Source organism: Akebia trifoliata, chromosome 13 (genome assembly GCF_017979445.1).
Source record: "Akebia trifoliata isolate Shusen 1 chromosome 13, ASM1797944v1, whole genome shotgun sequence".
Classification (NCBI taxonomy): domain Eukaryota; kingdom Viridiplantae; phylum Streptophyta; class Magnoliopsida; order Ranunculales; family Lardizabalaceae; genus Akebia; species Akebia trifoliata.
The window spans coordinates 10,580,029-10,652,117 of record NC_141387.1 but is presented as its reverse complement, the minus strand read 5'-3'; the positions used below and the strand labels follow the sequence as shown (position 1 = coordinate 10,652,117).

General features: G+C 36.6%; 1 protein-coding gene and 1 pseudogene across 1 annotated transcript; both read right to left on the bottom strand.

The window, feature by feature from the left end:
- Positions 1 to 37,517: 37,517 nt before the first annotated feature.
- Positions 37,518 to 57,540, bottom strand: LOC147387819 (1-aminocyclopropane-1-carboxylate oxidase homolog 1-like). The gene is made up of 3 exons (XM_086421069.1): positions 56,851 to 57,540; positions 38,229 to 38,550; positions 37,518 to 37,911 (listed from the first exon to the last, which is right to left on the bottom strand). Exons 1-3 carry the CDS (start codon positions 57,048 to 57,050, stop codon positions 37,666 to 37,668), a joined length of 768 nt encoding a protein of 255 aa, XP_086277195.1. The 5' UTR covers positions 57,051 to 57,540; the 3' UTR covers positions 37,518 to 37,665.
- LOC147387820 (1-aminocyclopropane-1-carboxylate oxidase homolog pseudogene) lies at positions 40,321 to 49,620 on the bottom strand (annotated as a pseudogene).
- Positions 57,541 to 72,089: the final 14,549 nt, after the last annotated feature.

The window sequence follows — 72,089 nt, the reverse complement described above, 5'->3', positions numbered from 1 at the left end:
CATTCACATCACTCACATACATTCATCAATCAACGGACTCCATTCAATAAACAACCCGGGAATACCCACGATAAGTTCGAGTTGTAACCTATTGGGAAGGTTTCTAGACTCTAAGCTTACTACATGCAATGCATTTTTATCTAGCCACCCTTGCCCAAGCACACCTATATACCTTTCGATACGTGGTGACTTGGTTTGATATACCTTATAGGTAATAATCTAAAACCTCAATTCACTTCTCTGAAGCCAAAAATAGCCAGTTTGATCTCCAGTTGAGAGGTGGTGCACAATGCTGAGCAAGGGCCCACTTAAATACCTCTCGTCTAGAATAGACGTAGTCTATCCCCCTCGTACAGTAGGGTACAGCGGGGCAAGATCTGCTTAGGCACCGATTTTGACCAAGAAGTGCAATTGATACACTTAGATTATCTTTTATACCTACGGGTACGAGTCAAGGGTTGTAGCTTTCATAAATGGTTTGTCATCCCACGAGGGGACCGACCACGTACTAGTACTACGTTGACAATCGGGACATGTGACTGTGTGGCTCACAATAGGTCAAAGGCTCAGGTCACTCCAGCTTGGGTGCATCAATATACCTCTCAGAATCACCTGATCAGACGGTATTGATGCCCCCAGTTTGATATACCCTAAGGTACGTGACTGGAGTTGTGGTTTTCATGAATGACGTCGCATCTCCGAAGAGACCGGGCCACGCACTAGTGCCACGTTGGCTATATGGGACGTGTAAGTGGGTAAAACAGTAAACGTGCTTGTGGTGTGTGCAAAATAGGGTGGGGTGTGCCCGGGGCCTTTTTCAAACACGTGGGCCCATGGGCCAGATTATGTCATCACATATGGATATCAAATGAATATTGATCAAGAAAATAATCCAAAACCCATCACATCGAAATTAATATGAAATCAAACCCATCACAAATATATCTGTCAAGATCATGGCAAATCAATTAATGAGCATGTCATATAATAATTAATCAAACAAACATTGCAATAGGCATAATTTTTATAATTTTTAAGGTCCAATCCATGATCACTTTTGGGTGATCCAAAATAAATCGAGATTCCAATAGGTGTTACATTGATGATAGAATGACAATGGTTGAGATGAGCTCACTCTCAAGAACATTAATTGTGCCAACATTAGATAAATTCAGATTTTCTGTGAATTAGGAAAATATAATCTGAACTTGCATCGATGATATCTAAGGCTCCCGATAACGAAATCGAGTGAACTCAAGTTCTAAATTAGTCTAATCGATGAGATCTACATTTTATTAATAGGTGTCCAGACTTAGTTCTCACCAGAATGTTCTGTAAAAACGTTTTAACGTTGCTGTCCCAACCTTCATTCAGAAACAATTCCAGATTTACAGATTGAACTTGCATCGATGATATCTAAGGCTTCTGATAACGAAATTGAGTGAACTCAAGTTCTAAATTAATCTACTCGATGAGATCTACGTTTTATTAAGAGGTTCCCAGACTTAATTCTCACAAAAATGTTCTGTAAAAAAGTTTTAACGTTGCTGTCCCAACTTTCATTTAGAAATAATTCCAGATTTACAGATTGAACTTGCATCGATGATATCTAAGGCTTCCGATAACGAAATTGAGTGAACTCAGATTCTAAATTAATCTACTCGACGAGATCTATGTTTTATTAATTGGCTCCCAGACTTAATTCTCACTAGAATATTCTCTAAAAATGTTTTAATATTTCTGTCCAACCTTCATCATTCCATCATTTTCATTGGTCAATTTGAATCTTTCATTATTTAGGGGTCATCAAAAAGTGATCCTTAATTGGAGAAAAAAAAATGCAATACCCAAAATCATCTACAATCAAGATAAAAAATAAATAAACAGAAAAAATAAATAAAATAAATCCAACTAAATAATAAAAAAAACTGGGTCATCTTGGCAATGCTCCCATACTTGGGGTTTTTCAAGTTTGATCCTCATTAGTCCCCAGTGGAATCGCCACTGAAAGCGCCCTCGATCCGCGGGGTGCGCGAATCCGCTTTTGACCCTTGAGGTTTGGGAGTCGCCACCTAGTTATTATGGTCTAGGAACCAAACTGACTCTAAAACGGATAATAAATTAATCTACTATAGAAAATCTGAATCCGGGGATCATGTTACGGGGTTGGAAGGTGTTAGGCACCAACCCCGCCCGGCCATTGCCGGTCTCTACTTATCACAAATAAATCTACATCGCTAATGACAAACCTAGATTAAAAAATAATGAAAAATCTTACATTCGATCTGCAAAAGTGACATTCCCTCAGATCTGGTGAAAACGGTTCCTTGTACCGTATTCCTCACTTCGTTCTATCTCCGGATCTGATTTCTGATCTCCGAGGTAAGGTATCTCCTTCATGGATCTGGGTGCTTCGAATTTGTTGTGGATTTTTGGGATGTTTTTTAAAAGGTTTTTGGGTATTTTTTAGGCTAAAATCGGAGTAGGGGTGTTAGGGAAGGAGTTGGGGCTCCAAAATTAGGGTTTTGGGGAGGTTGTGGAGGCTTCTTCCCCTACTTTTTCTAGGATTTTTTCTTTGATACGAAAATAGGGTGTGGAGGCTCCTATTTATAAAGTTTTTAGAAGCATTAGGGTTTGATTAGGATTTCTTTTAGGGTTTCAATTAGGGTTTTGACTTAGTCTTTAGGGTTTTAGGGTTTTGACTTTAGTCTTATGAGATTGACTTGATTAGTTTAGATTAGGGTTTTGATTTAGGATTTTGACCTTAGTCTTATGAGATTGACTCGATTAGTTTAGATTAGGGTTTTGATTTAGGATTTTGACTTTAGTCTTATGAGATTGACTTTAATACTTGACTCTAGTCTTACTTAATTGACTTTAATTTTGACTTTAGTCTTATTTGATTGACTTTAATATCTTGACTTTAGTCTTGCTTGATTGACTTTAAATTTTTGAAGAACCCCCCTCTATTATATCTTTAATTCTTTGGACCCCTAAATGGAGGGATCCTTAAAGAAATATCTTGCGAACCATCAACAATTTTTCTTGAAAGCCTGATTGATCAATTTTTTGATTTAAATTTTATAATTAATTTTATTAATGTTTCACTTTACATTATTTAATGATTTATTTATTAATTTTGAAAATTTTAATTATTAAAATTGTGAAATTACCATTTTGCCCTCGGAGAGGATTTTTTACGTTTTAAGTCGTTTTTCAATGTTCCAGGATGTTTTGGAATCAGTTTTTCGTAAGGAATTCAATGGGAATGTTGGTTTTTGTCATTTATGAAGTTTTTTGTATGAAATGGTCGTGAACTTTATGAGGGGTATTTTCGTAATTTTGTCAAATTTTATGAAAATTGGCGAAGTGGTTTACTTGGTTTCGATTTGTTGTTTTTTGTGTTTGAGTGGATTTTCCTAAGCGTAATGTAGGCTCTAAGGTTGTTTTGATGTTAGAGGTATTTTGGTAATTTGGTCATTTTTAGTGATTTTTATCGTGAAGCTTCTTTTTGGTTTGCAGGATGATGATTTCTATGTTTCTCGGGTAGTATTTTCCTAGCGTAGCGTGGTTTCTAAGTTTTGTCAGTTCGAAATACCTCATCCGGATTTTTGAAACATATCTGGTAACAAAATAAAGCATTGGAATAGACATCCATCATTGGGAACCTTTGCGATCGGGTTGACGACTTGATTAATCAGGCGGATGCAAAAATGGGGTGTCTACAGGTCAAGGGTCTTCGCGTCAACAAGGCCAGAATCGTTTCTCAAATCGCCCATATCGTGATCAATGGCATACCAATAATTCGAGCCGCTTCAATTCAAACCAAAGACGATACCAGCCAAAATGCCAGTATTGCGATCAAGTGGGCCACACAGCCAAGGCCTGCCCCCAATTACATCCTTCTTAAATGATTGTTAATTGTGCAAAAACATCTGACGGTCAAGAACATAAATGGTTAATTGACTCTGCAGCTTCCCACAATATCACGGGTGATATACAAAATTTATCAATTCACTCTGAGTATGATGGCACTGATGAAGTCATTCTTGGTGATGGTACAGGTTTGGCAGTTACACATACTGGTTCTTTAGCCTTACCCACACCTAAAAAAACCTTTCATTTACATGATACATTATGTATTCCAAATATTCACAAGAATCTCATTTCCGTTCATCACTTTACCAAACAAAATAATGTTTTTCTTGAATTTCACCCACTTTATTTTCTTGTGAAGGAACGATCCACGGGGGTGATACTACTAAGAGGAGCATGTAAGAATGGCGTCTACATGTTCCCAAACTCAATGGTGGCTTCTTCCACTCCCAAAATGGTTGCTTATGTGCATGAACGGACTTCAATTGACAGATGGCACAAGCGTCTTGGACATCCTTCGATTAAAGTTGTTCAAAATCTTGTTAATCTTTTTTCCCTTCCTCTTACCACAAATAAGTTACCATCTTCATGTACTTCTTGTTCAATAAATAAAGCACATCAACAACCATTTGGCACCACAAGTTTTCAAAGTCACTCTCCGCTTGAAATTATATACACTGATGTTTGGGGTCCCGCTCACATTACCGGGTCTAATGGCGCACGATATTATCTCATTTTTGTGGACCATTATACCAAATACATGTGGTTTTACACTATGTCTACAAAATCTCTTGTTTCTAGTATTTTTCCACAATTTAAAATACTTGTTGAAACAAGATTTAAGTCCAATATCAAAAGTTTGTACTCGGACAATGGTGGAGAATTTCAACGTTTAAAATTATTTTTGTCGGATCATGGTATAAGCCACTACACCACCGCTCCCTATACCCCCCAACAAAATGGTGTTTCCGAAAGGCGTCATCGTCATCTTGTAGAACGGGTCTTACTTTGCTTCATGATGCTTCCTGACCTCTATCTTATTGGCCTCATGCATTCCAAACCGCTACCTATCTCATAAATCGACAACCAACTCCCATTCTCCAAAACAAGTCTCCGTTTGAGGTTCTTTTTGGTCAACGACCAAGTTATCTCAAGCTGCGAAAATTTGGATGTTTATGCTACCCTCTCACAAGGCCATACAATAACCATAAATTACAACCAAAATCAATTCCATGTATTTTCATTGGGTATTCACAAACACAGAATGCATATAAATGCATGGATCCATTAACGGATCGGATATATGTTTCCAGGCATGTGACATTTGATGAATTGCATAGCCCAATTTCTCCAAACCTCACGCACGGCCTAAGCTCCAGAGAAATCCCACCTGTCGATCTCCATTTCTTTCTTACACAGAACCCATCTACTTCTTCAATTCCTATGCCTTCACGAAATCTTGCTCATCCCTCACAGCCACTGTTGAGCTCAGAACATGTTGCCGCCATATCTGCACAACCTCCAGGTATATCTTCCTCTATCTCTACTCTTCTTCCTTGTGAATTGCATGAAAATCGAAGTGATGTGAATCTAAATTCAAACCTAGATGCTGGTTTAAATGTTATTGCACCGCATGTTTCATCCTCACATCAACTTGCATCTACTTCTGTCTCTGATTCACAATGTTTTATGTCAAATGAAGCGCCCTCAAGCCGAACACATTCCATGACTACTAGATCCATGAACAACATTTTCAAACCCAAGCAATTACACACTGTCACTAAGCACTCTCTTCCATTACCTCTAGAACCAACATGTGTGAGTCAAGCCGTATCTCATCCTGAATGGCGTGCAGCCATGTCTAGTGAATTAACCGCTCTCATGCGGCATGGTACTTGGGATTTAATTCCCCCACCCAACAATTGTAATCCAATGGGTTGTAAGTAGGTGTTTAGGGTTAAACGGAAAGCCAATGGCTCAGTTGATAAATTCAAAGCACGACTTGTTGCAAAGGGTTATAATCAACGTCCTGGAGTTGATTATAAAGAAAGTTTTAGCCCAATGGTCAAACCAGCCACAATAAGGACTGTGTTGAGCATTGCAATCATGAATGGGTGGCCCCTAAGACAAATGGACGTAAACAATGCCTTTTTACATGGAAATTTGCATGAAATTGTTTACATGATGCAACCTCCAGGTTTTAAAGATTTATCTAGACCTGATTATGTGTGCAAGCTAAGGAAAGCAATTTATGGTCTCAAACAAGCCCCAAGGGCGTGGTATTCAGCTTTAAAAAATGCTCTCATAGCACTCGGGTTCCACAACTCTAAAGCTGATTCCTCCCTATTTGTTTATCGTCGTGATTCCGTTATATGCTATTTCCTTGTTTATGTCGATGATTTGGTCATTACGAGCAATGACAAAAAATTTGTAGCATATGTTATTAACAAACTTGGTGATCAATTTTCCTTGAAAGATATGGGTTCACTTCATTACTTCCTAGGTGTGGAAGTTATCCCAACTAATGCAGGTATATTTCTCTCACAACATAAGTATGTTCGTGACATCTTGGAGAAAACAAACATGGCTGGTGCAAAGGATGTTTCTACACCATTGTCACCTACTCAATCTCTTCACTTGGTGGATGGGACAGCTGCAGTGGATAGTACAGAATATAGGCGTGTCATTGACAGCCTACAATATCTATCCTTAACCCGTCTCGACATTTCCTTTGTCGTCAATAAGCTTTCTCAATTTATGCACAAACCAACGGTCACCCATTGGACAGCTACTAAGAGGCTTTTTCGGTATCTCAAGAAGACGATTTTTCATGGCATTCACATCAAGAAAGCTGTAGCACCATGCTTAACAACCTACAGTGATGCTGACTGGGCTGGAAACATAGATGATAGAACCTCTACATCGGCTTACATTACATTTCTGGGCTGCAATCCAATCTCATGGAGTTCGAAAAAATAACGAGCTGTTGCTCGGTCTACTACAGAAGCAGAATATCGAGCCCTTGCAAATGGGGCATCAGAAACAATGTAGTTACTTGCACTCTTTCAAGAACTTAGATTTCCATTAAAGACGCCACCATCTCTTCTATGTGATAATCTTGGAGCAACTCATCTCAGCTTTAATCTGGTCCAACATTCAAGAATGAAACATATTCAAATTGATCTTCATTTTGTGCGTGATCAAGTTCAGAAAGGTACACTTAAAGTGAGTCATGTCCACACTCAAGATCAATTAGCTGATTTACTAACCAAGCCATTGTCTCGGGAGCGCACACAAATTTTACGGTCCAAAATTGGTCTTGCCGATGGAAGCTCAATTTTGCGGGGGCGTATTAAGGAAGGTGACACAAGGCAAGAATAAAATTCAAATTCAAACTCAACAAGAAATCCAGAATCAATCTGCAGCAAAAATCAAGTCGAGAATCATGCCTTGTAATTGATGCAATTGTTGTATTTTAGCAAATAAAATCTGTAACTGATGTATAAGTTATTTTCTTAGCTGTATAATTCCTTAAATAGATTTGTAAGGTCTGTATAAAATCAATCCTAAGTATCAATACAATGTGTGCTGAAATTTCCATTGGGAGCTCCAGAAAGATTTACTTTCTTATACAAACAACTGTCCAAGCACTCCTCGTAAAGCGTGGCTCATTGAAGGTGAACAGGTTTGAGCTCTCCCATGACAGCCAAACAGACATCTCAAGATTCTCTTCAGACAGTCAGATAGAGATGACTCCATCGATGCACAAGTCATGGAGCCACTCAGCATCTTTCCTTAGCAAAGAAGAGATGAGATCTCATTCATCAGCAGACATCTCTAGTTGATGGCTAAAACGATGAAGAGGTAGAAAAATCACTCAAATTTATATAGAGTAAATATAAACATATACACATACAAGCTCCTTCGTTTAGTTTCTGCACACAAAGCTTACATACAATTCACCTTAAGATCAAATGATAAAGATTTTGACCTAACGGAATTCTACCTAATTTTAGAGAGTGACGACAGTATAAGGTTTTGTGAATGGTTCAAAGCTTCGGAATGCTTTGGTGCTGCACTCCACTTTGACCAATAACAAAGCGTAGCATTAATATTTTGACTTGACTCGAAGTTTTTCAAAATATTACAGTCGAGACCATTTTGGTTTTTCTCCTGACTAAAACATTGCATCGAAATGAGATTTTAAAACCTTGGTTATGTGTACCGACTGCCTCGATACGTGGACTTGCACCATCTGTACTGAGGTTGTTTGGGAGACATGGTCCAAAAGCCCGGCAGTCCCTTAAGAAGAGCTACTAAATATCGTATGTAATGTAAGATGAGATTTTGCATAACTCAATTTTTCGTCTCACAGAGGGTTTTCAAGAACTTTCTTGTGTGTAGCTGTAAGGCTGCACTGGTTAACTCTCACAGAGACTTGATTTTCACTTTGCATGACATTTGTAGGTGTGGTTTTGAGTTGTGTGATGTCCGAGAAGAAGAGAATGATAAAAAATAAAAATAAAAAGATGATCGGATAGGAAAACTCAAGAAAATAAATAAATTCTCCTTTGGATGTGTTTCATTATATACCACCCTTTTATATTACAATGAATTTATAAAATTATCCTTTTAAGCACAAAATGATCTAACTAACATTTAACAATAGGGATGACCTTTCGGCATGTATACATCAAACACCAACCATCATAACAGTCTTCTTTGTACTTGAAATATCTTCTTCACAGCAGATTTTGTGCGTGCAGTTCCAACATCAAGATATTTGGCAGGCGGAAAATATCGAGCTTAGGCTATGCTTTACCTACAATTCTATTGTTGTTAACAACATCACAAAAGCAGCTTACCATGCTGTTTTGTCAAGAAAAAGACCAAGATCTCGCTGAAGGTAAACTTCATAACCACCTTTTCTTCATGCCAAAGTTGCATATGTAAATAAATTTCCGTCTACGAATTCTTGAGATAGTTGATAAGGTTTGCTTCTTGACGAATATCTATGTTGTTTTGAGGGTTGTCTTGTGAGTTGTGACTTTCAAGATTGACAACATATGCTATAATCTCCTTTGGTTTTCTTGATTATAAAGAATGGGAAATCTTTCTCCTATTACATGAATCAAATGTTTCATTTCATCAGGAAAAAAATTAAAAAAATCTCATCTCGACGATGTCTTTGTTGTGTGATCCAAGTTGGTCTTCAACATAACTGCTTTGTTTTGTTGACATCTTTTCTTTTGTGTTTCTGACTGTTACAAACTCCTCCCAAGAGTAAAATGGCTTTTCCTTAATGGATACCACTTCGATTACTGCTTAGATATTCTTTTTTCGGCATAAATTTAATGAATTATGACTTGAAGTTCTTGAGAATTACAAGTTTGTTATCTTCTTTTATAATTCCAAATGCAATACAAAATCACAATTATTAGTTCCAACATCTTCTATTTTCTGTTTTCTTATAATTCAATATATGATTTTGGCAAAACATAATTGACTTACCATACAATTCAGATTTGCTATATCACAAGTGCTTAGAGAATTCTTAATAGGAAGTCAACTTTCAATGTGAGATTAAACATCTTTAATAGGGATACTATTTCTTTGGAAGTATCAAAAGAATAAATAAAATGGACCGACTAGTTGCACATCACCTGGTACCAGTTGCACTTCATCACTTTAAAAACGGATTTGCCCTCATTGTTATAATTGATCTCCAAAATAAAATAAAAAGCTGCATTGCGTTCTTTCCTCTCCTTCTTGAAATGCATAGAGGAATTAGAGCTTCATAAACTCTAATTTTAGTTTTTAAAGCTTCATGATCTACAAATAGGGTAAAAATTTATAGGAACTCTTATTAATGCTAGGTTTGGTGTGAAATTTTCAGGAGCTCTTGTTAATGATGAGTTCTTCATCATCACTACTGGTAGAAAATTCTTTTTTGAGATCTAAAATGTAGAGATAGGATGGGAATTGGAAAAAAAATAAAAGAAGAAGCATTTTTTGTATGTAGGAGTGCAATTGATACGAGGTGATGTGCAACTAGTTGGTCCTTAAATTAAAATGAGAGCTGCTATCAGCACCCCAACTTTTACTTAACACACCCCAATTTCTTAAATTATTTATCCTGCTCTTAAAGATTAAAACACACTCGTCAAATAATATGAAGGTTTGGTCTAGATTATAATATCAACATTAAAAAAACATTATAACACGTTCAAACAATTTCAGTTGTTGACAATTTTGATTAGGCTTGTAGACACCCAAATTTGAGCGGGCCCTCGACGCAAAGTGCCCCAAAAATAGCAAAAATCGGAATGGGCTCCGAAGCCCAAACCTACCAAAAATCCAATAAATTTTGTCATCTTATTTTTAATAAACGGCCCAAGGCCTTTCACGTGGCCCATGGGCCCAACACCTCATCACCCTCCTACATTCATCAATCCAACCCAATGCAAGTCTAAACCCATCCTTATCCTACCCACTACCCAAGCCCATTCAACTCAACCCAACACATTACCCAAGCCCAATTCTCTACCTAAGCCCAACATCACAACCAATCACCCAATATGACACATGTCATCACCCCCTTCCACCTCCCTCATCCAACCAACCAACTCCATTACTTCCCTTCAAAAATTAATTCAACCCATAACTCTACCCTAACCTATCCTATCCATTCTCTCAAATCAAACACTTATAACTTATCACCCTCCCCTAATCTACTCCCATCATTTCCTACAAAACCCATCTCTACAACCTACACCTACACCCATCATCTCAAATCAAACACCCATTCTTTCCCATCAACTCATCTCCACCCTTCATTTCCACCCACTTTGACACATGTCATCATCTCCCTCACCCTCCCAAAATATCATCAACCACCCTCTTAAATCCTCCATTCTCTTAAATCAAACACCACTTAATCACAACCACCAATTAATTACCCCCTTTAAACAATCTCATCCTCTCAACCACTCTCATCAATTCCCCTCACCAAACACTCAACCTAAATGGGTTGGGTTGGATCCAACCCATTTGGGTTGTAAACAACCCATTTAACCCCCCTTCCCTAAATACCCTCCAACCTCCATCAAATTACACCCACCCTTCTCTTAAACCCCATACCATTCTATCACTTCTCAATCCTTCACCCCATTATACCCCTAAAATAACCCTCCAACTTCTATAAAAACCCACCCATTCTCCCCTTATAACAACTAATGAAAATTTGACAAAAAAATCTCTAAAAAACCACAACTCACCTCAACTCTCTACTCCTACTCAACTCTCAACACCCAACTCTCAACTCTCAACTCTCAACCTTCTCTCAAACAAATCAAGCAAGGAAGAAGAAGTCAAGGAAGGTCAAAGGAAGTCAAGGAAGGTCAAGGTGGGTTGACAAAAGGAACACCCCCCTCAACCCCCCTCTTCTACTTTCCTTTTCTCCACACATTTGCACACACCACTATGGTCTAAATCACCAAAGGGCCCCTTCTTCATAAGGGTGCCCTCAATGATTTGGATCTATATCGAAAGCCCCTCACACTTGAGGGCACACATCAAATGTTTTTTTTTATTTTTATTTTCTTTATTTAAAAAAAAAACGAATCCGAGGTTACCACATTACGTGGATGGAGTAGGGTGCCTAACACCTTCCCTACTCCATAAATGGACCCCCTTACCTTGAATCAAGGTTGGACCAAATATGCTCTATCCATATGTGAGTCATCAAATGTCTAAATGACATGTTTTTCAAAAAATACAAATTCGGGTGACCATTCACACCCAATTCCGCATTTGAATGGTGGCGACTCCAAAACACCCCAAAGTGGAGGGATGTTTTAAAATATTGAAAATCCCGTGTCCACAGCTTGGCGACTCCGCTGGGAAGGTAATACTAGTAGGTCCGACCCTCTTCTTTGATTTGGTTATTTAAAAAAAAAAAAAATGTGTTCGCCTTCCTTTTTGTTGTGTTTTCTTTTTATTTATCTACTAACGTTTGCTTTGTTTGTTTTGTTTTATTTACTTCACAAGTTTCACATGGGAATGGTTGTAATGTTTATTTATATATGTTTATTTATTTATTTTTATTTTTGGACAAGGGATGTAAGGATGGATACGATTCAAAAAATGCACGCACATGCACATGCGATTCATACCCCTATGCATAAGCCACCCCCCTTCTCTTTATATTTCTAACCTCGGATGCCGATACTCTCAAGCCCCCGAGATCGCTATTTTGGGTGGCTGGGAGGAGAACATCCATCCCATTCACCAACCCAAGATGTGTGCACTTCGGTGTCCATCAAGGTTTGAAGAATGGATAGCCGAAAAACCACCCACAAACCGCATGCATCGAAGCGTAACTAATAGACAAAGGACACTAAGGTTTCCAAAGTTTAATTTCGTATCCATCCACGTGTTTGTGTTGTAATTTTATTTCTTTTCTTGTAGCCCACGATGGCAAGTTGTATAGATATTAGGAAGTTTCCCATTTTACATGTTGTTTTATGTCCCCCTAGGTAAAAGGGGGAAGTCGTTTTATTTATAGTTGCATCATCAAAAAAAAAAAAAAAGTGACATTTTTTGTGGCCCAAGCCAAAAAATAGAGGCTATGTGCCTCAAAACCCAGAAATTTTGGGCCAAAATGGGATGAGGATCAAAAACAGTGCAAGGTTGGAAGGCCAAAAAAGGTTCTGGTCCGTACTTGAAGCACGGACTCAAGAAATCTTGTCAAGTCCGTGCTTAGAAAATGGACTGGGCAAATTTTCTTAGGTCCGTGCATGAAGCACGGACCAGTAAAAAAAAAAAAAAAATTTTGATGTTCTGGTCCGTACTTGAAGCACGGACCAGCAAAAAGGTGTTAGGTCCGTGCATTAAAAACGGACCCCAAAAAAAAAAAAAAAAAATTTTGATGTTCTGGTCCGTACTTGAAGCACGGACCAGCCAAAAAGTCTTAGGTCCGTACTTGAAAAACGGACCCTAAAAATAAAAATAAAAAATTTTTTTTTGCTCATTTCGTTCCTTACGTCAGTCTTAACAACTTTTCTTCTTGAAGTTTTTTAGTTTTGAGTTTTAAAGCTTGAAAATGATCAAATGATTAACTTTACTAGAAAACTCAGGGCCTACCACTTGTAATCGATCTCGCTCCAAACGAATTTTGCCCAACGCGGCTCACTATCAATCGCGGTCATAATCAAACTTGTCCTTCATCGAGTATACACTTTAAAATGGGTCCATGACCCAGATCCATTCCAAACTGGGTCCACGACCCAGATCCAACCAAACTGGGTCCACGACCCAGATCCATGCCAACTGGGTCCACGACTCAGATCCAACCAAACTGGGTCCACGACCCAGATCCAACCAAACTGGGTCCACAACCCAGATCCAACCAACTGGGTCCACGACCCAGATCCATGTCAACTGGGCACGACCCAGATCCATGCCAACTGGGTCCACGACCCAGATCCAACCAAACTGGGTCCACAACCCAGATCCAACCAACTGGGTCCACGACCCAGATCCATGCCAACTGGGTCCACGACCCAGATCCAACCAAACTGGGTCCACAACCCAGATCCAACCAACTGGGTCCACGACCCAGATCCATGTCAACTGGGCACGACCCAGATCCAATCCAACTGGGTCCACGACCCAGATCCATGCCAACTGGGTCCACGACCCAGATCCAACCAAACTGGGTCCACAACCCAGATCCATGCCAACTGGGTCCACGACCCAGATCCATGCCAACTGGGTCCACGACCCAGATCCAACCAAACTGGGTCCACAACCCAGATCCAACCAACTGGGTCCACGACCCAGATCCATGTCAACTGGGCACCACCCAGATCCAATCCAAACTGGGTCCACGACCCAGATCCATGCCAACTAGGTCCACGACCCAGATCCAACCAAACTGGGTCCACAACCCAGATCCAACCAACTGGGTCCATGACCCAGATCCATGTCAACTGGGCACAACCCAGATCCAATCCAACTGGGTCCACGACCCATACCCATTTCAGTTAGGCACGACCCAGATCCACTTCAACTGGGTCCACGACCCAGATCCATTTCAGCTGGGCATGAACCAGATCCACTTCAACTGGGTCCACGACCCAGATCCATGTCAACTGGGCACGACCCAGATCCAATCAAACTGGGTCCACGACCCAGATCCATTTCAGCTGGGCATGAACCAGATCCACTTCAACTGGGTCCACGACACAGATCCACTTCAACTGGGTCTACGACCCAGATCCATGTCAACTGGGCACGACCCAGATCCAATCAAACTGGGTTCACGACCCCGATCCATTTCAACTGGGTCCACGACCCAGATCCATTTCAACCGGGTCTCCGATCCAGACCCATCTCAATTGGGTCCACAACCCAGACCAACCTCAATTGGGTCCATGACCCATATCCATTTCGAATCGGGTCCACGACCCATATCGAATCAAGTCCACGATCCATCTATGATCTAACAAAGATAACAACCGATCAATCAATTCAAATGCATGCAACTTTCTCAAAAAAAAAAAAAACAAAAAAACAAATAAAAGAATAAAGAAAATTTGGAAAGTACCAATTGCAGTCCTTGATCAAAGTCGGTGCCTAGAAAGATCTTACCCTGTTGATACGAGGGGGATAGACTACGTCTATTCAGGGAACAAGGTGATTTAAGAGCGCCATTAAGCGCCGCCTCTTCCTTGGAGATCGGCCTGGCCGGCGATGATTTCATAGAACTGAATTGGAGGCTACCACAAACATGGGTTTTCCCAACTCGATTTATTTCAGAAACTACCATTTTAAAATACTTTACCGACTCCGTGTCGATGCCAGCTCCGTGCTGATGAAATTGCTTTTTCAAAACGATTTACCGACTCTGTGTCGATGCCAGCTCCGTGCTGATGAAATTTCCTTTCAAAATGTTTTCCCGACTCCGTGTCGATGCCAGCTCTGTGCTGATGTAATTTCTTTTTCAAAATGTTTTACCGACTCCGTGTCGATGCCAGCTCCGTGCTGATGTAATTTCTTTTTAAAATGTTTTACCGACTCCGTGTCGATGCTAGCTCCGTGCTGATGTAATTTCTTTTAAAAACGTTTTATCGACTCCGTGTCGATGCCAGCTCCGTGCTGATGTAATTTCTTTTAAAAAAATGTTTTACCGACTCCGTGTCGATGCCAGCTCCGTGCTGATGTAATTTCTTTTCAAAATGTTTACCGACTCCGTGTCGATGCCAGCTCCGTGCTGATGTAATTTCTTTTAAAAACGCTGATGTAATTTCTTTTAAAAACGTTTTACCGACTCCGTGTCGATGCCAGCTCCGTGCTGATGTAATTTCTTTTAAAAACGTTTTACCGACTCCGTGTCGATGCCAGCTCCGTGCTGATGTAATTTCTTTTAAAAAACGTTTTACCGACTCCGTGTCGATGCCAGCTTCGTGCTGATGTAATTTCTCTTCAAACTGTCTTACCGACTCCGTGTCGATGCCAGCTCCGTGCTGATGTAATTTCTTCTCAAACTGTTCTACCGACTCCGTGTCGATGCCAGCTCCGTGCTGATGGAATTTCTTTTCAAAACGTTTTACCCAACTCCGTGTCGATGCCAGCTCCGTGCTGATGTAATTTCTTTTCAACTGTTTTACCGACTCCGTGTCGATGCCAGCTCCGTGCTGATGTAATTTCTTTTAAAAATATTTTACCGACTCCGTGTCGATGCCAGCTCCGTGCTGATGTAATTTCTTTTCAAAATGTTTACCGACTCCGTGCTGATGTAATTTCTTTTAAAAAACGTTTTACCGACTCCGTGTCGATGCCAGCTCCGTGCTGATGTAATTTCTTTTCAAAATGTTGACCGACTCCGTGTCGATGCCAGCTCCGTGCTGATGTAATTTCTTTTAAAAACGTTTTACCGACTCCGTGTTGATGCCAGCTCCGTGCTGATGTAATTTCTTTTAAAAACGTTTTACCGACTCCGTGTCGATGCCAGCTCCGTGCTGATGTAATTTCTTTTAAAAACGTTTTACCGACTCCGTGTCGATGCCAGCTTCGTACTGATGTAATTTCTTTTCAAAATATTTTACCGACTCCGTGTCGATGCCAGCTCCATGCTGATATAATTTCTTTTCAACTGTTTTACCGACTCCGTGTCGATGCCAGCTCTGTGCTGATGTAATTTCTTTTCAACTGTTTTACCGACTCCGTGTCGATGCCAGCTCCGTGCTGATGTAATTTCTTTTAAAAACGTTTTACCGACTCCGTGTCGATGCCAGCTTCGTGCTGATGTAATTTCTTTTCAAAATGTTTTACCGACTCCGTGTCGATGCCAGCTCCGTGCTGATGTAATTTCCTTTCAACTGTTTTACCGACTCCGTGTCGATGCCAGCTCCGTGTGTAGACACCCCATTTTTGCATCCGCCTGATTAATCAACTTGTCAACCCGATCGCAAGGATTCCCAATGATGGATGTGTATTCCGTTGCTTTATTTTTTTACCAGATGTGTTTCAGAAATCCGGATGAGGTATCTCGAACTAACAAAACCTTAGAAACCACGCTACGCTAGGAAAACACAACCCCAGAAACATAGAAATCATAATCTTGCAGACCAAAAAGAAGCTTTACGATAAAAATCACTAAAAATTGATCAAATTACCAAAATACCCCTGACATCAAAACAATCCTAGAGCCTACGTTACGCTTAGGAAAACTCTCTCGAACACATAAAATAACAAATTAAAACCAAATAGATCATTTCACCAATTTTAACAGAATTTGACAAAATTACGAAAATGCCCCTCATAAAGTTCACAATCATTTCACATAAAAATTTTCATAAATGACACAAACCAATATTTTCATTGAATTTCTTACGAAAAATCGATTCTAAAACATCCTAGAACATTAAAAACCAACTTAAAACGTGAAAAGTCCTCTCCGGGGGCAAAACGGTAATTTCATAATTTTCATAATTAAAAAATTCGAAATTAATAAATAAAACATTAAATAATTAAATTTAAACATTAATGAAATTAATTTAAAATTTTGAACCTAAAAAATCGATCAATCGGGCTCTCAGGCAAAATTGTTGAGGGTTCGTGAGATATTTCTTTAAGGACCCCTCCATTTGGGGGTCCAAAAAATTAAAGAAATAATGGAAGAGGGTTCTCCAAAAATCAAAATAAATCAAGCAAGACTAAGGTCAAGGTATTAAAGTCGATCAAGTAAGACTGAAGTCAAAATTAAAGTCAATTAAGCAAGACTGAAGTCAAGATATTAAAAGTCAATCAATTAAGACTAAAGTCAAAACATTAAAAGTCAATCAAATAAGACCAAAAGTCATAATAGAGATCTAATTAAATAATAACTCTATCTAATAGAGTTCTAACTAAAAAACAATTCTACCTAAAACAATTTGAATTAAAACACAATTCTACCTAAAACAATTCTAATTAAAACACAATTCTACCTAAAACAATTTTAACTAAAATACAATTCTAATTAAAAGATCTCTAATTTAACACTAACTCTATCCAAATCAACCCCTAAAAACATCTATAAATAGAGGTGCTCACACCCTATTTTCGTATCAAATTATAAACCCTAAGAGAAGTAGGTCTAGAAGCTCTCCTAGCCCCCCATAAACCCTAGTTTTGGAGCCCCAACTCCTTAGCTAACATCCCTCCTTCAATTTTAGTCTAGAAAACACCCAAAAGCCTTCTAAAAACATCCCCAAATCCGCAACGAACTTGAAGAGTTCAGATTCAAAAAACAAGGAGATACCTTGCCTCGGAGATCCGAAGTCAAATCCGGAAGCAGAACGAAGCAAGGGAGCACGGTACAAGGAGTTCTTTTTGTCAGATCTGAGGGAACCAAGTCCTTGCCATCGGAAAGGTAAACCTTTTATTTTTATTTATTTTCTTATCTAGGTTTTAGCAATGTAATTTACTTGGGAATTTAGTAAAGACCGGCTTTGACCGGGCGGGATTGGTGCCTAACACCTTCTAACCCCGTAACTTGATCCCCGAATTCAGTTTTTTTGGTTTTAGATTAGTTTTTATCCGTTTAGAGTCATTGATCGGTTCCTAGACCGTAATAACTAGGTGGCGACTCCCAAACCTCAAGGATCAAAAGCGGATCCGCGCACCCCACGGATCGAGGGCGCTTTCAGTGGCGACTCCACTGGGGACTATTGAGGATCAAACTTGAAAAACCCCAAGTATGGGAGCATTGCCAAGATGACCTAGTTTTTTTATTATTTAGTTGGATTTATTTTATTTATTTTTTCTGTTTATTTTTATTTTTATTTTTTTGATTGTAGATGATTTTGGGTATTGCATTTTTTTTTTCAATTAAGGATCACTTTTTGATGACCCATAAATAATGAAAGATTCAAATTGATGGAATGATGAAGGTTGGACAGAAATATTAAAACGTTTTTAGAGAATATTCTAGTGAGAATTATGTCTGAGAGCCTCTTAATAAAACATAGATCTCGTCGAGTAGATTAATTTAGAATCTGAGTTCACTTAATTTCGTTATCGGAAGCCTTAGATATCATCGATGCAAGTTCAATCTATAAATCTGGAATTATTTCTGAATGAAAGTTGGGACAGCAACGTTAAAATTTTTTTACAGAACATTCTAGTAAGAATTAAGTCTGAGAACCTCTTAATAAAACGTAGATCTTATCGATTAGATTAATTTAGAACTTGAGTTCACTCAATTTCGTTATCAGAAGCCTTAGATATCATCGATGCAAGTTCAATCTGTAAATCTGGAATTATTTCTGAATGAAAGTTAGGACAGCAATGTTAAAACTTTTTTACAGAACATTCTAATGAGAATTAAATCTGGGAACCTATTAATAAAACGTAAATCTCATCGAGTAGATTAATTTAGAACTTGAGTTCACTCAATTTCGTTATCGGAAGCCTTAGATATCATCGATGCAATTTCAATCTGTAAATCTGGAATTTTTTCTGAATGAAAGTTGGGACAGCAACGTTAAAACGTTTTTACAGAACATTCTGGTGAGAACTAAGTCTGAACATCTATTAATAAAATGTAGATCTCATCGAGTAGATTAATTTAGAACTTGAGTTCACTTGATTTCGTTATCGAGAGCCTTAGATATCATCGATGCAAGTTCAGATTGTATTTTCCTAATTCACAGAAAATCTGAATTTATCTAATGTTGGCACAATTAATGTTCTTGAGAGTGAGCTCATCTCAACCATTGTCATTCTATCATCAATGTAACACCGATTGGAATCTCGATTTATTTTGGATCACCCAAAAGTGATCATTGATTGGACCTTAAAAATTATAAAAATTGTGCCTATTGCGATGATTAGATCTAATTAATTATTATAGGTCCTTATTTATTAATTGATTTGCTAAGTGATGAATGCTAGAGATGTGCACGTTTAAAGCTTGAATTAAACCATATGAGTATGTTCCTGATCGATGTTTGCTTGCACTTGTATGATTTAATATCCTCTCTTGATTGGCTTGATTGGACCCATGGGCCCATTTGTTTGAAAAAGGCCCCGGGCACACCCCACCCTGTTTTGCACACACCACATGCACGTTTACTGCTTTACTCACTTACACGTCCCATTTAGCCAACGTGGCACTAGTGCGTGGCCCGGTCTCTTCGGAGATGCGACGTCATTCATGAAACCCACAACTCCAGTCACGTACCTTAGGGTATATCAAACTGGGGGCATTAATACCGTCTGATCAGGTGATTCTGAGAGATATATTGATGCACCCAGGCTAGAGCGACCTGAGCCTTTGACCTATTGTAAGCCACACAGTCTCATGTCCCGATTGCCAACGTAGTACTAGTACGTGGTCGGTCCCCTCGTGGGATGCCAAACCATTTATGAAAGCTACAACTCTTGACTCGTACCCGTAGGTATAAAAGGTAATCTAAGTATATCAATTGCACTTCTTGGTCAAAACCGGTGTCTAAGCAAGATCTTGCCCCGTTGTACCCTACTGTACGAGGGGGATAGACTACGTCTATTCTAGACGAGAGGTATTTAAGTGGGCCCTTGCTCAGCATTGTGCGCCACCTCTCAACTGGAGATCGAACTGACTGTTTTTGACTTCAGAGAAGTGAATTGAGGTTTTAGATTATCACCTATACGGTATATCAAACCAAGTCACCACGTATCGAAAGGTATATAGGTGTGCTTGGGCAAAGGTGGCCAGATAAAAAATGCATTGCATGTAGTAAGCTTAGAGTCTAGAAACCTTCCCAATAGGTCACGACTCGAACTTATTGTGGGTGTTCCCGGGTTGTTTATTGAATGGAGTCCGTTGATTGATGAATGTATGTAAGTGATGTGAATGATGAGATCCGAGTGCATAATTGATCTCAAGGATAAAAATGTTGCTTTTGAAAAGTAAAATGGGTGCACCGATCCAATAAAAAAATCCGTTCTTTTACAATAATGACCCAGTCCATCCCGATCCAACAATCATGACGGACCAGGCCATTTAAATCAAAATGGAAATCGAATTTTCAAAGAAGAAAAAGAAAGTATTTTCTAGGAAAAAATGTTTTCCAAAAGAAGTGTTTTCTAGAAAAAGTGTTATTCTCTAGAAAAAATATTTTCTAAAAAATGTTTTCCATAAGAACAAGATTTTCCAAGAGAAAATGTTTTCCAAATAAAAACTATTTTTCAGAGAAAAAATGTTTTCCAGAAGAAAATATTTTCTAAAAGAAAAGAAAATGAAGGAAAAATGATTTACAAAAGATATATATTTGCATGAAAAATTATTGAAATATGTTTGAAGTTGTTATTCAATGAAAACATTATTTGTCAATATTTTTTAAGAGTGCAGTAAAATTATTTTTCTTCTGAATAATCATTAAATGGATGAACTTTTTAATGGATTGGTGCACAAAATTCAATAAAATCTCAGTGTTCATTTAAAATGTTATCAAGGGGGTGACACTGAAATTGGTTAAATTCACCTTCAAAGAGGTTTAAGGGTTATCATTGTATCTAAGCTCAATCGTCTGTCGTCTAGCTAGGGTTGTAAATCCGGTCAGTTAGAGTAAATGTCAATATCAAGTCAACAGTCAGAAATGACCTCAAAATTTCTCAACATCATCCAATTGTTCTTTGAAAATCATAGTGCTTCAATCCTACCGGTTGTAAGTAATGTCTCAGTTCTCATCAAGCCCGTTTTGGGTAGTCTTGAGTTTTCATGGGTCATTTGGGTTAGCTCGAGTCCTTTTTTCTTGCAAGGTCATGTCTTCCTTAGATTGAGCCTACTCTTTCTTATTGAGTCAAGTTAGTTCGTCGAGTTTATAGAGGTGTCTGTCGCCCCTTCTGAATTGATCGTACAAAAGAAATTTTTGAATATCTCGAGCGCATTAACGAATTAACTAATAATTTAGTTTTAAAGACAAGAAGATAAGAGTCGGGCTCAAGAAAGCAAAGGTCATTGACCTCGGAACGGAAATAAATTCCTAAAGAGATTCAAATAGAAGCCATCTTATCTCTAGAGGAACACAAGGGGATAATGAATTCTCTCAGAAATTTCAAAAGACTTGTTCGTGTGATCATATGAGGGTATGTTAGGTACAAGCTTGGGTGTTGTTCAACATGAAATAGATACTCGTCTATATCAATGGAATCAAAGAAGATATTATAAAATGTATCAGTGCTATCCTCACTACATCTTAAGTTGCAAATCACATATTATCAATCGATATGGGGGTACCTTTTGAACTAATCTCTGATAATGGGTCGTACTTCAAAGCATAAATCATTACTCTATGTTTAAAGTTGAAGATCCGGAAGCACAAATCATCCCCCTACCGTTATCAGATCAATGGAAAGGTTGAAGCAGCTAGTAAAAAATCTCAAAACAATCATCAGGGAAATGTGTCAATCACATCAGGATTAGTTAGAAAAGTTACCATTCACACTAGGGGCACATCTTACTTCAATGCTATCTTATATTGGAGCTATTCCCTACTCCTTAGTGTATGGCATGGAAGCAGTCTTACCAGTTGAAATGGAAATTCCGTCTCTCAGGGTCTTGTTGGAAAATCATTTGTTAGAAACAGATTGGGTTCGTCAGCAGTATGAAGAATTGAACTTGATAGAAGAAAACGAGTTAAAGCCCTGTACCATGTGCAAACTTATCTAAGAAGAGTCACCCGTGCATTGGACAAAAAGGTCAAAGCTCATCATTTACAAGTCAAGGATTTAACTGTCAGACTTCAAAGAAAATTGGACACTCCTCCTCGACTATAGGAGAAAGTCTGAACCTAATTGGAGAAATTCATTCATTAAGGAAATACTGTCTGGAAAAGTCGTCAGACTTCAAGATCATGATGGAAGTGAACTACCAGAGTCAACTAACCTTGATCGGATCGAATGGTACTACATTTAAGGAGGCCATCTTTGGTCAAATCAATTCTCTTGTTACCCAATTCAATATATCCTTTCTCAACCCCTTTGCAACCTTTTTCAAAAAGAAAAATTATGCCTTTTTCTTTCTTAGCTCGATCACCTAACCTAGGGGAGGGAAGTTTCGAACTACGTTTTGGTCTGATCCCAAAATTCTGGGGTACATAGGCAACCTGAGAAGTTACTTCAGGCCCGACCACATCAAAAAATAAAAATAAATTTCTCGACAAAGAAAAAATCTTAAAAAAAATTCAAAAGAAAAAAATTGTCAAAGTGGGAAAGAAAATTCAAGGAAAAAGAAAATAATTTAAAAGGAAATGTCACACAAGGGGCATTTGGGTTTTTGAGCCTCAAAATCCCTTTCTTTTTATACCCAGTCCTAAGCTTACCCATGAAAGTCCTCCTAAGTACCGTGCGAGAAGTCAAGGAAGATAGAAAAGCATGATCAGACAGCAACTCCAGAAGTTCAGAAGGGAAGAAGAAGAAAAAAATTTGCTAAGTTGAAAACCCAAAAAGGGCGGCTTAGGCAAAAATTAAGGTAAGCTCGCAAGGTTGAAAATCTGAAAGGACGACCTTGGCAACAATTAGAGCAAAGAAAAAAGAAAAAATTGTAAGCTAGCTAGATCGAAAACCTGAAAAGGCGATCTAGGCAAAAGCAAGAGCAAGCTCGCTAGATTGAAAACCTAAAAAGGCGATCTAGGCAAAAGTTAGAGCAACAAAGAAAAACAGAAGAAAATCCCAAGCTGAGAGCGGTCCGAGCTGAAACATCAGAAGTCCGAATAATCAAGTTCAATACTTAGCTTAAACCAGGCATAGACTCAGAAGCCCCAAGTATCTTGTCTACGATCGATCTGAAAATGTTTACTACCCCAAGTGAACCAAGGGAGATAAGGGTGAATTCTATGATGAGTCTCGAAAGGAAATAATTTTGTACTCTTGAGCCTGACTCAAAATCTTCAATATAAAAATTCAAAATTAAAAGTTGAGTCTTTATTGCGCTTGTGGTAATCAATTATTTCAAACCTTCATACAAGGGGCATTTTCTTTCTTTTGTTAATGTAACTTTTCCCCCTTATACTAGGGGCATTTTTTTATGATGTGTTCAATTATTTTCAAGGCCATGGTCATTGTCAAACTAGGGGCATTTTATCTTCGAGCAATGTTAATCCTAAAAAATAATAGGAACCCCAAAGTAAGGTTACCCTCTTGATAACAGTTCTTTCGAAAAACTTTTGAGGTTCAAAAGAAATAAAAACTCAGGTTTTAAATTCATAAAACTTTTTGATAAATCCTTGAGGTTCAAACAAAAGCATATTGGATCTCACATAGGAGATATAACATTCTTTCGTTTTCCAGATTCTTTTCCAGATTCAATCATTCTTGGAATCAATCATTTCTCTTCCAGATTCATTATCTTCCAGATTTATTCGTTCTCCGATTCATTCTAATCAGTTTTCTCCAAAATTCATTCATTCCTTTGCCAGTTTTGCTCAGTCTCCGCCAAGGGTTATCTTGGATTTTGTTCAGTCTCCGCCAAGGGTTATCTTGGATTTTGCTCAGTTGCCACCAAGGGTTATCTTGGATTTTGCTCAGTTGCCGCCAAGGGTTATCTTGGATTTTGCTCAGTTGTCGCCAAGGGTTATCTTGGATTTTGCTCAGTCTCCGCCCAGGGTTATCTTGGATTTTGCTCAGTTGCCGCCAAGGGTTATCTTGGATTTTGCTCAGTCTCCGCCAAGGGTTATCTTGGATTTTGCTCAGTTGCCGCCAAGGGTTATCTTGGATTTTGCTCAGTTTCCGCCAAGGGTTATCTTGGATTTTGCTCAGATGCCGCCAAGGGTTATCTTGGATTTTGCTCAGTTATCGCTGAGGGTTTTCTCGGATTATGCTTAGTCAGATATCGCCGAGGGTTTTCTCAGATTATACTTAGATAGTTCATTACTCTTTCACCCCGAGTATGTAGAGTAGAACTCCATGAAATTAGTCCATTACTCTTTCACCCCGAGTAGGTAGAGTAGAACTCCTAGAAAAAATAGTTCATTACTCTTTCACCCTGAGTAAGTAGAGTAGAACTCCCGAAAATAGTTCATTACTCTTTCACCCCGAGTAGGTAGAGTAGAACTCCCGAAAATAGTTCATTACTCTTTCACCCCGAGTAGGTAGAGTAAAACTCCCAGAAAATAAGTCCATTACTCTTTCACCCCGAGTAGGTAGAGTAGAACTCCCAAAAAAAATAGTTCATTACTCTTTCACCCTGAGTAGGTAGAGTAGAACTCCCGAAAATAGTTCATTACTCTTTCACCCCGAGTAGGTAGAGTAGAACTCTCGAAAATAGTTCATTACTCTTTCACCCCGAGTAGGTATAGTAGAACTCCCGAAAATAGTTCATTACTCTTTCACCCCGAGTAGGTAGAGTAAAACTCCCAGAAAATAAGTCCATTACTCTTTCACCCCGAGTATGTAGAGTAGGACTCCCAGAAAAAATAGTTCATTACTCTTTCACCCCGAGTAGGTAGAGTAGAACTCCCGAAAATAGTTCATTACTCTTTCGCCCCGAGTAAGTAGAGTAAAACTCCCAGAAAAAATAGTTCATTACTCTTTCACCCCGAGTAGGTAGAGTAGAACTCCCGAAAAAGAATTCATTACTCTTTCACCCCGAGTAGGTAGAGTAAAACTTTCCAAAAAAAATTGTTTATTACTCTTTCACCCATGGTAGGTAAAGTAAGACATTAAATTTTTTTATGCTCAATTTATGCTCAGTTATGCTTAGTTTATGCTCAGATTTTACTCAGTTTCACACAGTGCACACACTTGCACACTTGTTCTTTTAGTCAGGGAGAATTCTTTAAAATTCAAGGATCTGACGCCATCAGTGAGAGTTAGCACTCAAGGACCTGACAACCTTTTAATTCGGGGAGAGCTTTACCCTCAAGGATCCGAACACCTTGACGAATTGCTAAATCAGGCTGCAAAATGAACTGCCACTAGCTTTGGCATTCGGATATCGCACTATCTACCAAGATAGATTTGCTATCTAGTTTGCTTCAACCCTCTGCCAAAGAGGGGCATCTGTAGACACCCCATTTTTGCATCCGCCTGATTAATCAACTTGTCAACCCGATCGCAAGGATTCCCAATGATGGATGTGTATTCCGTTGCTTTATTTTGTTACCAGATGTGTTTCAGAAATCCGGATGAAGTATCTCGAACTGACAAAACCTTAGAAACCACGCTACGCTAGGAAAACACAACCCCAGAAACATAGAAATCATCATCTTACAGACCAAAAAGAAGCTTTACGATAAAAATCACTAAAAATTGATCAAATTACCAAAATACCCCTGACATCAAAACAATCCTAGAGCCTACGTTACGCTTAGGAAAACTCTCTCGAACACATAAAATAACAAATTAAAACCAAATAGATCATTTCACCAATTTTAACAGAATTTGACAAAATTACGAAAATGCCCATCATAAAATTCACAATCATTTCACATAAAAATTTTCATAAATGACACAAACCAATATTTTCATTGAATTCCTTACGAAAAATCGATTCTAAAACATCCTAGAACATTAAAAACCAACTTAAAACGTGAAAAGTCCTCTCCGGGGGCAAAACGGTAATTTCATAATTTTCATAATTAAAAAATTCGAAATTAATAAATAAAACATTAAATAATTAAATTTAAACATTAATGAAATTAATTTAAAATTTTGAACCTAAAAAATCGATCAATCGGGCTCTCAGGCAAAATTGTTGAGGGTTCGTGGGATATTTCTTTAAGGACCCCTCCATTTGGGGGTCCAAAAAATTAAAGAAATAATGGAAGAGGGTTCTCCAAAAATCAAAATAAATCAAGCAAGACTAAGGTCAAGGTATTAAAGTCGATCAAGTAAGACTGAAGTCAAAATTAAAGTCAATTAAGCAAGACTGAAGTCAAGATATTAAAAGTCAATCAATTAAGACTAAAGTCAAAACATTAAAAGTCAATCAAATAAGACCAAAAGTCATAATAGAGATCTAATTAAATAATAACTCTATCTAATAGAGTTCTAACTAAAAAACAATTCTACCTAAAACAATTTGAATTAAAACACAATTCTACCTAAAACAATTCTAATTAAAACACAATTCTACCTAAAACAATTTTAACTAAAATACAATTCTAATTAAAAGATCTCTAATTTAACACTAACTCTATCCAAATCAACCCCTAAAAACATCTATAAATAGAGGTGCTCACACCCTATTTTCGTATCAAATTATAAACCCTAAGAGAAGTAGGTCTAGAAGCTCTCCTAGCCCCCCATAAACCCTAGTTTTGGAGCCCCAACTCCTTAGCTAACATCCCTCCTTCAATTTTAGTCTAGAAAACACCCAAAAGCCTTCTAAAAACATCCCCAAATCCGCAACGAACTTGAAGAGTTCAGATTCAAAAAACAAGGAGATACCTTGCCTCGGAGATCCGAAGTCAAATCCGGAAGCAGAACGAAGCAAGGGAGCACGGTACAAGGAGTTCTTTTTGTCAGATCTGAGGGAACCAAGTCCTTGCCATCGGAAAGGTAAACCTTTTATTTTTATTTATTTTCTTATCTAAGTTTTAGCAATGTAATTTACTTGGGAATTTAGTAAAGACCGGCTTTGGCCGGGCGGGGTTGGTGCCTAACACCTTCTAACCCCGTAACTTGATCCCCGAATTCAGTTTTTTTGGTTTTAGATTAGTTTTTATCCGTTTAGAGTCATTGATCGGTTCCTAGACCGTAATAACTAGGTGTCGACTCCCAAACCTCAAGGGTCAAAAGCGGATCCGCGCACCCTACGGATCGAGGGCGCTTTCACCGTGCTGATGTAATTTCTTTTCAAACTGTTCTTCCGACTCCGTGTCGATGCCAGCTCCGTGCTGATGTAATTTATCTTCAAAATGTTCTCCCGACTCCGTGTCGATGCCAGCTCCGTGCTGATGTAATTTCTTTTCAAACTGTTCTACCGACTCCGTGTCGATGCCAGCTCCGTGTTGATGTAATTTCTCTTCAAAATGTTCTTCCGACTCCGTGTCGATGCCAGCTCCGTGCTGATGTAATTTCTTTTCAACTGTTTTACCGACTCCGTGCTGATGACATTTCTTTCAAAATGCTTTACCGACTCCGTGTCGATGCCAGCTTCGTGCTGATGTAATTCTTTTTTCTCAAACAATCTAGCGCCACGCTGACGAACCACCAATCAAATCATCCAACACATCACTTTCACATCTCATTCGTCCCCTCAGAGAAGGGGAGACTCTGAACAATTGGGAAGAGTTCCCTCTAACCCTTGAGGCTACCATAGCCTCTATAAAAAAAAACGTTGTTAGGCGACATCAGTTTGCCCGAGGATCATAACGAGCCCTCGTCCTCGGGTAAAGACTGTTTTGAGGGCTCCCTATCTTTACTAATGCATGATTGTTCTTCTTATTTCAGATGTCCGAAAAATAGCATTCAAAAGCCAAAAAAATCAAAAATTCTTCAAAAATCAAAAAAATCAAAAAGTCTTCAAAAAAAAAAATCAAAAAGTTTTCAAAATCTCAAAAAAACAGATATATTCCAAAAACCAAAAAAAAGAGTTTTCACAGAATTTAAGGGATTTGTTTCAATCGGATTGACCTTTGGACAGAACAGAATATGAAAAGGACGAGTATGACTTCGATCTCGAACTCGACTTCGACCTCATGGGAATTGAAGAAGAGTCTGAGGACGAAGTGGAATACCCTCCTAAAGAAATCAAGGACATGTTAGAACGACACGAAAAAGGTGTTCAGCCAAACATCGAGGATACAGACTCAGTTAACCGTGGCACTGAAGATGACCCACGTGTGGTAAAAATCGGAGCCTTCTTAACCCCTCAGCAAAAGGAAGAAATGATTGAACTACTGCGTAACTATCAAGACATCTTCGCCTGGTCCTACAAAGATATGCCCGGTTTGGACACGGATCTTGTTGTTCATAAGTTGCCAATCGCACCTGGGAGCAAGCCGATCAAGCAAAAGTTGAGAAGGCTCAAGCCAGAGTGGACACTCAAAGTCAAAGACGAAGTAATGAAACAGTTTCAAGCAGGATTTCTCGCAGTCTCCACGTACCCCGAATGGCTAGCCAATGTCGTTCCGGTACCAAAGAAGGACGGGAAAGTAAGAATGTGTGTCGACTATCGGGATTTGAACAAAGCCAGTCCTAAGGATGATTTTCCATTACCTCACATCGACACTCTAGTCGATAGCACAGCAGGGCATGGTATGTTCTCATTCATGGATGGGTTCTCCGGGTACAATCAGATAAAAATGGCAGAAGAAGACCAAGAAAAGACATCATTCATTACACCCTGGGGCACTTTTCATTACAAAGTCATGCCATTCGGGCTTAAAAATGCAGGGGCAACTTATCAGCGCGCAATGACAGCTTTGTTCCACGACATGATCAATAAAGAAATGGAAGTCTACGTAGATGACATGATCGCTAAATCTGGTATAGAAGGACCATCTGGTAAATCTGAAAAAGTTGTTCGACAGGCTAAGGAAATACAGCTTAAGGCTCAACCCAGCAAAGTGTGTATTCGGGGCAACATCAGGCAAGTTATTGGGCTTCATTGTCAGTAGAAGAGGCATTGAGATAGATCCAGCAAAGACCAAGTACATTCTTGAAATGAAAGCACCGGTATCAGAAAAGGATGTCCGAGCATTTCTGGGTAGAATACAATATATCAGCAGATTCATCGCACAACTCACGCCTATCTGTGAACCAGTATTTAAGCTGCTCAGAAAAGATACGCCAAAAGCATGGAACCAGGATTGTCAAGAAGCCTTCGAAAAGATAAAGAAATATCTGTTCAATCCACCAGTTTTGGTTCCTCCTACGCCAGGACGACCCTTACTAATGTATATCTCGGTGCAAGAAACGTCTATGGGCTGTGTACTGGGGCAACACGATGAATCAGGTAGAAAAGAGCAAGCCATTTACTATCTCAGCAAGAAATTCACTGATTATGAGGCAAAGTATTCGGCACTCGAGAAGACTTGCTGCGCACTGGTATGGGCATCTCAACGACTACGCCACTATTTCCTCAGCTACTCGACTATGCTCATCGCTCGAATGGACCCTCTCAAGTATCTCTTCGAAAAACCAGGACTAACGGGTCGTACTGCGAAATGGCAATTACTATTATCTGAGTTTGACATCACCTATGTCACTCAAAAGGCCATCAAAGGGCAAGCCATCGCCGACCACTTAGCCGAGCATCCATTGCCTGATTACGAACCATTGAAGACAAACTTTCCTGATGAAGCCATATTGCTCACAGAAATGGAGGACGATGATGAAGAACCAGGCTGGAAAATGTACTTTGACGGAGCGACGAATCAGAAGGGAAACGGAATAGGAGCAGTCGTGATCAAACCAGATGGGTCTCACGTGCCAATTGCAATCAGACTGAAGTTCCAATGTTCCAACAACGAGGCTGAATACGAAGCATGCATAGCAGGGTTGAAAGCATCATTAGATCTTGAGGTAGATGAGATCGACGTTTTCGGAGATTCAAGCTTAGTGGTCTATCAGACGACTGGAGAATGGAAGACTCGAGAGCAAAGATTGATCCCCTACCATGAGTATCTAGAAGAACTAAGCTCACGCTTCAATAGAATCTCATTTACTTATATGCCGAGAGCCAAGAATCAATTTGTTGATGCACTAGCAACGCTCGCTTCCATGATCAGTATCTCAGAGGACTTAGTCATTGACCCTATTGAGATTGGACTTCAAGACGAGCCAGCTTACTGCCTACCCGTCGAAGTTGAAAAATCTGAAGAAAAACCATGGTATTCAGACATCAAAGCCTATCTCGAAGATCGAACTATCCCATCAGACGCAACGTCTAACGATCGAAGGACTATCCAGAAGCTAGCAGGCCAATTCTTCATGAGCAATGGCATTCTGTACAAGAAGTCACATCATGAAGTGTTACTCCGATGTGTGGCAGAAATAGAAGCAAAACGACTGATCGAAACAGTGCATGGTGGAGTCTGCGGACACCACATGAATGGTCACATGCTTGCTAAAAAGATCATGAGAATGGGATATTACTAGACAACCATGGAAAGTGATTGTTATCAACACGTCCGTAAATGCCACCTCTGCCAGATCTATGCCAATAAGATCAACGCGCCACCATCAGAATTGCACAACATGACTACTCCCTGGCCCTTCTCACTCTGGGGCATGGACGTTATTGGACAGATTTCGCCAAAAGCTTCAAATGGGCACCGCTTCATCCTGGTCGCTATCGATTATTTTACGAAATGGGTAGAAGCAGCCTCTTATGCCAATTCACAAAGAGCAGTGTTCTGAAGTTTGTCAAGAACAACATTATCTGCAGATACGGACTCCCTAGTGGTTTGGTAACCGACAACGCCAAGAATTTCAAGAATAGAGATATGATCAAGATGTGCGAGGACTTTCAGATCACTCATCACAACTCTGTACCTTACCGACCCAAAATGAACGGAGCAGTTGAGGCTGCCAACAAGAATATCAAAAGAATCATCGAAAAGATGGCAGTCACTTACAAAGATTGGCATGACATGTTGCCTTTCGCTCTTCATGCTTATCGGACTTCATTTCGAACCTCAACTGGGGCAACTCCGTACTCATTGGTGTATGGAATGGAAGCAGTCTTACCCGTCGAGGTTGAGATTCCCTCCCTCCGAATCTTAAAGGAAGTAGAGTTGGATGAAACAGAATGGGTTCAAGCCCGATTTGATCAACTAAATCTGATAGAGGAAAAACGTCTCGCAGCTATTTGTCATGGCCAAATCTATCAAAGACGAATCGCACGGGCCTACAACAAGAAAGTCAAACCTAGAAATTTCTCACCAGGAGACCTGGTCTTGAAAAAGATCTTACCAATACAAGAAGATGCTAGGGGAAAATTCAGACCAAATTACGAGGGACCATTCATTGTGCAGAAGGTAATGACGGGAGGAGCTTTGATCCTTACAGAAATGGACGGACAAATCTTCCCTCAGCCGATCAATGCTGACATCGTTAAAAAATACTACGCTTGAGATCTGACCCTGAGATGACGAAAGGCCATCTTTGCTATCCCAAACAAACTATCTAACCCTAGTCAACCCCTTTGAGCCATCACATTCATTTCTTAACCCAAGACTGGGGCAAGTCAACGTTACAAAAAAAAAAAAAAAAAAAAAGAGAAGAAAATCAAAAAGTCAAAGTACTCCTGGCCCGCATGAGGATAAACTGTGAACGGCTAAAAATACAAAAAAATCAAAAAAATCCAAGCAAACTCGGACACTTGATCTAAGCTCGACCCAAATCTCCAGCCTAAACAAGTTCGAGAGACGCTGGGAGGAGACATAGATCACCTTTTCGAAACAAAAATAGATGAACCCCATGTCTAGCCCACTTCAGATAAACTTAGACCTTAACCTTTTTTGTATCTTTCCACTACACACAGCCTTAGCCAACACTTCGTCCCATTAAAAGTCCTTTCGGATCAGGGAATGTTCTAAGGCATCATAATGACGATGGCAGCACCAATGATCTGGCAGCTTGATCTGGTCCTCAAGTCTTATTAGTCGTTGGAAGACGCGAGAGGGGAGTCTGGGTCGGAAATTCGAAAAAAAAGAGTACTCGACGTGTAGAGTAGCCAATCTCGCGGCTCAACTTGAGTTGCCTAGCCACGAATAGTCGTCAGCAAACTCGAGAAGGGAATCTAGATCTGTTACTCAAGAAAGAGTGCCACTACAAGAGTAGAGTCGCCGATCTCGCAGCTCAACTTGAGTCACCAAGCCACAAAGACGCAGAGGCTCCAAATAAGATCTGTAATGAAAAAATCCAAAAAAATACAAGCATAGTCTGAAAGGGCATAGTGAAAACCCGAAAGGGCGCTATGAGTAAAAAAATCAGATTATGGCAAGATCAAAACCACCGGCACGATGAAAACCCAAAAAGGCATCGATGCGCAAAAATGTGGAAACCGGGTCTGGTGAAAACCGTAACTGGCACCAGGGGCAATAAGGGGACAAAAAAAAAACAAAACAAAAACAAAAAAAACAAAAAACAAAAAAAAAAACTCCTGGCCCGCATGAGTATAAACTGTGAACGGCGAAAAATTTTCCAAAATCCTAAGTCCCATTGCTCGATCGATATTCACCCAGTACTGGGGCACTGGGGATGACTCTAAAAAGAGCCTGAGAACTGCTGACATCTATGTCCTCAGTGTTGGCAAAAGCACCAATATCATCGAGATAACAAAGGTTTTTCAAAAAGTCTTCATATTTTGGATCTACAATATCAATTCGACAAAGACAAATCACCAAAAATTCAAATACTTTCAAAATTACTATTTTGGCCAGTGATGAAAAATCTAGGACTTACTCAAACTTCATGTTTTCCAAAGCAATAGATACACCTGAGGCCGAGTAAGTAAAAAAAAAAAATCTCTCTTCCAAGGTATGGATTCGAGCAGCTTGCCTCATCACCACTACCTCAGCATCCAAAGCATCATGACTCACCAGGTAAGACCCGAAGGCATTAAAACAAGGACCCTAAGCAAGCTTCTCTTGAGATCAATCGCCGGGCCTACTGAGGAAAACCATTGTAGGTACATAACCTTGATCATTCTAAGTGAAGATGAGTACATGCAAACATTTCCGAGGGGAATTGGGCCAAAACCATTTGGATTGAAGTCAGAAACTCCTCGAGAAACTGCCATTGTTATCATGAATCACATTAACCTTGTTGAGATCCTTATAGATGTGAATCATTGACCCATCATTGTTTCAAGAGCAACGACTCTTGAGGTCGTATCAACGGGTTAGCAGAAAACTACAATGGAGCCCTTCAAGTGATGACAGCAGAATTTCAAAGTCCCTCCACCTCTGATTTCTACTTGAGAGAGTTTCTTTGTAAGGTATTGTAAACAACATACCGAGGGGATTAGCTTGTGTTCCAACAGCAAAACTCTCTCTTGGACCAGTGACAGCTGTTAACAACCATATTGCATGTGGTCCAGCGACAGCAAAACTCTCTCTCGGATCAGTGACAGCTGTTAACAACCATATTGCATGTGGTCCAACAACAGCAAAACTCTCTCTTGGACCAGTGACAGTTGTTAACAACCATATTGCATGTGGTCCAGCGACAGCAAAACTCTCTCTTGGATCAGTGACAACTGTTAACAACCATATTGCATGTGGTCCAGCAACAGCAAAACTCTCTCTTAGATCTGTGGCAACTGTTAACAATCATATTGCTTGCACCATTGAGAATCAAATGCATCATTACAAAAAAAAAAAAATCAAAAATCAATAAAAATAAAAAATAAAAAAAATCTCGAAAAAATAAAAAATCAAAAAAATCAAAAAAATCGAAAAACAGTATTTTTGCAAAAGCTCAACTCATTTGTCCAAGACTTGTTAGAAAACTCCCGTTTCAAAGTTTTTCTCTAAACTACCACAAATCCGAGACCTCACAAGAGCTCCGCGCCACGAGGTCGAGGAAATCAAAAGGCTCACCCTGTCAGACCCCGTGCTTGGGTAGCCACTTCTTACCATCAAATTCATCAAACCAAATCAGTATTTTCAAAACTTGTCTGAGCAAAATCCTCGGGCCCGTACAAATCAGGGTTTCGTCTATTCTTTGCAGTTCTTTGCACGCAAATCCTGCAAAGAGGGGCAGCTGTAGACACCCAAATTTGAGCGGGCCCTCGACGCAAAGTGCCCCAAAAATAGCAAAAATCGAAATTGGCTCCGAAGCCCAAACCTACCAAAAATCCAATAAATTTTGTCATCTTATTTTTAATAAACGGCCCAAGGCCTTTCACGTGGCCCATGGGCCCAACACCTCATCACCCTCCTACATTCATCAATCCAACCCAATACAAGTCTAAACCCATCCTTATCCTACCCACTACCCAAGCCCATTCAACTCAACCCAACACATTACCCAAGCCCAATTCTCTACCTAAGCCCAACATCACAACCAATCACCCAATATGACACATGTCATCACCCCCTTCCACCTCCCTCATCCAACCAACCAACTCCATTACTTCCCTCCAAAAATTAATTCAACCCATAACTCTACCCTAACCTATCATATCCATTCTCTCAAATCAAATACTTATAACCTATCACCCTCCCCTAATCTACTCCCATCATTTCCTACAAAACTCATCTCTACAACTTACACCTACACCCATCCTCTCAAATCAAACACTCATCCTTTCCCATCAACTCATCTCCACCCTTCATTTCCACCCACTTTGACACATGTCATCATCTCCCTCACCCTCCCAAAATATCATCAACCACCCTCTTAAATCCTCCATTCTCTTAAATCAAACACCACTTAATCACAACCACCAATTAATTACCCCCTTTAAACAATCTCATCCTCTCAACCACTCTCATCAATTCCCCTCACCAAACACTCAACCTAAATGGGTTGGGTTGGATCCAACCCATTTGGGTTGTAAACAACCCATTTAACCCTCCTTCCCTAAATACCCTCCAACCTCCATCAAATTACACCCACCCTTCTCTTAAACCCCATACCATTCTATCACTTCTCAATTCTTCACCCCATTATACCCCTAAAATAACCCTCCAACTTCTATAAAAACCCACCCATTCTCCCCTTATAACAACTAATGAAAATTTGACAAAAAAATCTCTAAAAAACCACAACTCACCTCAACTCTCTACTCCTACTCTACTCTCAACTCTCAACTCTCAACCTTCTCTCAAACAAATCAAGCAAAGAAGAAGAAGTCAAGGAAGGTTAAAGGAAGTCAAGGAAGGTCAAGGTGGGTTGACAAAAGGAACACCCCCCTCAACCCCCCTCTTCTACTTTCCTTTTCTCCACACATTTGCACACACCACTATGGTCTAAATCACCAAAGGGCCCCTTCTTCATAAGGGTGCCCTCAATGATTTGGATCTATATCGAAAGCCCCTCACACTTGAGGGCACACATCAAATGTTTTTATTTTTTTTTTATTTTCTTTATTTAAAAAAAAAAATCGAATCCGAGGTTACCACATTACGTGGATGGAGTAGGGTGCCTAACACCTTCCCTACTCCATAAATGGACCCCCTTACCTTGAATCAAGGTTGGACCAAATATGCTCTATCCATATGTGAGTCATCAAATGTCTAAATGACATGTTTTTCAAAAAATACAAATTCGGGTGACCATTCACACCCAATTCCGCATTTGAATGGTGGCGACTCCAAAACACCCCAAATTGGAGGGATGTTTTAAAATATTGAAAATCCCGTGTCCACAAGGCTCATATAAAATCTTAAACCCAAAAAAATAAAAATCTAAGCAAAAAGATGAGAGAGCTGCTATTGGCACCCCAACTTTTACTTATGCTCAACTACTAGCTTATTTTCTTTATTTTTAATTGGGGTGTAATAAGTAAAAATTGGGGTGCCAATGGCAACTCTCCTAAAAATACAGATTGAAGCATTACATACAAAATAGTAACTCCGATTAATTTAGGAACTGATTAGTTGCACATGACCTAGTATCGATTGCACTCCAACCTAAAAAAATGTTATTTATTTATTTTTAATTTTCATCCTATCCCTACTTGTTAAATCCCAACAAAGTACTATAGATAAAGAACCCATCATTGGTAGGAGTCCTCTTGTAGATTTTACACCAAATCTATCATTAGCAGGAGCTTCATTAGATTATTACCTTACTTGTAGATCATGTAGCTTTGAAAATTGAATATAGAGTTTTTGATGTTTTGGTGTTGTGTTCCTCTATAATTTTCAAGAAGAAGACAAAGAAATGCAATGCAATTTTGTTTGTTTGTTTTTGGAGTGCAGTCATTACTGTGGAATGCAAATTTTTTTTGAAGTGATAAAGTGCAACCGGTTCTAGGTGATGTGCAACTCATTGGTCCCTTAATTTAATGAGCGAAAATCAAAGAAAAAATCTTCATAATCATCATTGAAGTTCCTCGTCTGAGAGATTTAGGGTTGGCTAAACTCTCTGTGTCCCTCCATTCAATTTTGTTTATAACTACATCTTTTGTTATTGAAATTATTTCTGAAAACTGAAGATAATATTAAGAAGGGTAATTTTATCAACAAAGAGATTTACGTCACCCCTTTCATTATGGGGTGATCTTGTAGTTCTTGGTCTATGAAGATGCATTGTTAGGTGCTTTATTTTATTTTCCCATTGAGGCCGAACCTAAACCTGTGCTCGAGAGATAACTATCCATACACTGATAAGGGATGTATGGATTCTTGAAAAAAGAGGAGCTGTGGCTCGTCAAATGTTGGCTAAGAGCCTCGAAAATACCATTCAACCAATTCAATATAATGGCATTTAAGGGCATTTCTTATTGTACCCATTGACCTTTAAATCATCACTTTTGTCATCCCAATAATTTAACTATGAAATTTCTTCAACCATATGCTAGAGGTATACAACTAAATTAAATACTTTCATTCAATGACCCTCTCAACATTAGGAAGTAGGGTTTCATGAAAATCTATATAAAGAGTATAGTGACAGCGTGAATTTAAGCATATAACTCCAAATCAAACGTGAATGTTTGAATCTACACATAAGTGTGTACAAGTTTTTTACTTGAAATTATTGAAGTATGAGTCAAAATCAATTTGGTTCGATCCAAATATGTGTGTTTTTTGGGTCAGACCAAGATAATTTAGGTTGAGCTTGTAATTTATGTAAGTGACCTACTTATGTGGTGCTTGTGAAAGGGGTTTTGTTTTCTTTTGTTGAAAAGAAATCTAACTTCAAGTCTAAGTTATAAAGGAAAGAATAGAGAAAGAAAGAAACTCAAGAGAGGAGAGATTGAGAGGTTTGGGAAAATTGAGATTTAGAAGAAGGTGAAGTTAAGTAATAGATGTGATTTCTTGTATCGATTTGTCTTGTTTTCTTCATAGTAAAATCGAGCTCCAATACTCATACCTCCATGGACATAATCTTTGGGTGAACTACATAAAATCTAGTATTGTGGATATTGTGTTCTTACGTTTTCTTTTGTGGTTGTTTATCTTCTTTGCATTTGCTATTATTAGTTGGGTTATTCTTCATTGCCATCATTAAACAAGGTCTTGGAAGGTGTGGTAAACAAGGTGTTTGGTAAAATATTCAATAGGTGTTTGATTAAATTAATAAGTGAGCTACATATAGATGTTCACATATAAAATAGAAATAACGGCAATGAATCATCTGTTATCTATCTCAACGACCAAATGTGTGATCATAGTTTTTTATCAATGTCGATTACAACTTGAAATGTTTCAGAGCAGAGTTCCCATCTAGTCCTTTTGCCCGGTAGTATTCCATGAATTCCTTTGTTGTGGTTTCTCTATATAAGGGGGGATTTTCTTCTGATAACATCTCCTTGATAGGGGAGATCTTTGTTGAGATTTGAATGTTGTAGAAAAAGCACGCCACAGATATTCTTGGGCCTATATGGTTGGCACGTACTCTATGTTCGACGCTTTTAAGCCTTTCGTTTGAGACAAGCTGTAACGAGACGACAATACAACAAAATAAAAATAAGTTAAAAGACAGTAAAAATTTCATGACAAAACATGTATAATGTTTCATAATCTTTCCTTTTTGTAGGTGCGCGGGAAACATGTATAATGTTATAAATCATGCTTGAAGAATGGTTAATTTCAATGGTAATTCTATCTGAATAACCTTACTAACACAAGCATCAAATTAATAATAATAATATTTTTCAATGTAGAAACTATATTATAAATTCATGAATAATAAATTATTAAGTAATCAATAAAATGTGATTATATGGAATAAGCTTATAACAAAGAATATACCTGTAGAAGATCTCCAATGTTAACTATTAGACTTCCATGCATGGGAGGGACATCTACCCATTGATTTTGATGAAGAATTTGGAGACCACCGATGTGATCTTGTAGAAGAATAGTAAGAAAATCATTATCTGAATGCTTGCTAGTGCCCATTGTAAGTTCTGGTTCAGGGCATGCTGGATAGTAGTGATAGAGAATCGAATGTCCCTTGGTGCATTCCATGTCCTTAAGGTGGTTGGGGTTTAGATTGAGAACTTCTGATAGTAACTCAAACAATGTCATCCCCATTTTCATAACATGCTTTGAGTACTCCATTATTACTTCCCTACAAATTAAAAACTTTTATCCTTAGGGGGAGAGGTTCTTAGAAAATTAATTATCTCTACAAATCAAGGATTTGTTTGAATTTGTCAAAGAATGTAATTATCACAGTTCAAAACAAAAAAATAAAAAAATAAAAAAACAAAAAAATAAAAAAACAAAAAAATAAAAAAAATAAAAAAAATAAAAAAAATAAAGAAATAAGAACAAACGAAAGAAGGGTAAATAACTAAAATAGGGTTAAATATTTTAATATTTATAAAATAAAATAAAAATTCTGATTTTTCAAAAATTATCAAAAACAAATTTAGTCGTTAGATAGTCCAGCATTTTAGTAACTCATTGGACTGTCTGGTGTTTTAAATGGATGCTAAATATTACTTGCGGGTGTTAAAGCAAACTATTTAAACGCTAGACACTTCAGAGCTTTAGTCATTTGAAGGGCATTTTTAGTGAAGTAATGTATTTTAACACATTAAAATACTGGATTGTTCACTACATAATTCGTTTTTGATAATTTAAAAAAAAAAAATTTATAAATATTAAAATATTTAACTCTTTTTTAATAATTTTCACATGCAAAAATTACCTGTAAATAGTCAACGGAGGCAAGTGTAATATATATTTTTTTAATTTGTTGAAGACATGTTACTACGTCATGTCATAAATGAGTCAGGATAGTGCGACTAACTTTATAAAATGAATAATGCTGGAGTGACCTTAAGATTGACCACAATTCACGCTATGCTTACAACAATTCAATTTTTTAAATATTTTTTTTCTTTTAAAAATTCTTACAATTATGTGATCTACGTTCTTATGACATTTGATCATATGACATGTCAGGTGTTGCTGTTTCAGAACATTTCTTACTTAATAAGGAACTTTTTTTTCTAAAATATAAGTATTTAACAAATAAAACACATTTGATTACTCCTGGTCATCATTGTGCTTAATAATAATAATATTTCAATATATTATTATTATATTTTTCTCTTTTAAATCAGCCTCCAGAAGAGGTATTAGGTCATTTTTTTGGGGGGACGGACCCTCTATTGTACTTTTTTTCTGTAGCTCTCTGCAGCGTTATTGAATGATTAAGAAAGCGACATGTCAATAAGATAATAATTTTACACTGTCCAAAATTTGGAATCTTCGGTAAGGTAGAAAAGTTTGTTTTCTAAATCAGATTTAAAGCATGAACACAAGAGGTCTGTGGTGCTAATTTTCTCAACGTGGCAGTCTTTCACCTGTAGATGAAGTGCCGCAAAAGATCCGCTACCTATTTCTGGATGCCATGTATGGGTTATGAGCAAACTTTCTTACTATAAGGAAAGTGTTTTTGAATTAAAAATAAATAAAATAAAATACACATAAATTGATTCAATAAAAATGAACGAAATTCGAGATTGACTTGGACGAATTTTAGAAGAGTCGAACGGGAAATCACTACATGAAAACTGAAAATTTTGACAGAAAAATTGACCAACCAAAGCCCATGAATTTTGAAAACTGAATTTTGATGGTCTACGACCCTCGAAATTCTAAATATTCCCATATTTAACTACTTAAAACTGTCAAATTTCACCCATCTTTCATTAATTTGATATTTTCAGCCAGTCAAAAAAAAAATTTGACAATGAAAAATTTGATGCCAATTTGATCCTCTTGTCCATCGAATTTTATGAAATTTGACTGCCCAGAACCATTAAATTTGGGCTTTTTTCACATTGTGAACAACCTATGATATGTATTCAACTCATCACATACCTGCATGCCAGGGTGTAACGGCCATGTACTCTGACACCTAGAGTTTAGGTGTAGCTCGCCCTGGAGTCACCCGGGAGCACCCATGTAATATTATGTAAGGCTCATTATGAAGCCATGTCAGCCCCCGTACCAGGGCATATCTGTTAGCTTAGGGTACATATCAGCCCCATGCCAGGGCATCCTTGTTAGCTTAGTGGCATTTTCGTAATAAGGGAGTATGACCGGCCTTCACTTTTGATGTTTCTTTCTGGAAACCTAGAAAGGGAAAGATATCTACCTTGTAGGAAGGGTGTCAGTGCTATCCCAATCACCGGCCTACACCCACGTTGTTGAAGCCCTTGAAGCCCAGCTCCGTGGAAGTCCCGCGTGTCATAGGATCATCATTTGCTTGTAACGTATCTATTGCTTTTGTAACGCGTTACACCGTGTAATTCAATATTATATCAACAAAGTTGCCTCCGAACTTTGCCTCGTGTTGCCTCGTTTACTTATTTGCTAGCTACGTGTGTGTAGTGTACGATCATTTTACAGGCTTGCAAGTGGATTTGACATCCTTGCGCCGCACGACCCCGTTTTGAAAGAATAGGGCCGTGACAGTTGGTATCAGAGCAGCAGTTGTTTGAGCACAGTTGGTATTCCCCCTAGCTATTCTCCCGAGATTCCATTTAGTTCACGCGAACGATGGTAAGAGGAACTACTAGTACCGCGGACCAACCCGCTCCAAACACACCAGCACCACATACAAACAAGGAACGCATTGAGGTATTGGAGGAGAAGATAGCCATGCTCCTCGGTATAGTTGATGGTATTACGCGAATAGATGATCGCCAGAACACGCTAGAGGAAAGATCCGAGACATTCAGAACCAGAATAACTGACCTCGAGGAGGATACTTGAGGATCCATAGCCATGTTACATGAACAGATTACGGAGCTCACTACTAAGGTAGGTCTCCTGGTAAGAGCCGTTGGTAACGAGCGGCCTACCGGTAGTGATGCTTCTCCCTCGGGCCTGCGAGTCCCCGAGCCACGCACCTTCAGTGGTGTACGTGATGCGAAAGAGCTCGAGAATTTCCTATTTGATATGGAACAGTACTTCCGTGCAGCTCATCCAGATTCAGAAGAGGTAAAAGTAACAACTGCTTCTATGTATCTTGCAGGTGACGTTAAGTTATGGTGGCGAACAAAGTACACCGAGATGGAGAGTGGCCAATGCTCCATCGATACATGGGAAGACCTCAAAAGGGAGCTAAAGAATCAGTTCCTACCCGAGAATGTGGAGTTCATTGCCCGCAAGAAGTTGAGGCAACTCCAACATACTGGTACCGTGCACGACTATGTCAAGCAGTTTTTCGCCTTAATGCTTGATATTCGTGATATGTCAGAGAAAGACAAGCTGTTCTCGTTTATAGAAGGGCTTAAGCCTTGGGTTCAGACAGAACTACAGAGGCAACGTGTGCAAGACCTCATGACTGCTATCGCCACAGCTGAGCGGTTGACAAACTATTCTCCCGTGGATGGGAATAGAAAGAAGGTATCCAATCAGTCGAAAGGGTACTCTTCGCAGAGTGAACGCACCCATGGGTCTTCCAAAGGTAAAAATGGAGGATCTAAACACAGTCCAAGCAGGAGATCCCACCGGGATTCCTCCCCTTCGAAGAACACAGGTACCCAGTCCAACAATCACCCCAACAAGATTCAGTGTTACTTGTGTGGTGGTCCGCATAAGACGTTCAATTGCCCGCAAAGAAGCAAGTTGAATGCATTGTTAGCTTCCTAGAGTGACCCTAGTCACGAGAATTCAAGTGAGAAAGATGAGGATGAATCTTCTCATATGGGAGCTATGCATCTGTTGAATGCAATGAAACAGACCTCTGAGACTAAGACGATCCGTCAGCGTAAGGGTCTCATGTATATTGATGTGGAGATTGGTGGTAAGACCACCCAGTCAATGATTGATACGGGAGCTACACATAGCTTCATTGCCCCTGCAGAGGCGAAGCGCCTCAATATCCGGCTCGAAAAGGATTCAAGCCGTATGAAAGCTGTAAACTCCGAGGCCACTCCTATACAAGGGTCGGCCAAGTCTGTGGCCATCAAGATAGGTCCATGGAAGGGTAAGCTAGATCTTCTCGCAGTTCCACTCGATGAGTTCCGAGTTATCATTGGGATGGACTTTCTACGACAAAACAGGGCCGTTCCGATGCCATTTGCTAACACTTTGGGCTTGCTAGGTGAAAGTCCAAGCTTCATTCCTTCCTCTACAGGTAAAGAAGAGGGAAAGACGATCTCAGCCCTTCAGCTGAAGAAAGGGTTGAAGAAAGGTGAGCAAACGTTTCTTACTACCTTACGAGTTGAACCAAATGATCAGGACCATAGTTCAACTCCCCCATTGGTAAAACAGGTTTTGACTGAATTTGATAATGTTATGCCGGAAGAGCTTCCGAAGACCCTACCGCCACGTAGGCCGATTGATCATCAAATCGAATTAATACCTGGTGCCAAGCCTCCTGCAAAGGGGCCATACAGGATGAGTCCTCCGGAACTAGCTGAGCTACGCAAGCAACTTGATGGACTTCTGGAGTCTGGATTTATCAAACCTTCGAAGGCACCTTATGGGACGCCTATTTTATTCCAGAAGAAGCATGATGGGTCATTGCGACTTTGTGTAGACTACCGAGCGCTGAACAAGGTTACCGTCAAGAATAAGTATCTGATTCCACTGATTGCCGATTTGTTCGATCAACTTGGGGCAGCCAAGTACTTTTCCAAGTTGGATTTGAGATCAGGGTACTATCAAGTACGGGTTGTAGATGGAGATGAGCCAAAAACTACTTGTTCTACTAGGTATGGTGCCTATGAGTTCTTAGTCATGCCCTTCGGCCTCACGAACGCACCTACGACATTCTGCACCTTGATGAACGACATCTTCAGACCGTACCTCGACAAGTTTGTTGTGGTATATCTTGATGATATCGTAGTATACAGTTCTACCTTAGAAGAACATGTTCAACATTTACGCAAGGTATTCCAAGTGCTTCGCGACAATCAGTTGTATGTCAAGCTAGAGAAATGTTCATTCGCTCAAGAGCAGATTATGTTTCTTGGCCATGTTGTGAGTAATGGACAGATCCGGATGGACATGGAGAAAGTGCGAGCTATTGATGAATGAAAAACCCCTTCTACTGTCACAGAACTCAGGTCATTCCTCGGTCTTGTGAACTATTATAAACGTTTCGTCCAAGGTTATTCCAAAAGAGCCGCACCTCTCATAGACCTGTTGAAGAAAGATCACACTTGGTACTGGTCGGACAAGTGTCATGAGGCATTTGAAGACCTCAAGCTTGCTGTTATGCAAGACCCAGTCTTAGCTCTACCCGACATCACAAAGCCGTTTGAAGTTCAGACAGATGCATCTGACTTTGCTATTAGAGGAGTGTTGTTACAGGATGGGCATCTACTTTCTTATGAAAGTCGGAAGCTCAATGATGCTGAGAGACATTATACCGCACAGGAGAAAGAGTTGTTAGCTGTCGTCCACTGTTTGAGAGTTTTGATACATTATCTGTTGGGATCACAAGTTCATGTGAAGACCGATAATGTGGTAGTGAGCCATTTCCTGACTCAGAAGAAGTTAACACCGAAACAGGCTCGTTGGCAAGAATTTCTCGCAGAGTTTGACTTGGCCTTGGATTACGAGACAGGAAAGAACAACAGCGTGGCTGATGCCTTGAGTCGCAAAGCAGAGCTAGCAGCACTTCAGCGACAAGTTTCTTAAGTTACCAGCACTTTACAGCAGAGAATTCATGATGGTTTGAACAGTGATCCCCAAACAAAGGCCATAATGGATATGGTGCAGAAGGGGAAAGCACGCCGTTTCTAGATTCGTGATGGGTTGTTATATACCACTAAGAGCCGCATGTTTGTTCCACGTGCGGACAGGCTAAGACGAGAACTAATGAAAGAGTGCCACGACACTCCATAGGCTGGCCATCCGAGCTGGCGCCGCACATTAGCTCTCTTAGAGCGAGGATACTACTGGCCGAACATCCGTGATGATGTGTTAGATTATGTGAGGACCTGCCTCATTTGCCAGCAAGACAAGATCGAGCGCGACAAACCAATCGGGCTACTGGAACCGCTTCCAGTCCCCCAAAGGCCTTGGGAAAGTGTTTCTATGGACTTTGTCACAAGTTTGTCGAAGGTTGCAGAGTATGGATCCATCCTTGTGGTTGTGGACCGTTTCTCCAAATATGCTACATTTATACCGACCTCGACATATTGCTCAGCAGAAGAAACAGTGCACTTGTTCCTCAAGCATGTCATCTAGTATTGGGGTTTGCCCAAGAACATTGTCAGCGATAGAGATTCAAGATTCACAGGGAGATTCTGGACCGAATTGTTCAGATTACTTGGGTCTCAGCTTGACTTTTCGATCAACGGACATCCTCAAACAGATGGGCAGACTGAAAGATTTAATGCCATGTTGGAGGAATATCTCAGGCATTTTGTCACTGCCAACCAAAAGGATTGGGCGAATCTACTTGATGTCGCACAGTTCTGTTTCAACCTTCAGAAGAGCTCTTCCTCCAACAAGAGTCCTTTTGAACTTATTACTGGCCAACAACCTTTAACTCCTTATACTATTGTTTCAGGATATCAGGGACAGTGTCCAAGGCCGTACAAGTTTGCTAAGTTTTGGCAGGACAACAATGAAATTGCCAGATCTTACCTTGAAAAAGCGTCTAAGCGGATGAAGAAATCGGCTGATGAACATCGTCGACCAGATCGTTTCAAAGTTGGTGACTTTGTTCTACTCAAGACAGATCAGTTGAGAAGGTTCAACCGAGTATAGCGAGCACACAGGGGACTACTACAGTGTTATGAAGGTCCAATGCTCATCCTCTCTCGAGTTGGCAAGGTCTCCTACAAGCTGAAGTTACGATACTGGTTACGCAACATCCACCCTGTCTTCCATGCCAGCGGTCTCAAGCCATTCCATGCAGATCCAGCACGCAGCATTCCAACACGTTCACCCTCTCGTTCAACAATCCAGCCGGAACGTGTTGTCGACCAAGTTCTCGTCGAGCGTCAAGTCAGCAGCAGTTCAAGCAAGCAGCAGCACATATAGTACTTTGTCACATGGAAGAACTTACCAGAATGCGAAGTCACCTGGGAAAGAGAAGAGAACATACAACCATTCAAGCAAAAGATTGAAGAGTTAGTCAGGGACAATGCGACGAGGACGTCTGCAGAATAGGTGGGGGAGACTGTAACGGCCATGTACTCTGACACCTAGAGTTTAGGTGTAGCTCGCCCCGAAGTCACCCGGGAGCACCCATGTAATACTATGTAAGGCTCGTTATGAAGCCATGTCAACCCCCGTACCAGGGCATATCTGTTAGCTTAGGGTACATGTCAGCCCCATGCCAGGGCATCTTTGTTAGCTTAGTGGCATTTTCGTAATAAGGGAGTATGACCGGCCTCCACTTTTGATGTTTCTTTCTGGAAACCTAGAAAGGAAAAGATATCTACCTTGTAGGAAGGGTGTCAGTGCTATCCCAATCCCCGGCCTACACCCACATTGTTGAAGCCCAGCTCCGTGGAAGTCCCGCGTGTCATAGGATCATCATTTGCTTGTAACGCATCTATTGCTTTTGTAACGCGTTGCACCGTGTAATTCAATATTATATCGACAAAGTTGCCTCCGGACTTTGCCTCGTGTTGCTTCGTTTACTTGTTTGCTAGCTACGTGTGTGTGGTGTACGATCATTTTACAGGCTTGCAAGTGGATTTGACCTCCTTGCGCCGCACGACCCCACTTTGAAAGAATAGGGCCGTGACACAGGGGCAACTTTTCACAGTCGAGAGGATCAGGACCCATGAGACAAAATAAGGTGTCTCTCCAATTAGCAGCTGGTGCTTAATAGAGATCAAAGTTGCTGTTGTAAATCACCCTTCTTGTGTTGTCACGCGTATAGTACTTCATTTTCACCTCTTTAGGTTGCTTATAAAACCTACGTACTCCTTCAATCATCCCATCCAAGACATTTAGAGGGATCCCATGGTTCACCACTTGGAAGAAACCCCAAGTCTCTGATGCACGTCGGACTTGATCAATGATTTCCTTACGTTGATCAACACTCTTCTCCATGCCTTCCAAATCTATAATTGGAATTGTAAAGTGCCCATTGTCCAAAGCGGCATTCTTGTCGAGTGGATCTAGAGGTTGGATGAAGATTTGTGGGATCTTTGCTACACCATCATCAACTAGACCTTTAACACCCGCTTTCAAATCATCGAAGGCCTTTAATTCTTGGCTTCGATCGTAAGTCGAGTTAATATCGGTAGACGCTTTGCCCCGCTCCAGATTGGTCCATTTCTATTTCTTCTGTGTGCTTTTATTTATTTATTTTTCTTGATTGTAACACAAGAAGTTACAATCAAAATCTAGGCGGTTTGTTCAAGCCTAGGGAAGAAAAGGAGAACGCTAGAAATCAAAAGGAATTAATTCGTCATAAATAAGAAAAGGGCCGGAAAGTCTCTGGGGGTGGCTTGTCTTATAGCAAGATAGGTTCAAAAAAAATAAAAAAGGGGGACTATAGTGTCCACATGTGAGGATTATCATTTGAGAATTTTATTTTTTAAAGAATTTAATAAAATTGATAAAAATATTAATAAAAGATTACTCAATTGAGAATTTTTTGTATTAAAATATTACATATATATATATATATATATGGGGGCGTTCAATGGCCAACTTTTGGGCAAAACATGAGTTAGAGGTTTTGGAATGGGCTGATTTTTGGTGAGGATGATCTCTACGGTGAGAATATCATCCTCACCAAAAGTCAGCCCATTCCAAAATTTCTAACCCCATCAAAAACAATTTACAAAAAATGGACGGTCCACGAATTTTCAGCTTGTAAACATGGGTTAGAAGTTTTGGAATGGGCTGATTTTTGGTGAGGATGATCTCCTCACTGTAGAGATCATCCTCACCAAAAATCAGCCCATTCCAAAACTTCTAACTCAATGTTTTGAAAAATTTGCCAAAAAGTTTGCCATTGAACGCTACCCTATATATATATATATATATATATAAATTAGGAATTCTAAGTTCGTTATTTAGAAAAGGTTCACAGTCCCTTAACTCCTAAAAATGACTCAAGAAAACAACATATGATTCCTACCTTTAAATGCAAAATCCAAATGGTTGAGATTTATCCTCGAGATGAGTATCTTTAAGATTTGTGTTATTAAAATACTCTTAAATCTCAACCATTGGATTTGCATTTAAAGAGTTGTGATCATGTGTTCTTTTCATGAGTCACTCTTAGGAGTCAACGGATCCTAACCCTTTAGAAAAATGGTAAGATTTATAAAACATAAATGCTATTGACACCCCATATATTACTTATTACACCCCAAAATAAAGAAAATAGAGAAATTTCCATAAACATGCTCAACCTATGACAAAATTCCGGTTATAGTACCTGATCATTTTAATACTCAAAACATGTTTTCTAGCAAGATTGTCACTTTTATAATCAACGATCTTGTTGATAAATTACCAACGAGATCGCAAGTAAATTTTGAAGTGTGTGTTTTAATCATTAATTGGGGTGTGATAAATAATGGGACCGACTAATTGCACACCAACCTTGAAAAATTAACCTACTAATTAATTGCACTTCATTACTAGTAAGTTAAGATTTATGGTTATTCACCTTCTCGTGACTTCATCTTTTCTACTCATGAAAATTGTAAACATACTTGTTATACGGCCAAGTATTTTTTACAAAATTATTAAACCAACAATAATTTATATGAGCATATATAGTTGAAAAAGAAGAAAAACAAAGAAACAAAAAATAGTGGGTGCAATATGTTAATTTTAATTTTGAGTGCAATCATCCAAATGGAGGGGACATGGAAATTTTTAAGTGATGAAGTGCAATTGGTAGTGGGTGGTGTGCAACTAGTTGATCCCTAAATAATTTAAGAAATTGGTGTGTAATAAGTAGAAGTTGAGGTGCCAACATAACGTGAAAAGCCTATATTTGACAGCCCAAGACCATCGAATTTCATAAATTTTGAGGGGCCAAGGCAAATTTGTCATTGTCAATTTTTATTTTTTTTATTTTTTTTTTACAGATCGACAGAGGATGCAAGATATTTGATGGCAGGCATCATATCAGGTTTTTTGATGCCTCAAGATGAGTTGAACAACCCATAATAAGTTTTGAAATCTTACTAAGTATTATGAATGAGCCCATTCGGCAAACAACATTAGGGAGATAACATTTGTCCTATATATGGCTTAGAAGTTTCAGAATGGGTTGATTTTTTTGTGAGGATGAATCAAACCATGATTCCCCAACAATCTTACTTGTCTCCACAACTGTTCACCAAGCAAAGAGACTTAGTTTGAACCAAAATACAACTACCCTCTTATGTTTCAATAATCTTCTACAATAAAGTCCATGATGATTGGGTTGTTAGAGGAACAACAACAATAACTCATTCAACAGCAACATGAAACCAATCATTCTCAATCTCAAATAAATCAAGAGACTACTCAAGCCCTAGTCAACATGGAGATTAGATTATAGGAAATGTTCAGCAATAAAAATTTTGGAAAAACATTTTTCAAAACATGAGTTAGAGGTTTTGGAATGGGCTGATTTTTGGTGAGGATGATCTCTACGATGAGGAGATCATCATCACCAAAAATCAACCCATTCCAAAACTTCTAACCCAATCAAAAAATGGTTTTAAAAAAATGGACGATCCACAATTTTTCAACTTGTAAATATGGGGCTAGAAGTTTTGGAATGAGCTAATTTTTGGTGAAGATGATCTCCTCACCGTAGAGATCATCCTCACCAAAAATCAGTCCATTCCAAAACCTCTAACCCATGTTGTGAAAAATGTTTGTTGTTGAACGGGATCCTATATATATGGGAGCAGTTCAGCAGCCCTAAAGTTTGCCAAACATTTTTCAAAACATGGGTTAGAAGTTTTGGAATGAACTGATTTTTTGTGAGGATGATCTCTATGATGAGAACAACATCCTCTCCAAAAATCAGCTCATTTTGAAATTTCTAACCCTAGTTTGCAAATTGAAGAATCGTGGATCGTCCAATTTTTGTAAATCACTTTTGATGGGGTTAGAAGTTTTGGAATAGACTGATTTCCTCATCATAGAGATCATCATCACAAAAAATCAGCTCATTCCAAAACTTCTAACCCATGTTTCGAAAAATATTTGGCAAACTTTAGGGCTGCTAAACCGCTCCCATATGTGTATATATATATATATGGGGACGGTTCAGCAGCCCTAAAGTTTGCCAAGTTTGGTGCCAAACATTTTTCAAAATATGGGTTAGAAGCTTTGGAATTAGCTGATTTTTTGTGAGGATGATCTCTATGATGAGGAGATCATCCTCACCAAAAATCATATTATTCCAAAACTTCTAACCCCATCAAAAGTTATTTACAAATATTGGATGGTCCACGATTCTTCAACTTGCAGACTAGGGTTAGAAGTTTCAAAATGAGCTGATTTTTTGTGAGGATGATCTCTTCACCGTAGAGATCATCCTCACAAAAAATCAGCATGTTCCAAAACTTCTAACCCCATCAAAAGTGATTTACAAAAAATGTTTGACACCAAACTTGGCAAACTTTAGGGTTGCCGAACCGCTCCCTATATATATATAGGGTCTGGATCAAGGGCCATATAAAAAAACATATGTAAAAACAATGTAACATTAATAAAATTTTAAAATATAGGTAAGAAGTTTCGGATTGAGCTAATTTTTTGTGAGGATGATCTCTATGATGGGAAGATCATCCGGAAAAAAAAATCAGTCAAATATGAAACTTCTAACCCCATTAAAAGTGATTTAGAATGTGGACCGTCGACTTTTCGCCAACTTTTGTCAATAATTTGTAAATCACTTTTGATGGATTTAGAAGCTTCTCATTGAGCTGATTTTTTGTGAGGATGATCTTCTCATCATAGTGACCATCCTCGCGAAAAATCAGCTCAATCCAAAACTTCTAACCCATGTTTTGAAAAACCGTTGTTTTTTCATATGTTTTTACATATGGCCCTTGAACACATATATATATATATATATATATATGGGAAATGTTCAGCACCCTAAGTTTTACCACACACTTTAACAAACGTTTTTTGTCCTACATGGGTTAGAAGTTTTGGAATGAGCTGATTTTTGGTGAGGATGATCTCTATGATTAGAAGATCATCCTCCCCAAAAATCAGCCCATTCCGAAATGTTTAGCCCCATGTTTACACGTTGAAAAATCGTGAACCGTCCTTTTTTTGTAAATCAATTTTGATGGGGTTAGAGGTTTTGGAATGAGCTGATTTTTGGTGAGGATGATCTCCTCACCATAGAGATCATCCTCACCAAAAATCAGCTCATTCCGAAACTTCTAACCCATGTAAGACAAAACGCGTTTGTTAAAGTGTGTGGTAAAACTTAGGGTGCCGAACGGGACCCTATATATATATATATATATATATATATATATATATATATATATATATATATATATATATATATATGTTTTGGATTGAGCTGATTTTTTCAAAATATGGGTTAGAGGTTTTGGATTGAGCTGATTTTTTGCGAGGATGGTCACTATGATGAGAAGATCATCCTCACAAAAAATCAGCTCAATCAGAAGCTTCTAAATCCATCAAAAGTGATTTACAAATTATTGACAAAAGTTGGCAAAAAGTCGACGGTCCACATTCTAAATCACTTTTAATGGGGTTAGAAGTTTCATATTTGACTGATTTTTTTTTTTCGGATGATCTTCCCATCATAGAGATCATCTTCACAAAAAATCAACTAAATCCAAAATTTCTAACCCATATTTTAAAATTTTATTAATGTTACATTGTTTTTACATATGTTTTCTCATATGGCCCTTGAACCTGACCCATATATATATATATATATATATATATATATATATATATATAGGGAAATGTTCAGCAACAAACATTTTTCAAAATATGGGTTAGAGGTTTTGGAATGGGCTGATTTTTGGTGAGGATGATCTCTACGGTGAGAAGATCATCATCACCAAAAATCAGCCCATTCCAAAACTTCTAACCCCATCAAAAATGGTTTACAAAAAATGGATGGTCCACGATTTTTTGTTAACCATTTTTGATGGGGTTAGAAGTTTTGGAATGGACTGATTTTTGGTGATGATGATCTCCTCGCTGTAGAGATCATCCTCACAAAAATCAGCCCATTCCAAGACCTCTAACCCATGTTTTGAAAAATGTTTTGCCAAAATGTTTGTCAAAATGTTTGTTACTGAACATTTCCCTATATATATAGGGTCAGGTTCAAGGGACATATGAGAAAACATATGTAAAAACAATGTAACATTAATAAAATTTTAAAATATGGGTTAGAAATTTCGGATTGAGCTGATTTTTTGTGAGGATGATCTCTATGATGGGAAGACCATCCGAAAAAAAAAAATCAGTCCAATCTGAAACTTCTAACCCCATTAAAAGTGATTTAGAATGTGGACCGTCGATTTTTTGTCAATTTTTTTCACTAATTTGTAAATCACTTTTGATGGATTTAGAAGTTTCTGATTGAGCTGATTTTTTGTGAGGATGATCTTCTCATCATAGTGACCATCCTCGCAAAAAATCAGCTCAATCCGAAACCTCTAACCCATATTTTGAAAAACCATTGTTTTTTCATATGTTTTTACATATGGCCCTTGAACATATATATATATATGGGGGCGGTTCTTACCTGTTCAGAAAAATAAATAAATAATTAAAAAAGAAGAAACTAGCCGTTAGGCTCAACTACGAAGAGCTTCTGAACCAACCCACATGAATTTTGTATCCCCAAAACAAGATTCTATCTCTCAGTCTCTTTCACTAGGATTTTCACATGCTTCTTTCTCTCTCTCTAGAAAATCCTATCTTCTGATCTCTCTCTCTCTCTCCCCCCCCCCCCCCCCATAGATTATCTCCACCAAATTTTAAGAAACAGAGGAGTTCGAACTTCACTTTATCCTTTGTTTGTGCTAATCTTTAATGGCTATGGAGGATCAAAACAAGTTACATGATGGATTCTACAGATACCCATTTCAGCTTCTTCAAACCCAAATGAAAAAAATCACTGATGAGTGCCCTGTTTCAATTAAAAAGAAGCAAAAGTGGAAGAATCAATCCTTCCACAAAATCCCATTTCGGTTTTCGGTCTTGCTTCTTCAATCACTTCTATTATTCGCCTTTCAGCCCGTTTCGAGCCAACCATGGGACGGGGTTATCATCACTCAATCCGATTATCAAGCTCTTCAAGCACTTAAGCACGATTTAATCGATCCAAAAAGGGTTTTACAGAGTTGGAACGATAGTGGTTACGGAGCTTGTTCGGGTGGTTGGATAGGAATCAAGTGTGCTGAAGGTCAGGTTATTGTAATCCAGCTCCCTTGTAATTGTGCCAGGGAGGTGGCACTAAATAATGTAAAACTGAGGGATGGCGCTGTAAAAAGCCCATAAGTTTATAACTTAACGCAGATGCAATCTTGACTGTCCAATTCATCTATATCCGACGGTTGGGTTTCTTTTGTTAAAACGACTGATAAAATAGAAGGCGTTGAATGCCTCTCATATATATATATGGGTCCCGTTCGCCACCCTTAGTTTTACCACACACTTTAACAAACGCGTTTTGTCTTACATGGGTTAGAAATTTCGGAATGAGCTGATTTTTGGTGAGGATGATCTCTATGGTGAGGAGATCATCCTCACCAAAAATCAGCTCATTCCAAAACTTCTAACCCCATCAAAATTGATTTACAAAAAATGGACGGTCCACGATTTTTCAACGTGTAAACATGGGGCTAAACATTTCGGAATGGGCCGATTTTTGGGGAGGATGATCTTCTAATCATAGAGATCATCCTCACCAAAAATCAGCTCATTCCAAAACTTCTAACCCATGTAGGACAAAAAACGTTTGTTAAAGTGTGTGGTAAAACTTAGGGTGCTGAACATTTCCCTATATATATATATATATATAGGGTCCCGTTCAATGGCTAACTTTTTGGCAAAACATTTTTCAAAACATGAGTTAGAAGTTTTGGAATGAGCTGATTTTTTGTGATGATGACTTCTATGGTGATGAGATCATCATTACCAAAAATCAGCCCATTCCAAAACTTCTAACCCCATAAAAAATAGTTTACAAAAAATGGACAGTCCACAATTTTTTAACTTGTAAACATGGGTTAGAAGTTTTGAAATGGGCTGATTTTTGGTGAGGATGATCTCCTCACCGTAGAGATCATCCTCACCAAAAATCAGCCCATTCCAAAACTTCTAACTCATGTTTTGCAAAAAAGTTAGCCATTGAACGCTACCCTTATATATATATATATGGTCAGGTTCAAGGGCCATATGAGAAAACTTGTAAAAACTTTCGTTTTTAATAAAATTTTAAAATATGGGTTAGAAATTTTGGATTGAACTGATTTTTTGTGAGAATGATATCTATGATGGGAAGATCATCCAAAAAAAAAAAAAAAGCAGCCCAATCTGAAACTTCTAACCCCATTAAAAGTGATTTAGAATGTGGACCGTCGATTTTTTACTAATTTTTATCACTAATTTGTAAATCACTTTTGATGGATTTAGAAATTTCTGATTGAGCTGATTTTTTGTGACGATGATCTTTTCATCATAGTGACCATCCTTGCAAAAAATCAGCTCAATCCAAAACCTCTAACTCTTATTTTGAAAAACGAAAGTTTTTTCATATGTTTTCTCATATGGCCCTTGAACCGCCCCCATATATATATATGGGTATATATATATGGGAAATGTTCAGCACCCTAAGTTTTACCACACACTTTAACAAACATTTTTTGTCTTACATGGGTTAGAAGTTTTGAAATGGGCTGATTTTTGGTGAGGATGATCTCTATGATTAGAAGATCATCCTCCCCAAAAATCAGCCCATTCCAAAATGTTTAGCCCCATGTTTACACGTTGAAAAATCGTGGACCATCCATTTTTTGTAAATCATTTTTGATTGGGTTAGAAGTTTTGGAATGAGCTGATTTTTGGTGAGGATGATCTCCTCACCATAGAGATCATCCTCACCAAAAATCAGCCCATTCCAAAATTTCTAACCCATGTAAGACAAAACACGTTTGTTAAAGTGTGTGGTAAAACTTAGGGTGCTGAACGGGACCCTATATATATATATATATATAACAGCGTTCCTAAGACTCATATTAGGACTCACATTGCGACACACCGTTTTGTCTTATATGGGCAAAAATAATTGGAATGGGCTGATTTTTTGTGAGGATGATCTCTATGGTGAGGAGATCATCTTTGCCAAAAATCAGCTCATTATGAAACTTCTAGACCGTCCAATTTTTGTTGAAAAATTATAGACCGTCCAATTTTTGTAAATCAAGGTTAGAAGTTTTGGAATCGGATGATTTTTTGCCAGGATGATCCCCTCATCACAGAGATCATCCTCACAAAAAATCAGCTCATTCCAAACATTTTTGCCCATATAAGACAAAACGGTGTGTCGCAATGTGAGTCTCAATATGAGTCTTAGGAACGTGACCCATATATATATATATATATATACATATAGAGGGTCAGGTTCAAGGGCCATATGAGAAAACATATGTAAAAACTTTCGTTTTTAATAAAATTTTAAAATATGAGTTAGAAATTTTGGATTAAGCTGATTTTTTGTGAGGATGATCTCTATGATGGGAAGATCATCCAAAAAAAAAAAAAAAATCAGCCCAATCTGAAACTTCTAACCCCATTAAAAGTGATTTAGAATGTGGATCATGATTTTTTACCAAATTTTATCACTAATTTGTAAATCACTTTTGATGGATTTAGAAGTTTCTAATTGAGCTGATTTTTTGTGACGATGATCTTTTCATCATAGTGACCATCCTTGCAAAAAATCAGCTCAATCCAAAACCTCTAACTCTTATTTTGAAAAACGAAAGTTTTTTCATATGTTTTCTCATATGGCCCTTGAACCGCCCCCATATATATATTAATTTGGAAAAGATAAGTTACATGTTCATGTCATACTTAAGTGTGGCTAACTTAATAAATTGAATAATGCTGAATTGACTTTAAGTTTGACTTCAATTCACACTTTCGTGATTACAATTTAAATTTTTTAAATATTTTTTTCTTTTGAAAGTTCTTATAATTTTGTGATCTATCTTTTGACATCCGATCATGTGACATGTCAGGTGATGCTGTTTCAGAACTTTTCTTATTTAAGAAGGATTTTTTTTTTCTTTTTTCTAAAATATAAATATTTAACAAATAAAGCGGATTAGGTTACTGCGACTAACCTAGTCAGGCTCGCAAGGTTGTTGGCATATGAGGTTTCTAAGGTTAACAAAGTAACACCTCAGTCCTCTTGAATTCATGGTCTAGCGATTGGGTATTACCAAAATCAACGTGCATTCATCCTTATTCTTAATAATAAGAAGTTTAATAAGTTTTCAACTTATCTAAGGCTTTCAAAATAAATGATCACTGAACTCCCAAAATTAAAATTAAAATTAAAATTTTAGTGTAAGAAATACTTTTTTTTTTTAAAACTCTTTAAATCAGTATCCAGTGGCATTAGATGATAATTTTCTCTAACGCATGGTTAAGAAGGCGACATGCCAATAAGATAATAATTTGAGTACCTTTACTCTGTAGCTCTACAGCGTTACTGCATGGTTAAGAAAGCGACATGCCAATAAGATAATAATTTGAGTACCTTTACTCTGTAGCTCTACAGCGTTATTAAGCGACATGCCAATAAGATAATAATTTGAGTACCTTTACTCTGCAGCTCTACAGCGTTATTTGCATGGTTAAGAAAGCGACATGTCAATAAGATAATAATTTTACACCGACTAAAATTTGGAGTCTTGGATCAGGTAGAAAAAGTTTGCTTTTACATTTGTTTTTTAAATCAGATCTAAAGTATGAGCACAAGAAGTCTTGTGGTATGAGCATGTATGGGTTATGAGCAAACTTCCTTACTATTAAGAAAGTGTTTTTAATTAAAAATAAAATAAAATACACATAAATAGATTCAAGGAAAATGAATGAATTTCGAGATTGACTTGGATGGATTTTAGAAGAGTTGATCAGGAAACCACTACATGAAAACTGAAAATTTTGGTATAAAAAATTGATGTCATGAATTTTGATATTTGAATTTTGATGGCGTACGACCTTCGAAATTTTAAATATTCCCAGATTTAATGGCTTAAAGTTGTCAAATTTCACCCATCCTTTATTAATTTGATAGTTTCGGTCAGTTGAAAGAAAGAAAATTGATACCAATTTGACCTTTTTGTCCGTCGAATTTTATGAAATTTAACAGTCCAAAACTATTAAATTTGGGTTTTTTTCACATTGTAAATGACCTATAATATGTATTCAACTCATCACGTACCTGCATGCCAGGGGCAACTCTTCATGGTCGAGAGGGTCAGGACCCATGGGACAAAATAAGGTGTCTCTCCAATTAGCGGCCGGTGCTTGATAAAGATCAAAGTTGCTATTGTAAATCACTCTTCTTATGTTGTCACGTGTATAGTACTTCATTTTCACTTCTTTAGGTTGCTCATAAAACCTACGCACTCCTTCAATCATCCCATCCAAGACATTTAGAGGGATCCCATGGTTCACCACTTGGAAGAAACCCCAAGTCTCCGATGCACATCGACTAGACCTTTAACACCCGCTTTCAAATCATCGAAGGCCTTTAATTCTTGGCTTCGATCGTAGGTCAAGTTAATATTGGTAGACGCTTTGCCCGCTCCGGATTGGTCCATTTCTATTTCTTCTGTGGGCTTTTATTTTTTGTATTTTTTATGAAGAACACAAGAAGTTACAATCGAAATCTAGGCGGTGTATTCAAGCCTAGGGAAGAAAAGGAGAACGCTAGAAATCAAAAGGAATTAATTCGTCATAAATAAGAAAAGGGCCGGATAGTCTGTGGGGTGGCTTGTCTTATAGCAAGATAGTTTTTTTTTTTTTAAAGGGGGACTATAGTGTCCACATGTGAGGATTATCATTTGAGAATTTTTTTTTAAAGAGTTTAACAAAATTGATAAAAATATTAATAAAAGATTAATCAATTGAGAATTTTTTGTATTAAAATATATATATATATATATATATATATATATATATAGGGTCACGTTCCTAAGACTCATATTGGGACTCACATTGCGACACACCGTTTTGTCTTATATGGGAAAAAATGTTTGGAATGAGCTGATTTTTTGTGAGGATGATCTCTGTGATGAGGGGATCATCCTGGCAAAAAATCATCCCATTCCAAAACTTCTAACCCCATCAAAATTGATTTACAAAAATTAGACGGTCTATAATTTTTCAACAAAAATTGGACGGTCTATAAGTTTCATAATGAGCTGATTTTTGGCAAGGATGATCTCCTCACCATAGAGATCATCCTCACAAAAAATCAGCCCATTCCAAATATTTTTGCCCATATAAGACAAAACGGTGTGTCGCAATGTGAGTCCCAATATGAGTCTTAGGAACGTGACCCTATATATAGATATATATATATATATAGATATATATATATATATTTTAATACAAAAAATTCTCAATTGATTAATCTTTTATTAATATTTTTATCAATTTATATATATATATATATATATATATATATATATATATATATGAACAGCGTTCCTAAGACTCATATTGGGACTCACATTGCGACACACCGTTTTGTCTTATATGGGCAAAAATATTTGGAATGGGCTGATTTTTTGTGAGGATGATCTCTATGGTGAGGAGATCATCCTTGCCAAAAATCAGCTCATTATGAAACTTATAGACCGTCCAATTTTTGTTGAAAAATTATAGACCGTCCAATTTTTGTAAATCAATTTTGATGGGTTAGAAGTTTTGGAATGGATGATTTTTTGCCAGGATGATCCCCTCATCACAGAGATCATCCTCACAAAAAATCAGCTCATTCCAAACATTTTTTCCCATATAAGACAAAACGGTGTGTCGCAATGTGAGTCCCAATATGAGTCTTAGGAACGTGACCCTATATATATATATAGGGAAAGGTTGTTTTGACAAAATCCTAGACAACATTCTAGAGAATGTTTTGTCTTATATGGCCAAAAGATTTCAGAATAGTCGGATTTTTGTGAGGATGATTTTCTCATCATAAAGATTATCCCCACAAAAAATCAGCCCATTTTAATAATTTTAGCCCATGTAAGACAAAATGCTTTGTCTAGAATGTTGTTTAGGATTTTGTCCAAAGAACACCACCCATATATATATATATATATGAATTCTAAGTTCGTTATTTAGAAAAGAGTCATGGTCCCTTGACTCCTAAGACTGACTCAAGAAATAACATAGATTCCAACCTTTAAATACAAAATTCTATGGTTGAGATTTATCCTCGGGATGAGTATCTCTGAGATTTGTGTTATCGAAATACTCTTAAATCTCAACCATTGGATTTGCGTTTAAAGAGTTGGGATCATGTGTTTTTTTCATGAATCATTCTTAGGAGTCAATGGTAAGATTTATAAAAGATAGATGCTATTGGCACTTACTACACTCCAAATAAAGAAAATAGAGAAATTTCCATAAACATGCTCAACCTATGACAAAATTCCGGCTATGGTACCTGATCATTTTAATACTCAAAACATGTTTTCCAGCAAGTTTGTCACTTTTATAAATTACTAACGAGATTGCAAGTAAATTTTGAAAAGTGTGTTTTAATCTCTAATTGGGGTGTGATAAATAACAGGACCTTCTAATTGCACACCAACCTTGAAAAATTAACCTTTTTTTATAACCTACTAATTGCACTTCATTACTGGTAAAGTTAAGATTTATGGTTATTCACCTTCTCGTGACTTCATCTTTTCTACTCATGAAAATTGTAAATATACTTGTTATATGACCAAGTATTTTTTTTCAAAATCATTGAGCCAACAACAATTTATATGAGCATATATAGTTGACAAAGAAGAAAAAACAAAGAAACAAAAACAGAGGGTGCAATATTTTAATTTTAATTTTGAGTGCAATCATCCAAATGGAGGGAAAATGGAAATTTTAAGTGATGAAATGCAATTGGTAGTCGGTGGTGTGCAACTAGTCGATCCCTAAATAATTTAAGAAATTGGTGTATAATATGTAGAAGTTGAGGTGCCAACACAATGTGAAAAAGCCTATATTTGACAGCCCAAGGCCGTCAAATTTCATAAATTTTAATGGGCCAAGGCGTCGAATCTGTCATTGTCAATTTTTTTTTTTTTTTAAGGGTCAAAACCATCAAATTAATGGAGGATGCGAGATATTTGATGGCTCTATGTTGTCGAATTGGGGAACATACAAAATTTCAATAACCATAGGCTGTCAAAATTTGATTTCTAAAATTTGTGGGCTTTAGCCCGACAATTTTTCTTGTCAAAATTTTCAGTTTTCACATAGTACAATAGTAACTCTCTTATAAAATTATAAGCTTGTCACCACATTGTAGAATTTGTGTTAGGTATGAAAACGTTAGATACTTGTCTCAATTTTGTTACCAATCTATGGAAAATTACTATTTATGACTGAGAAACACTTTCCTACTAACTTAGTAAGAGTCGTTGAGCTCAAATAGATTATCAAATTGGCAGTTTAACACCACAATCACCATCCTCTAGATTTCAATGAAAAACTCATATAAAAGAATAACAATAAAATTGGCTCAATCCAAATATTTGAAAATGGATTGCTACTGAACTTCCACCAAACTCCCAAATTTTAATTTCATGGTGAAAAATAACATGTTATTTTTTAAGGTTTTTTTTTTAGTTCATAAATATTTTTTTTCTCTACATCTTGTGGCACCAGATCAGGTTTTTTGATGCCACAAGATGAGTTGAACAACCCATAATAAGTTTTGAAATCTTACTAAGTATTACAAATGGGCCTCGTTCGGAAAAAACATTAGGGAGACAACATTTGTCCTATATATGGGTTAGAAGTTTCATAATAGGTTGATTTTTTATGAGGATGAATCAAACCATGATTCCCCAACAATCTTACTTGTCTCCACAACTGTTCACCGAGCAAAAAGTTTTAGAGCCTGAACCAGAATACAACTACCCTCCTCTTATTTTTCGGTAATCTTCTACATTAGAGTGCGTGATGATTTGATTGTTAAAGCAACAACAACAATAACTCATTCAACAGCAACATGAAACCAATCATTCTCAATCTCAAATAAATCAAGAGACTACTCAAGTCCTAGTCAACATGGTGATTAAATTAGGTCACTAACACCATCTTTACAAGAAGGGGAGTTCAATCATTTCTACAGTGAGGATACCTGAATTCAAGGAAGTCAACCCTTACTTTAGAATACCTTCAGTGACCAACTGCACTTTGATGAGGAATTCTATGATTGTTCATGAATGATCGATGACCCACTATCAATGGAAAATGACTTACCAATTCTTCATAATTCTCTAATAAAAAATGTCCTATGAAATGAAAATTTCCTTCATCATAATTCTCTAATAAAAAATGTCCTATGAAATGAAAATTTCCTTCAGGAGAAAACAAGGAACAATTATGATCTTCTAGTTACATCTGATTCTCAAGAATTGACCTCAGTCAAGTGTGAAATCTCTTAGGAAGTTAGTAAGTCAAATCAAACTTCGTGTCTCATCCAACTAACAATTTTAAAAAATTGTAAGGAATATGATTATTGACGACTATTCAAACAAGGTAATGACATTAGCAATTGGAGACATAAGTGGGATGTTGAAATAATTTTCATGCCATTAAGGCGATAGAAATCTTTCTAATTAACACCTGGGAGAGAAAATGAATTGAGATTGTAGATACATGAGTTTCGAAACCTTTTGGGGTTTGAGCTTATCTACGCGGGTTTAGAAGTCACATTATTCAATTAAAGTGTGAATGAACATTATAAAAAAATGTTTGAAATTTTATTTTTCTTGACTTGTAGCGACTCACATATCCAAACGATAAGGGTAAATGTCTACCTAGAAAATTAAGATAAAGAGTGAGTGCTTCGAAACTTTTTCACTATAAAATGAAAAACATATAATAATTTTAGGTAATTTTTAGGGAATGGAAGCCCCCACCTAGTTTAGGTGTAAGAATTATAGATAACTCCAAAATAGATTCGGATCGATCCACATGCAAAGGGTCAGTTTACGAATCGTACCCGCCCGATCGAGGTGATCGGTCTCTATTACGTTCCAAAATGGTCCTAAGGTCATGAGAGGGAAACTACGGTTAAGCTAATGTCCTATCATCATCATTATTTGATGCTGAGTCAGTCAATCAAGATCATCGTCATTTTACATAAAGTCGGCTAATTAATTCATATGGCCACAATTTCCTCAAATTCCACATGCATAATGAAAATGAACAGTTTGAAAAATCCTAACTCATATCCAAGTTTTATGTGGCATGTATTGATGAACAAGATTGCAAATTAATGCACCAAATGGATTTAAATTTACATATCACACAATTTTCTTGATTTTCGCACCAAAAGAAAATAATTTAAGAAAAAAAATTAGTCATATCCTAAGACCCACACAGCAAAATGATGAAATGATTTGCCAATTAATTCTAATGCACACTAAAATTAACAATTCAACCGGCGCGTGTTTTTTACAAACCGAAATTAGTTTTTATGTGCCACGTGCACAAAATTTAATGAGTCGACTCAACAGTCATGTTTTAGAAAAATAAACATTAATTTAAATATTGTATAAACAAAAATTAGTGAATCAACTCACCTAACGATGACTCACATAAAATTTCAATGTCCTACTTAACGCATACCTCAAAACATTGAGTTGGATCGCATCTCTTTAAATGCAATAAAGTATTTTCAAATCAATGAGTCAACTCAACAATCAACACATTATCCAATAAAAGTTGCTACAAACCACAAGTTTAGGACCATGGAAACTTGAGTAACCTAAGAAAAGCCGTCTCAAATTGTTACCTACAAATCCAATTAATGAATCTTTAACCTTGAACCTTAATAATAATAAAAAATATTAGCCTCGTCCTTATTTAAAAAGAATGAAAATAGATCTTTCGCAAATCCTTTCTCGCAATCAGTCCAAAATAACAATCAACAACAGGTTAAAAACTGATTTGGACAACTTCCATGGGATGCGTGTTCATTCGTTCAGCCCAACCTAAATTGTCACCATGAATATCATCCAGGATCGATTAATGATATCGCCTCAACGAGAAGTTCGCCTCAAGTGATACATTTTCCATGATTCATCAAATTAAGTTATTCCACGTGTGACATTCAAGACAATCTAAAAAGCATCTAGAGGCCTATTTCAGTAACCAAATGATATTAAAATGGATCGATCCTGATTTTATATATTTTTTAATATCAAAATATTATTTGATATTTAAGATCAGATGTACTCGGATGTGAGTCTCCCTACAATACCGATTAGATTCACAACAAAGAAGATAAATCATGAAATTAAAAGGAACTAAACCTACCTTGAATGCACGTATAACATAAGTTTGGTTGCAAGATTCCTTTAAAATTTAAGAAGTGAGAGATGGTGTGGTTGTGAGTGCGAGAGAGGTGAAAAGGACGAAAGAGGGGCTAAGAAAGAGAGGGAGCCCGAGAGAAAAAGATGAGTGAGTGGGGTGTTGTAATGGTGCTGCCATGTGGGGGGTGCTATGATGAGGGTGTTGAAAGAGAGGGGTTGAGAGATAAGAAAGAGGGAGGCTACTGTTATGTTAAAAGGCCGAGAGGTGAGGTTGGCTGAGAGACGTAGGTGGAGGTGAGGATAGTTGAGAGAGGAAGAAAGGGCTGGGTTGTTGTGGTGTTAAGAGGTGAGGGTGGTTGAGAGAAGTTAGTGGAGGTGTTGGATCAAATCGGATGAGAGGGGAAGAGAGGGCTGGATTGCTATGATATTAAAGAGGTGGTTGTGGTGTGGTAGAAGTGAAGAAAGGGAGGTGAAGGAGAAGTTGGCTGAAACTGAAAGGGAGGAAGGGACGTGGGTGATGGATAGGGAATATGAAGTTTGTGAGTGGTCGAAGAAGAAGATGTTGAATGAGATGAGGTGTTAATGGGGGAAAGACGGAGGGAGGTTGTGGACTAGAAGACAAGAAAATGGTGAAATGGAGGGCTGGAGGAGAAAAAAAAAATTGATGGTGTGAGGGTAATGGCTGTGATAGAGACGAAGAAAAAGATGGGAGTTACTCTTTTTTTTTTTTCTTTCTCTACTTTTCCTCTTTATGTTTTTTTTTTTTTTTTTTTTCCTTTCTGGCAGTCCTTTGTGGACCGAATGTCTTTGTCTTCTCCTTTTTTATTTTTTATTTTTTATTTTATTTAATTTTTTATTTTTTTTAAAGCGAGAGTTTTCTTTTTTCTTGAGTTTTTTTATGAAAGAAGAAAACAACAAGTTTCCTGTTTACTTTGTTTCTTCTTTGATTCTCTTTCCTCTTTTGTTTTCTTCCTTTAGTTGCCTTTGTTGATCGAATCATTGAACAAAGACCTTCGCGTGAAAAAAAAAAAAAAATCGAATTTCATAAAATTTGATGGATTAAGACATTAAATTTTTCATTGTCATTTTTTTTGGATGGACCCAAATCATTAAATTAATGGAGGATAAGAGAAATTTGATAGCTCTAAACCATCGAATTGAGGATCATAAAAAATTTCAATGTCATAAGCCGTCAAAATTCACTTTCTAAAATTTGTAGGCTTTGGCCCGTCGAATTTTCTTGTCAAAATTTTTAGTTTTTACATAGTAGGGGGAGTGATCCCATGCTTTGCATATTAGCTATATGATTTTGATTGGATGACGATTTGAAGTTGAAAATTGTTGCTTGGATTTTGAATGATACGTTAAATTAGTTGATGGGTTGTCTAAGTCTAATCTATTGATTGGTTGATGATTTTTAAAATTGATTGAATGTTGATTTCAATTGGTTGATTGGCTTATTATTTTTAAGATTGATCAATTTTTTTTTTTTTAATGATTTAGGTGAATTAACTATTAGTGATATGATCGATTGGACTTGATCGGCTTCAATTTGGCATTGATGGATTCAATTGGCTAGTAATTTGTTTAATTTGATTAATTTATCGATGGGTTTTAAGGGATTTGATTAGTTGGTCATTTTCAAGATGGCTCAATTTTAGTTCTTAATTGATTGATTACTTAGTTGAATTAACAATTGATGATTTGACGAGGTGGTTTCAATTCTTTTAGGTTTTATTGGTCCATTAATTTTAATTTTCAAATTAAGGTTCCATTTGAAGTTTCGATGATTGTGGAATAAATTCGTCCTTTCTTGCGATCGACAGGTCTCCTTCTATGTGAATAGAAATCGTCATTTTATGTGAATTTTTTTCTGTTTTCCTAAGCTTAGGGGTATTTAAAATTTTTTGATGTACGTGAATATTGTCGGAAGTTTATTTTTAGTTACGTTTCCTACGAGGTCTCTGAGTAAAAATCGAATATCAAGGGATATTTTGAATATTTTTTACAATTTTTTGTAAACTTCGTTTTCACTGATTTTAGCTTCGTTAGATGCAAAATCACATTCTGAGAGTAATGAAAGTACTTTTCAGACATTTCTTAGGGTGGAACCCATGAAGGGTATTTTCATTATTTTGTCAATTTTTGTTGTATTTTGACGAGTGACTTCTTTTAGTTCCAATATGATTATTTCTAAGCCTCAATGTCACATTTTCTTAGTGTTGCGAAGTCTCTAAATCATCAAAATGTATAGTAAACTTAAGCGTGCATACTTACTAAATTGAGTATAGAGTGTACCCCTAAGCATGCATAATTTTTATGTCGAGGATGTCAAGTAGGAGATATGAAATCATAAGGATAGAAACAAAAAAGGAATAGGAAGAAATTGGGAAACAGTTTCTCACAAACTTTCTACTTTTTCATATATTATACACTTATCATTAAGAATCTACAACAACAGGGCGACAAATTATGGAATAGGCGAATACAAAAAATGAGGTGTCTACAAAGAGATTCTATTGTGGGCCAAGGAAAACGTTAGACACCTTATCCCTTCCATCCTAAGATGGTTACCAATAGATTGAACAAAGGTAAAATTAGAAACTTAGTTTTTGGGGATTTTGGAAAATAGAAGAATTTATAGAAAATTTTAAGAAAAATTACCTATACTTTATTTTTTGTAAAAAGAGCAAATCAAGATTACAAACAAGCCTTTACTAGAAGTATGTGCTTGTTGTATTTTTTTTTTATGAATTTGAAACTTTGATGAAAATCTATTTGAATTTCATCATTAAATACTAGGTCAATAACGGATCGTTGCCAACCCTAGTCCATGCTAGTTGATTTCCAAAAACCATTAAGTTGTTTGCTACAGAATTGAGCATAAGTCAACCTGGACTCTGTCTCACTAGACTCAGTGAATAAAAGAAATTATATTTTTGATTTTTTAGAAATCAATTATTTGTATTTCACCTTTGCCAATTTGTTAAAAGGTACACTTTAGGGTTACAAGCCCAATTCCCTCTTGGATATATTGGACATGCCCCCATAAAGTATAAAAAGGAAGAAAATATAGATTTTTCTCTTTGACTATGAAATTAATTAAACAAAGACTAATGATAAAATGACACAAAAAAAACATACGCAGTTTCTACGCGATTGATGTGACAAGTGCATAGAACCATAAATATTTTTCTTTGTATCATGAAGAAAAAGATTTATGATTATATGTACTTGCCACGTCAACCGCGTACAAACCGAGCACATTTTTTCAAGTAAGATTATCATGACTCTTTAACAAAGTGATCTATGAAGAATGTCAATACTAAAGCGCTGTTTGTTAAACTGAACAAATAAGTGCTGAATGATTATAATTGTTGGAACTGTATAAGCGCTGAATTTAAGTGTTGAAATTGCTGTCTGTTTACCGATCTGAATTGTGCTGAACTGATTCAAATTAAGCGTTATAATCACATAAATTTGTTTGTTACTTAATCGTGAAAACTGGTAAATTGACCATATTACCATTTTCAACAGTTGTATGTTTAAGAGGAAATTATTAATAAAATTCAAAAATAAAAATTATTTATTAAAAAAATACTAAATTTAATTAAATTCGTCTTGGGAACCTAGTTGAACAAATTTTCTCTTCCGCATCATTTAAAAAGTAAATTTTAAAATTTTTTAGTTCAAATTAAAAATAATAATATTAATTCAAATTAAAAAATAATATTAATTCAAATTGAAGAAAGAGAATATTAAATATAAATATTTTGTTAAATATTAAATATTAAATATTCTAAAAAAATAAAAATAAAAAAGAATGAGGAAATTTTTCTCTCCTCTTTTATTTTTTCGAAATATTTAACATTATTTAAATGCGTGGAAGAGAGAAAATTTTGACCCTTTAAGAGTCAAAATTTTCTCTCTTTTTAATTTGAATTAATATTATTTTTTAATTTAAATTAATATTATTTTTTAATTTAAATTAATATTATTTAATTTGAATTAAGATTATTTTTTTAATGTGAATTAATATTATATTTTAATTTGAATTAATATTATTTAAATACGTAGATGAGAGAGAAAATAGGAGAGAGATAATATTGGTGTGGGTTGTCTTATTAATTTGTGGGGTGCTTATATCATTATCCATAGGACATAAAAGGTAATATCATTTCAAGTATAAAGGCATATTTGTTCGTGTTGAAAAAGATCGGTGCTTACCGTTTCAGCAAAAAAATTAAGTGATCCAACTTCACTTAATGTTTTTCACTTATTTTTCAGCAATAAGTGCTGACAATGTGGAGTAAACAAACGTGCTGATTGCTGAAGTTGAATTGCATTCAGCATTAAGTGTTGAAATCAGTATTAAACCAACACCCCCTAAGTGATTCAGATAAAAATTAAAACGACAACTAAGTTGAGTAGGTCAAAACCCCACTTAGGTTTTCCATTATAAAATATATCAATTTCTAAGTTTAAAGCGATAACCCTACTCCAGATAAAGGCCATTTGGCTCCACAAACAACATCATCCTATGGAATGATAGTGAGATTTTACACTATTCTAAAATCAATTCCATGTGAACATTAAACCTACTAATACTATTTGACTTATATATATGTCAAGAAATTAATCTATTAGTATGATAATCCCACAATTAATGTTATTCAAAAGCATAACTTGTGTCATTGAGATCGATTAAATGATGAAGCAAGAGAACCTATAGAATAATAATTCAATACTCGTCTTATGTGAATTGGCATATGAATCAATTCCCCTCTTGCATACCAAAATCATCTTCTACTTTGTTGCTGTCTTTTTTTTTAACTTGATCTGAAATCTTGATATTGATATTGATCAACATCAAGATTAATATTTTAATAAAATGATGTAAATCATGATCTTGGTCTTGTTATCAACAAATCCATCTACATCCCTATCGGAATCATTTTGTGTTACAACATTAGATTAAGTTGTAACATATGCAACATTATAATTTATATCGGTATTTTGATATTTATTCAATGAGTTAGGCCCATCTTGACCATAATTTGATTGATACGTTACAAATTTTTCATGTTGTATAATTTAGGAATTTTGATTAGAATTTAATATATATTTTCAAGTTCCTTGATAAAAATATCAATTAAAAATTTTTCATTATCTAAATTAATAACTGATCTTATTGAAAATTGTAGTTGAATATTGCAGATTGAAAGAATAAGAACTTTTAACTCCGCATATGTAATTTCTGATGAAGTCGATAAAAATTAAATATTTCCACCAATATATGTGATACCTTTAATGCAAGGTAACATCCATATCGACAAATGATTACTCTTGAAGACATCTTCTATAACGCCTGAAATTTCTTGTGTATATCAAGGAATTAAGTCAACTATATTGACCTATTTTCCTATTAAAAAATAAATAAATTATTAAATATAAATCATAATAGTATCGATCTAAAATAACAATTTCTAGAAAGAAAACTCATTAAATGAAATATACAATTCAGAGAATCTTATCATAATTATTATCAAAGGATTAAAACATTTAATTAAAGTAGATAAAACTCAAAATTTTATAAGAAGCTCTTTTAATTAAACGGACGTTGCCATTGAATTCAAAAGTATCTAAAAATATAATATAGACTGTCAGCATGCTTAAATCCCAATTTAATATGATAAGTTATAAAAATATCAATTTTATGAAGAAAAAAAAAACTTAAGGCGTAAGGGGTGTTTTGGTCAATAAAAAATATCGATGAAGAATTTCAAAAATCAGAGATACACAATTCGAATTAATCTAATGTAATAGATATAACGAAGAAAAGAAAAATATATAAAAATAATAATATTATTTAATTATTAAAATATTAAAATAAATTATTTTATCAAAATTGGGTTTAATTGTAATTATTTATAAAAAATGATAGATATAAAAATTTTGAAATGTTAAAGGGGTAAAATATAATTAAAATTAAAATAAATATTATTATATTATATTATATTATATATTATATAATAAAATATTATAAGTTAAAAGGTGTTAGAATATGTGATACAACAAATGTATTAGTTTAAATATTATAATATAAAATTTTATATTATGATAAAATAGAAAATAAGTTGATGTTTATTATACTTATGATATTGGAATCGGGATAGAGACGAGTGAGTTTGAAAGTGGGTTCATGCACATTGTGCTTAATTGAGATTTAAACGTATTTTAGATAAGAATTAAGATTCGGCACCGAAGAAAAAAATATCCACGACTTCGAAATTAGTCACTGGATTATTTAGTTGAATCGTCGAGATAATTAATTAAAAAAATATTTTAATGTCATAGGGACGCGTAAAACTGAGTTTCAAATATTAGAAACTTATAATTTTAAATTCGTTTCATAATTTTCAATGAAATCTATTTTATTTCAATTTTGATAATTAGTTTCAAATTTAATATGATTTTAATTCAAAATTCATGCATAGAATTGTAGAATAATTCATTTTATATTTTTTTTTCTAACATTTAAATATCGTCTCATAAACAAAATAGTTTTTGTTTTGTAATATATACTAGTTTCTTTTTATAAAAAATACAAGTAAAATTCGATATTGCTTTCCAATGACATCTATCTGTCTCTCCATCCATCCATCTATCATATCTCACGTGATTTTGAGAATGTGAGATATACATCCGACTATTTATCTATCATGTTTTACATAACATGCCACTACATAAGATTTAAGGTATTGTTCCATCAATCAGTCGAGAACATACGTTCTTTTTATCTATCAATCAATTAATCTATTACTCCATCATCTAATTTCTTACATATCTATTAAAGTATTTTCATTTCTAAAGTCATTCGAGAGAGCATCAATTAATTTCATTCGATGATTTTGGTTTAGTAGGAAAACTTGAAAAAATATGATAAAATCATAAGACATAAAAGTTGGGACAACTGTGAAAATTTAGTCAAGTATAAAAAAAAATATGAATTTTCAAACTTATTTAAATTAGAAATGGATTTTTTGTAAATGGAAGCCTTAGATTACATGGAAAATACTATGTCATTTTTATAGCTTCATTCAAAGGAATGATAATGATGTCGAATTTTGAAAATCAAGCAAAAATGTCTTAATTTACGTTTTGTTCCTAAAATCAAAAATCAAATTTTGATACGATAAGATTTGAATTTTAAAATCATTCATAAATTTTTCAAATGGGGAGTAAAACCTTAATTTCATTAAAGAACTTAAAGTAAATAAAAAGTAAAAAATTAAAGAAGACATTTACTTAATGAAATCTAAAACAGGAAAAAATTTTAATGAAATCTAAGGTTGGAATAACAGTTGGAAAATATAGTGAGCAAACAGTGTTGATGGTGGCTGAAATTGATGTCTGTCAGTAGCAAAAACGATGCCACCGCTAGACACGAACCAGAAAATGATTTTTCTTCAATATTCATCTGATTTTTATATTAGATTCATCCAAAATCACTACAAATACAATTTAAATCATAGATATACAAGAAACACTAAACAAATTGATATGATTAAATCATGATTTGATAAAGTCATCATATGAAACAAATAACAATTTCAAATCGATTCTTCAAAATACATAAAATTAATGAAGTAATTGATAATTGAAAAATATCAAAAATGTCAAATTTAAATTGATTTTCTAAAAATTTTGTATAACTAAAAGGTAAAAGGGAAGGCATTTTACTTTAAGTCAATTTCGATGATTGGTCGGAGTTGATGATCGCCTCCAATCGATCACGAAAGCTTTTCTTCGAGGAAATACGAGATTCTTTGTGTTCACGTGTATCCCTTAACAACATGAACGTCTTTCTTTTTTATGACAAAACTTAGATCTCTCTCATTTGAAGTAGATCTGAGTTGCAAGGTAAAAAGGATCTGATGCTAGTTTTTGTTGTTTAGAAAAAAAGAAGGAAAAATAAAAAATTTACTTAAGTATTAGTATTTTTACTTAGGTAGGGATATAAACATCATTTCGGGAATTACTCTTCTCGAATGCCGATTCGAACAATCTTATATTCTATTTTGAGTGATATTTCAATACGAAACTAACGATGCAATCAGATTTCACAAATTATGTCTTTAAATTTATCGTTTACTTATTTGATAACTACTTGATACAAAACTCGAGAATTTGATAAATTTTTCGATCGACCTTTTATTAAGGTGTATTTACAAGTTAAAATATGTTTTTCAGTCCTTTTAAATATATTGACGATGATGAATTTCCCCAAATATTAATAAATCAAAATCCAAATGTTTTAAGTCGTTCAAATAAACTCAAAATTTAATGAATTATAACTTACAATCTAGTCTCGAGATACATGATAAATTTTCAGGTCATTACATCTTCCCCCCTTAAAGAGAATTTCTTCCTCAAAATTTATGAACAAATTCTATTCTTCAAATAATCCTTACATTTGATATCCAAATCGAATTTCAATATTTTTTACTTCTTGTTCCATATTATATTTATTGTGATATTTTCTTAAAACTTATATCATAAACATTATGGGAGGACATAAATCTTGTATCACACATTTCTTCCAGTCAACTCAAATCAAAGATAAATATATCTCTAATTCTACAAGTACATCCTTAACTTAGACTTATTGACTCATATAAACAAGCATTTTACTTTAACATTATATATCTTCTAATTTTCACAAGTTCATCAATACAATTTCAACCATTATGATTCTTCCCAATTAGAATGTTCAAATTTATACCAATCTTTAATCCAATCTTTTTAATAAATTAATTGCAATCCTATAACATTAACAGTTCAAAATCATAATATTGAATTCTAATCGAATCATTAAATTTTAACTCTCAAATTCACTTCCTTGACTGATTTCATAGATTTCTTTGATAAATTGAAAATCTTTAATCAAAATATGAACAAGCATAGATTTCTCCTTTACAAATCAAATTCCATACAAATATTTAATCTTTAAAGAAAATTTATGAAATCTTAAATTGTTACTTAAGTTGATAAAAATGTCTACTTCAAAGGTTTTATTCTCCCTTAATTTTATATTTCTTAACAAATTGAAATC

Excerpts from the sequence above, each read along its gene's own strand:
- LOC147387819 (XM_086421069.1), bottom strand. The coding sequence starts at position 57,050 with ATGATTGAAGGAGTGCGTAGGTTTTATGAGCAACCTAAAGAAGTGAAA. Across the intron at positions 38,551-56,850 it reads GAGTTGCCCCTGGCATGCAG|GGAAGTAATAATGGAGTACT; the intron begins GTACGTGATGAG and ends TTTAATTTGTAG. Across the intron at positions 37,912-38,228 it reads ACATTGGAGATCTTCTACAG|CTTGTCTCAAACGAAAGGCT; the intron begins GTATATTCTTTG and ends GTCTCGTTACAG.